General features: G+C 39.1%; 3 pseudogenes; 1 reads left to right on the top strand and 2 right to left on the bottom strand.

The window, feature by feature from the left end:
• Positions 1-1,286, bottom strand: part of LOC102425928 — a 4,997-nt pseudogene extending 3,711 nt beyond the window's left edge.
• A 461-nt stretch (positions 1,287-1,747) lies between these two features.
• LOC102425619 lies at positions 1,748-4,389 on the bottom strand (annotated as a pseudogene).
• A 30,921-nt stretch (positions 4,390-35,310) lies between these two features.
• LOC102425299 lies at positions 35,311-48,264 on the top strand (annotated as a pseudogene).
• Positions 48,265-72,089: the final 23,825 nt, after the last annotated feature.

The following is a 72,089-nucleotide window of genomic DNA, read 5'->3' as shown; positions in this document are numbered from 1 at the left end:
TACCATCACATTTAAACTTCTCCACGCATGTGCGTTTGGAATTCTTTCCTCATGCCACTGCAAAAGGACCTTTGATAATTTCACTTATGTAGTATTTTATGATGTGAATATATCATAAAATATTATTATATATTCACCAACTGAGGTTCATTTGGGTAGCTTTCACTTTTGGGCTATATGAACGATGCTGCTTTGAACATTTATATATGGTTGTTGTGTGGACATAACTTTTCATTTCCTTTGGTAAATGCCAAGGGGTGGAATTGCTGGGTAGTATGCTTAACTTTATAAGATGTTGCCATACTATTTTCCATTTCCAGTTTTTACACATATTTGCCAAAATTTAGCAGTTTCAGTCTTTTTAATTTTAGGCATTTTAGTTAAGTGGGTAAATATATGTCATTGGGGTTTTCATTTGTATTTTCAGATGATTAGTGACATTGATGATTTTTCCATGAGCTTATTGGTCATTTATAATTTTCCTTTTTGAAATACCTATTAAATTGTCTGCCTATGTTTTATTAGAATGTTTGCCTTATCTCTGACTTTTTAATAACTATTACTGTTTCATTGTTTATAATCAGTCTCCATTTGGTGGACACTGAAGCTGTTTCAGGTTGTTTTTAGAATTATAAACAGGATTTTAATTACTGAATTATCTTTTTTTTTCTTTTTATGAGTTTTTTTTCTTTTTTAAATATTAAACTTATTTGAAAAGACAAGGGGCCAACCTCACCAGGCAGCTTGGCTGGCATAGCAGGTGTAAGCTACAGAGCTTAAATTCATCTACCAAAAAAGTAATAAAAACAAAATTTAAAAGGGCACCTTCAACAGAACACAAAGCTTCCAGCAGGCACATGAGCTTGCAGTGAAAGCTTCAGACAAAAAAGTAACACAAAGCTAAAATCAGCTCCTGGGCATTTTCGGTGTAAGTTAAACCGCACTTTTTCTCCAGGTGCCTCAAAGGAAATAGTTTCTCTGCAGGTGAGGACAGGAGGGCGCTACTAAAACCAGGTGGGCAGGCAGGCAGGGGCTTGGTTGGTTTTCCGAATAGCCTGGGGCAGTGGTGGAGCCTAGCCCTCTATGAGATTTATGGCTCATCTTTTACCAGCGTGGGTGGAGGCAACTGAAACAGAGAGGGCTGTCTCTAGCGCAGGACCCTGGGATTGCAGGGCCTGCAGGCAGCGCTCTTGGTCTCCTAGGACAAGAGCAGCTGTGGAATGAATCTTCTGGGTCTCCTCAGTGACCAAGTAAAACACTTCATCAGGGACATGGATCCAGTTCATCCACAGCTGCTTGACATGGGGAGGAGGGGCGCGAGGCAGGGCAGGGAGCCCCTGGGATCAGGAGCACTTTGACAGAGCACAACTTGCCCTTGAACAGGAGGTTCAGGCTTGGTCCCATGTGCCTGGTCTGTCCATGGCTCCACAAGCACCTACTGGGCATCAAGAGGCGCTTCTTCATGTCACCATCCACCCTGCTGTGCTGCTCATAGCTCCTCTTGCCGAGGATGGTGGGAAAGCCATTATTGATCACAGGGGCAACTTGGTGGAGGTCAGGCCACTGCGCACACTAGATACACTCTTCACGGGTCAGATCGGGGTGGGGGCGGGGAAGTGGGGCAGGGGTGGTTCTGCTTCAGGCTTTGCAAGACTTTGGGCAGCCTGGCCATGCATCCAGCCTTGATGGGCAAGCTGTTGGTGGACAGGTAGGAATGACTGGAGGTGTGCCATGGGCACAGGAACCCTCAGCACAGGTGCTGGGAGATCCACATGAGCTTGGTGGTATGCAGGTAGAAGGCATTTATGGCAGGGATCCACATGAGCTTGTTGGTATGCAGGTAGAAGGCCTGTCTCATCTTCACAGGGAACTTGCCGCTCCTGTTGCTTGGGGCTGGGATGGCATGGGATCTCATGTTACTGAGGTTTGGTCCTGGCCTCTTTCCATCTAACCAGGTTGGCACTTTCAAGTCACTGTATTTCTTCCAATATGTCCAATTAGATGTGCAGAGACAATGCTACATGTTAGGGGGACTCCAAAAATACCACTGGTAAGATTGAGTGATGTGACAGCTCTGGCAGTCCCTGTGCCCACACCCACCTTGATGTTGTTGACGTTGATCTGGTTTGGATTTGGCTTGTTATAAAGGTTGTCCAAAATTCACGCAAGAAGTAATTTTGATAGAAAACACAGGTTTATAATTAAAAATTGTAAATTTTTTTTAAATATATTTTTTATTGATTTTTTACAGAGAGGAAGGGAGAGAGATAGAGAGCTAGAAACATCGATGAGAGAGAAACATCGATCAGCTGCCTCCTGCACATCTCCTACTGGGGATGTGCCCGCAACCCAGGCACATGCCCTTGACCGGAATCGAACCTGGGACCCTTCAGTCCGCAGGCTGACGCTCTATCCACTGAGCCAAACCGGTTTTGGCAAAAAATTGTAAATTTTTTATTGATTCATAAAGTATATAGTAAAAGGTTATGTATGGAATAGCATATCAGGTAAATGGCCTCCACAGCTTTGCTGGCACATACGCACTCTTTTGTTGAAATTTTCCATGACTGTTTTGCATAAATGTGGCTGAATTTCATTGATACAGCACTCAATTTCCTCCTTCAAGGCGTGGGTGGTCGTGGGCTTGTTGGCATAAACCTTAGACTTCAAAAAACCCCAAAGAAAAAAGTCCAACGGCGTTAAATCGCATGATCTGGGCGGCCAATTCTGATCACCAAAACGGGAAATTACATGACCAGGAAATGACTCCTGCAGTAATTGAATTGTTTCTCGGGCTGTATGGCATGTGGCACCATCTTGTTGAAACCACATGTCGTCCACATCCATATCTTGCAATTTAGGCACAAAAAACTGGATTATCATGTTGCGATAGCGAGCACCATTAACTGTTATTGCCCGAGCAGACGAATTTTCGAGGAAGAATGGTCTGATGATACCTCCAGCCCAAAATAAGCATCAAACAGTGACACATTGTGGATGCATTTGTTTCTCAACAATCACTCGTGGATTTTCTGAACCCCAAATGTGACAATTTCAGCCTAAGAAACAATTCAATTACTGCATGAGTCATTTCCTGGTCTTGTAATTTCCCATTTTGGTGATCAATGAAATTCAGTCACATTTATGCAAAACGGTCATGGAAAATTTCAACAAAAGAGTGCATATGTGCCAGCAAAGCCGTGGGGGCCATTTACCTGATATCCTATTCCATACATAACCCTATACTGTATACTTTATGAATCAATAAAAATTAACAATTTTAAATTATAAACCCTTGTTTTCTGTCAAAATTACTTCTTGCGTGAATTTTGGGACATCCTTTAGTTGGGGATATAAACTTGCTTTAATGCATTCTCAGCTTCAGCTGCTTTCAAATGTTTCTGCTGCACATATCTATTGGCGGTCTTCCACATGGAGTAGTACTGGATGATGCTGGTGAGTGACTTCCAAGGTAAGAAGTCTTGGTGGATGTTCTTGAAATCTTTCCTGTATTTCTCCAGGGCCTCCTTGAAGATACTGGCCTCTGAGACCGATCACTCCTCCATTTTATCCCAGCAGAGCATGAGCCCACCCTGACACACCAGAGCCAAAATGGCCTTGGAAAAGTCATACAAGTTCTTGTGCAGCATGTCCATGAGGTGGAACAGGGTGATGTCCTGGGAGGCAGGTGCAGCGCTCATGTGCAGGTTGGGCTGTCAGACGGAGCTGCTGCTGTAGTCAAGGGTCGGCTCAAAGTTGCCCAAGGAGTGGGCCACCACCAGCAACTGGTCAATCTGGTTGTGTATGACTGAGCTGTGTGTCTCCCACACCTTGGTCTCAAATTTGGACTGATCATGACTGTACTCCTCTCCTTCCAGGTGGATGATGTCAGCCAGGTACTGGTTTCCCATAGGAATCTCCCCTTTGTCGGCCAGCAGCATCTTCTGCTGTGGGTCTTAGATGAGATAGTAGAAGTCTTTCCACTCCAGGTAGGACTTGAGCAACTGAGTCTCACTGAGCAGAGAGAGTGATGCTGTTCTCTCTTCTGATGTGGGTGTCAAGCAGCGACTCCAGCTCTCTTGAAAGGAACAGCTTCCAGTCCTACTTGAACTTCACCAGAAAGCATCTCTAGTTCTCTATCTCCTCCTTGATTTCCCCTTCCTCGCTATCGTTGACCCCTGGTCCAGTTTTGTAGCAGATGGACAGGTTGGCAAGCTTGTCTGATAGGGTGGCCAGAGCAATGAGGGTGCTGGAGATGGCCCCCAGTAGAAGCAAATCACCTTGGCCTCCATCTTCCCATCGGTCCTTGCGGAGCTCCTCAATTCTCTGGATTGGGTAAAGGCTGCTGGAGGAGTTCTAGAAATAGACATAGTCTCCAACCCTGTACATGTTGGGGGGCCATGTCTGGCAGCTGTTGTCCGGGGTGGCAGGCCAGAGCATGGTGGGCAGGCTGTTTAAAGGGCGGTGCTGCAGGCACTGCTATATATATCCTATATAATAAAGAGGCAATATGCAAATTGAACCTCATGCCATAACACCATCACAAGATGGCTGCACACACAGCAGGAGCGGGGCAGCGGGGTCAGAAATGGCAGCCACTCTGTGCAGCTTCCACCAGGTTTCCTGTGGTCCCGTGGGGCACAGGGGTCCCATCATCTGCTTCGTGCGGCTTCTTCCAAGGTCTCCACGGCCCCGTGCATGGGGGGCCCTGTGTCCACTTCGTGCAGCTTCTGCTGGGGTTTCCATGGCCCCATGTGCACACCATATGGGTGGGGCCCGGTGGCCACTCTGCACAGCCCAAAGGTGGGGCATTGGGGCGGCACTCCAAGACTTAGGGCCATCCCACAGTGTGCTGGCCATGTGGGGCAGGACTGGCAAGACTCCGGGACTCAAGAAGGTCCCATGGCACGGGGGGGGGGGGGAGGGTTCCAGGTCTTGTGCTATTTCACTGCGATAAGGGCACTCAATATATATATATATATATATATATATATATATATATATATATATAATCCCGAGAGGAGAGAAGAATATAATGGTGAGTGGATGCATAATCTTTCATTGTATGGACATGGTATTATTTATTTAACCAGTTCTTTTTTGGTATATATTTGGATTGTTTCTCCTTTTTCATTACTACAAACAATGCTGGAATGAGCATTCTTTTTTGTATATATTTTCACACTTATCTGAATATTTTATTATGATAAATGCCTTTTGATATATACTTCCAAACATCCTTGAGCAAATATTATACTAATGTATTTTAACTTTTTATTGCAGAAAAATTTAATATATACAAAATTAGAGAGAGTAATATTACCTCCTTACCCCATGTAGCTATCTTTGAGTTGTAACAATTATCTACACACTGGCAATCTTGTTTCACAAATTCAGTCTTGTTTCAACATTACCCACTTTTAAAAAAATATTTTATTTTATTTATTTTAGAAAGAGAGGAAGGGATAAGGATGACAAGACAGAAACATTGATGAGAGAGAAACATTGATCATCTGCCTCCTGCACGCCTCCCACTGTGGATTGAGTGGCTGCTAGTTTTGAATTTCTTCTAATTGTGTGGCTAAATGACTTTCTGTGTACCCTTCAGATACCTTCTTTGCTGGCTCTTGGCTGTTCAGAGCCCCCTATTTTTGTTGTTGTTAATTCTCACCTGAGAATATTTTTTCCATTGATTTTTAGAGAGATTGGAAAGGGAAGGGGAGAGAGAGAAACATCGATGTGAGAGAGACACATTGGTTGGTTGCCTCACTTGCTCTGACCAGGCCAGGGCTCAAACCTGCAACCCAGATACATGCCCTTGACTGGGAATTGAAGTCGGGACCCTTCAGTGCATGGGCCCATGATCTAACCACTGAACAATACCGCTCAGGATTCAGGGCCCATTTTAAAGCCTCAAATGTTCAAATCAGAACACCTTGGTCCTGACTTCATTTACCTAAGCAAAATTTACCTAATCCACCACTTCTGGTTTCCTCAGAGTCCATTAGAACATTTCACTAAATGACAGTGGGTAGGAATGGGTTAATTAGGTAAATTCGTTTCTGCTATAGTGTTATGAGTTGGTGGGTTGTTCCCACTTCATTATCAAAGAAGATAATGAATTGCTCAACCAAACTAAAATGTAATCAGAAAAGTACTTCTAATAGTGAAAATTTAAGGCAACTGTGTTAGTCTGATTAAAGTTTTTATAGCTTTCATTGCTTCTTCAATCATACTACATAGCCCTTGTTTTAAAACTGGTTCTGTTCAACTACTTAGTATCCTTCATTGCTAGTCCGGTCTTTTAGCCTATGAATCCAGCATAATCGTAGTAGGTGAGTTTATACTCTGCTATACACAAGGGAAGCCGTTCGAAGTTGTTCTTACTATTGCAAAAAAAAAAAAAACTCTTTGTATGTCTACACGGATCTGCAGAGGGTATTAAATAAATGACAGGGTGGAATCTTGACTGGGTTTGAATATTAATAGGCAACCAAAACACTTCTTTTCTAGAAATGCTTGAATATTATGCAAAAATATTCTGATTTTCCTTTTGAGAAAATACAATACTTTAGTAAAAGCCACACTTTACATTTCCATAGTGCTTGACAGCAAAAAGTACTTTCCTAAGCATTATTTAATTTGAAGTTCACAATAGGGACTATGAGTTACACAAGGAAGAAACTCTCATTCCAATGTCACAGACAAAACCACTAATGTGATTTTTCAAGTTCACCCAGTCATTTAGTGACAGAACCTATATTCTCAGTCCATTCAGTGTAATTCAACTTGTAAGTGTCAAGCAAATGCAAGATCAATTGCAACCTGACATTTCACAAGTGAGGATCTTTGATTTAATTTCCTCTTCCTTTCCTACTCTCCAAGGAAGTCAGTTCCTGGTAAGAATAATGACAGATTTTTTCCCCCATCGTATTTATTGAATGAAAGTCAACTAGTGATCTGAATTTTTTATACTATGCAATATAAATTTTGGAAATTATTGATTTGCCTTTGTCCTTATTCTAGTGTAGATTCTGCATTAGTCTGAGCCCTCCAAAAAGTTACCTGAAAGTAGAGGCAGTTCAAGAAGTATTATATGAAGTGTTCCTTTATTCCACACATATTTTTGAGAATCTTCTGTTAGGAAAAAAATAAAACAGGATAATGGTGAGAACAGGATTATTTTGGATGGGATGGTTTGAGATGGCCTCTTGAAAAAGGTGATATTTAACCTCAACTCTGATAAAAAGTCGGGAGAGCATTCCAGGCAGATGGAGTACCCAGCACAAAGACACGGAGGCAGAGAACAGTTTTATGTGTTCATGAAACAGGACAGTGTGACTGTGGACAAGGGGGAGAAAAGTAGGATATAAAGTGGAGAAAGTAAGTGGTGGACAGATTACAGAGGGATGCATTTGGACCATATTTTAAGTGCAATAATAAGTCATCACATCATTTTACAGGAGGGGTGATTTTGGATGAAAATATTATATGGAAACTATTTGTCTTAAGTGAAAATACTCTTCCGAATCCTTGTGGAGTTATTTAGAGCTAATGATGTAGAATGTGGAGTCTCCATAAATTTGCCTACTTGACCCTAATAACCTACTTCTCTACCACCATCCATAGTGGTGAACCTAGTGTAGTTTTCTTTGTAAATGGGGTATTTTTTTGTAGCCTTTTGAAATGTCTAGGTTCAGTCTGGTGAGTTTTTCATCATTATATTTTTCTCCTGAAAGCACAGTGAATCTATATAATTGGAGGAAGGGGGGGTATTCATTGAGGGGTGGGAAAAGTATGTTAGATGCTCCTTTATTCTTTGGTTCTATAATTTAAAGTCTCAGTAATGTCATATAATTTTGGGAAAAACAGAAATATATCTTTGTGAAATAACTCTGCAAAAACATTTTTTTCTAGGCTATGGGATACAACCGCCTATATAACATAATAGCAATTCCAAACCACATTGCTTAGTTTCCATTAAACCTGTACCTTAACTTTAAATTTCACTAGTTCATAAGCTCTTTTTGCCCAAAGGATGAAAGTGTCTAAATACCAGTTATAAAGGACAAAATGTTTCTTTGACTATCTTGAGATAAAAAGGTAGCCTTTTCTATCATAAAGGCAACATTTCTCCTTTCACATTCTTTAAAGATTTGCTTTGTAGACCATTAAACCTTTTTCCCCTGGAACCCAATGCCTGCCATGTACTAAGATTTCTCTCTCTCTCTCTCTCTCTCTCTCTCTCTCTCTCTCTCTCTCTCTCTTTCTCTCTCTCTCTCTCTCTCTCTCTCTCTCTCTCACACACACACACACACACACAACTTTCCAATGTGCTTTCAAATTGCCTTTTTCTTTTGATTCAGATCATTAGTAATGGTCATGGGAAAAGTCTCTGATATCTAGAGGGAAATGCAGTAATTTAGAAGAAAGGTTTCCCTTTGGGTTTAACTATACAGTTTGGTTCAATTTTATTTGACATTTTTGTCCATCATAGTATGAGTCCCTTTTTTTTCCTTTTCATAGACTGAAAGAATGGTTTATTTTTTTAGGCTGCTGCCCTGTTCTCTGCTGTTCAAAAGGAAACAAAGGTTTTCTTTTCATCCTTTTTCTTAGTCTCTGAGTGAAAGGCTTATGAAGGTTGGAGGATTGATAGCCGTAGGAGATTAAGAAATGTCTTTAATTCACAAACAGCTCTGAACTTGCAGTTGTTCAACCCTAGTGATGAGCTAGAGTTATGCTTTTCTCACTTCTTATGTGGGTAAAGAAATTGCTCTCTGATTTTCTAGTTTCTACTTCAAGGATATTTTAGTTCGGTTGGATAGGATATATATTGTCAAGGAGGGAAGAAGGGAAGGCATACTTCTTACAAAATCAATAACCCTTGCTTCCAGCAGGCTGGAGAGAATCAACTCTATAGTCAGACCATTGCTTCTATGAAATGAGGAAACGTGATAAAACATTCCCTGAGTGCTACTAGGTGCTGAGACTCTACTAGGTATTTTACATATGCTATATCATTCTAACAGCAATTATTTGAAGTACCTATTACTATATTCCATTAAATGAGATTTAAATAATTTAAGCAATTTGATCAACATCATACCGCTATGTGAGTTTCAGACTTTGGATTTTAACACAAGGCTGCTCATGCTGTTTTTCATTGCATTATACTTTCTTTTTAAAGGATGGTCAAGAATGCAGCAGCCAGCATGTCTGTATGCTAGTATTCCCTCATCCCTAACCACCAGTGTTTACATTTGGTGTGGTACATCTCTCTGAGTGCATCATACATGACATCTCTTTGATAATATTAGTGGTGTATCTTTCCTGATGGGTTAGGAAGGGTAAGAAGTCTGGGTCACACTTATCCATGTTCATGCAAACCGTCCTTGACCACACATAACCGCAATAATAGTAGCTAACATTTACTGAGCCCTTACCACGTGCCAGGCACTCTGTTAAGAATTTTTGAAATATCACTTAATGCTGACAACAAGCCCAGGATTGAGACATATAATATTGTCATTAACATTTCAGAAAATGCAGACACAAGTAGATTAAGTGTATTGTCACAGAACTGTGTAGCAGTCAGAATTTGAATTAAGTAGGCTGATTCCATAAACTATGCCCTGATCCAATGTACTATACTGTGTTATATACACAATGTAGCACAGGAGAAAGATCTAAGTATAATAGAATATACCAGGCCTCAGTCATTTTCAAATGTTGTCTGAGAAGCATACTAATGTTTTTACCTTATGAACCAATGCTGCTTTCTAACTCAATGCTATTATGTTCAAAACATGCAGAATAAAGTACTGTAATCAAATATTCCATATATCATATCACCAACAAGTATCTGCTTGGTATTGGTCAGAATTTAGATGGTGGTAAAGTAAAGAAGAACCAGCTGGTCAATCACCTCCCTCACAAACTTGCCTGGACTCTGCTTTCAGTGCCAGTATGATAAACCTATACTGGTTGATGTTCCAATGAGCATGCCTTTTAAAATCCTTATTAATAGGCATATTGAAAACAGAGGAATTATTCTAGTATCTTTGAGTTAGCATATGACTTATTGAATCTGAAAAAACAAGTGGTTGGCAGTAGATATGTGTATGATGCATAGTCTCATTATATATCCTGGTGAAGCCTATTGAATCTAGGTGACATATTAATGGGATACAAATGGTATAATGTTTCATTAGGGAAAAGAGAATAAAGTCAACCAAATCACAGCATGTTGAACTCAGGGAATTGTCTCATATAGCTGAACATCACATTTATAGCTAAACCAGCAGTCATTGATGGTACAGTTTCCATTCCTGATTACCATCCATATAGAATCAAAAATTGCCAAATGTCATTGGGACACTTTTGAATTTCAAACTCAACTCAGTGATACAATAGAGATAAAAAACGTCATTTTTCAGCTGGCTAGCTAGTGATATAGTAGCTATGTAGTGCAATGGTCAAATGTAAAGACTTGGGAGCCAGATTGTTTAGATTTGAGTTATGGTTCTCTGGCTGTGTGACCTTAGTAAGTAACTTCTCTATCCCTTGATTTTCTCATTTATACAATAGTAATTACCTTATCAGTTTTTTGTAAAGGTTAAATTAATACATATCAAACAATTAGAACAATGCTTGGCATATAGTAAGCATTGTAACTATTATGTTATTTTAATTTATAAAATACTAGTGACCCGGTGCACAGATTCGTGCACATTGAAAGGAAATTAATTAGAATGTGGCTGGTGGGGCGGGACTGGGTGAGATGGGCTGGAAACGCTCTGGAGCCAACCTCCTGTGGTCCCTCCCCAGCGTCTGCAGCGTGAGCGGGGTCCCTCTGGCAGGTGGGGTCCCTAGGCCTGGCCTGCGGGGATCGGACTGAAACTGGCTCTCTGACATCCTCCAAGGGCACTCTGCAAAGTTGCTGTCATACAGGGTGTGGAACGCAAACGCAAGTGTGCAGTAAACCAGATTCGGGGCGACAGTGCTCCAGCAGCAACATAACCCACGGCCGAAGGTAGAAATGCACGGCCCCATGAGGAATCTGGTTCCCTCCTCTCTGGTTTCAGGATGCATCACCAGAGAAACACTGCTGCCAAGTCACTGCAGCTCGTCTGCCCCCTGGTGGTCAGTGTGCATCATAGTGACTGGTCAGACAGGCAGAGGGACACTTAGCATATTAGCCTTTTATATATATAGATAGTCTTGCCTTGGATGTTGTGGTAAGTTGATTGAAGAGTCTTCCTTGTATACCAAAAGGTCATGGGTTCGATTCCCCGTCAGGGCATATAATCAGGTTTCAATTTCCATCCCTGGTTGGGGTGTATATGGGAGGCAACCAGTCTGTGTTTCTCTCTAGCATAAATGTTTCTCTCTCTCCCTCTCCCGTCCTTCCTCTCTGAAATAAATTGTTACATTGTAAATTGTTAAATAAAATATTTAAAAAGTAAAATATAGTCTTTCTAAGATTCATCTAAGAAACAAAATGAGCTACTGAGTCTTGTGACTTTTTTCATGTTGATGGGCTTTTTGTGTTTATTAACAGTGCTTCTTATTCTTAATCTCATGTAACACAAGGATACTCAGATGCAGCAAAATATTTTTGTATCATTTTGTTGTCATTTCTATCACTATGACCTTAGAAAATACATTTATGTCAACAATTTTTAAAAGTTTTGCATTTTCCTGTTTGTCACAGTAAGTTGAGTTTTTTAAATTGTTTGGGATCCTTTAAAATATTTTGTTGTTGATTTTCTTTTTAAATTTTAGTACCTTTAGAAATAGATGGGCCTAAATGCATAATATATTTTAGTTCTGCTTAGTTGGTTGGACCCACTGCCTGAATGGTTTCATGAATATTAACTTTCATATTCTGTAAGTGTTTTTTCTCCTTAAATAGGAAAAGTATGACTTTGTTACAATTAACTAAAATTGAGGATCACTTGATATTTATCTCAGAGATGAAGCCTTTTAATATTGAGAGTAAAAGGGCTAGTGAATTTGATATGAGGGAATAATACCAATAAAACCAGCAAAGAATGACCATATGAAGAATCAGAAAATTATAATCTGGTAAAGAGGGAACACGTTGCTGCTGAGAAACAGTCTGGTCAATTAAAAGCATACCAGCCCTTGATTATTTCTCTGATATCTTTTTGATTAACTGCTACACAATAATGAGCTTTATTATTTTTAGCCTAGAGGGACTGATTAGCACTGCAGTTAATGTCCTATTATGCACGTGCGCTTTACTATCCCTGAGGGGTTGTAGTCCAACCTGTGAGCCAGCTGTTCCTTGTCATGAGAACTGGAAGCACTAGAAGCAATCCACCTAATCCTGAGTTTTGTTTTGGCTTGGATTCATAAATGGATTTACAAGTTTTAAGTCTCTACTCCACATGCATGGACAAACCCTAATAAACATTTTTAGAAATAATTCCATAATTAACACTCAACCCAACTTTCCTTGTTTTGGGAGAGGCTGATAACACAACCTATACATGAACTTTCAGTCTTATCAAAAAATGTGTTTTGACATGTGATTACTTTGCTTAGAAACATAATCATTAGATTCATAACTAATCAGTTGCCTCCTTGGCAGTTGAGTCTCGCCTGTGGGTCATATATGTGCTTTGTTGCAGTGAGTTTCATTAGTGAGTAGTAGAGAATAAGAAACATGCTTTTAGCAGTCATTTGCAGGATGAGCTTCAGCTGGTAAAAATAGTATTTAGGGAGGACTGAGGAATTCAGGACTGAGGGATCCATTGCTACTACTAGCAGTGGATATATTAGGCAGGTTCAAATCCAGATGATGTTAAAAGAACAGAAAAAAATTGACTTTATAAAACATCTATTCTTCTATCATTGCTCAAGTAATCAAATAATAACTGAATTTTACAACTATTTCTAGTTGGGAGAGTATTTTGAATTTTCTATTTTATAACAACTTTATTAAAGATATGATTCATATACAACTTACATGTTTAAAGTATACAATACAATATTTTCTAATTATATTCCCAGAGTTGTGCAATTATTACCAAATCTATTTCCAGAACATCTCTATCAGCCCCAAAACAAACCCCATGCCTCCCAATTCCCTCTCTTGCCATCCCTTGACAAATTTATTTTAGTCTCTATGGATTTGCCTGCTATGGACATTTTATATGAATGGAATCATACAATAGTGGCCTTCTGGGCCTGACTTATTTCACTTAGCATAATGTTTTTAAGGTTCATCCATATTATAGTATATATCAATACTTCATTTTTATTGCTGAATAATTTCCATCATATGAATATCTCGCAATTTGTTTATCCATTTATTAGTTGATAGACATTTGGGTTGTTTCCACTTTGGGGCTGTTATGAACAATGCTGCTTGCTATAAACATCCATGCACTCATTTTTGTGTGGACATATGCTTTCGTTTCCCTTGGATATAAACCTAGGAGTGGAATTGCTCTGTTATGTGATAGGTATGTTTAAACTCTACAGGAACTGACAAAGAGTTTTCCAAATGTTTTCATTTTTCTCATCTGATTGTTAAAACAACTTAAGAATATGTGCCAATTATTTATTATCCTCATTTTTAAAAACATGGTCCCTAAAATCTGGAGCCATCAGTTACTATTTCAAGGTAGGAGTGCTAGTAAGTAATCCAGCTAGGGTTGTGAACCAAGGTTTCTGAACATCCAGTGAAAACTTTAAAATCGGTGCCCACATTCTTTTTTTAAAATTTCTTTATTGACACTTGGAGTGCGGGTGAATTTCCCGCCAAAATATAAGATGGCTCTAAATTTAGGATAGTGAGTACACAGTTTAGGGTTCTAAGGTCTGTTTGAACGTTAACAAGTCACTTGGGACCGAGTTTACACGTTTCCCGCACTCCACCGCAAATCTATATGAACCGAGTTAAAGACGGCTCCCGCGGAGTACGCGCAATTCACGCGAGCCGACTTAACTCGTTTCCCGCACTCCAAGTGTTGATTAAGGTATTACATATGTGCCACATTCTACCTAGAATCTTATTTTTCTTAATTAAATTTAGGATAGTGAGTACACAGTTTAGGGTTCTAAGGTCTGTTTGAACGTTAACAAGTCACTTGGGAATTCCTGCTCTGACAGTGCTAATCTTTGCCTAAACTTGATGGCTCTCTGGGCAGCATAGGGTCCTTAAAAGTGATAGATTTGGGTTTAGATACTAGATCCACTATTTTACTAGACAACTTGTATACACCTGTTTTCTAGTTTCAACTCTACCAATAACTAGCTTTGTTACTTTCCTCAACTCAGTAAAACTCTCTCAGGCTCAAATCCCAGTTTTTATATTTCAAATCGTCATCATACCTATTTCACAAGGTTCCTGTGAGAATTTAATGAGGTAAAGCATGTTTGGCGTAGTGCTGGACACAAAAGGTGGAAAAGTATAAACTCTATATAATGCTCAGGAAGAGATATATGGATCTGTATATTCACACCTTCTCAACTTCTCATTTCATCCCCTCCTCCACACAAGGAGACTGTCTGTCGTGTCAACATATGCTTAAAACAGTTTTGGAAATTAAACGAATACTGGAACTGGTGCCTTTGAGAATTAGCAACTCAGAACGTTTTCATTTAAGATGAAATGTCATTCCCCATAAAAAAGACAAGCCACCCAGCCGGTGTGTTCAGTGGTTGAGCACTGACCCATGAACCAAAGAGGTTACCAGTTCCACTCCTGGTCAGGGCACATGCCGGGGTTTCAGGCTTGATCCCCGGGAGGGGCAAGCAGGAGGCAGCTGATCAATGTTTCTCTCTCATCAATGTTTCTATATTTCTATCCCTCTCCCTTCCTCTATCTAAAATCAATAAAAACATATTTTTTTTAAAAAGATAAGCCAATTTTATTACTTGTTTGCTAACATACATTTCTTTCTGTTCTGTAGCAAGTACTTTACTGTCCTTTGGCTGTATTCCTAGGTCTCCAGATTTTGCAGCTCATAAATAACCACTAAATGAAACCTCTTCAGCATCTTGAAAGGTCTACTTAAAAAGAAAATGTTTATTTTCTTTGAACATATGCTGTATTTGAGCTGGCTGTTACCAGTAGTTTTAGTCCAAATGATTATATCAGAATCTCCATGGGGACACAAGCTGAGTCCCCATAGCAAATGTTTTCCAACCACACTGAATTATTTAGCTTGTCTTCTACCACATTTTCTGACACTTACTATATATGTATATATAAAATGATTCAAGAACAAAATTTGTTCAATGTATTATTTTGTTTCACCCAAACCTTCCTGAGCCATCTTATTTATTGCAATAAATAAATTTTCAATGCATTTGGGTGTATGGATATCATCTAGACATACAGTTGTACATGTTTACAAAAAACTTGAGAACAATTAAATAAAAAGTTATTTTAATGAATATGAATAAACTGAATGAGATTGAGTACCATTTACTGAATGCTACATTTTTAGCAAGTGTTCCTTGTGATATATATATATATATATATATATATATATAGAGAGAGAGAGAGAGAGAGAGAGAGAGAGAGTATTTTTATGTATAGAGAGAGCAATGCATAGATTTTTTGAAATGTGTGTTCTCTGGTTATATTTTGTATACAGTTTAGAACTTCTGTACATTACTGCAAAGGCAGTACTTCATGAATCATATTTTATGAATCATAAAATATTCAGAATTGAGGCCTAATTTAGACATAAAGTAATCCGCCCTCATCTGCAGTTTTGCTTTTTGTTATTTCCATTACCTATGGTCCAAAAACATTCAATGGTCAATTCCAGAAATAATTCATAAGTTTTAAATTGCATGCTATTCTGAGTAGTGTGATGACATCTTGTGCCCTCTCGCGTGGGACGTGAATCATCTCTCTGCCCATTGTGTGCATGCTGTAGACGCTCCCCAACAGTTACGCATTTAGCCTTCTCTGTTATCAACTGTGGCAGTATCTCAGTGCTTGTGTGCACTGATGTCAGGACAGCCTGACAGGTTGAGCCGGGCTGAGGTAGGGACGTGGGAAATGAGAAAAGAAAGAAAGACAGGAAAGAGGGATCGGGAGGACTCCAGTTCTTGAGGAATTGAAACGAAGTTTATTAGTCACACAATCTTATTTATACACAACACACTGAATAGGAGGTCTGTCAAGAGGAATGTATTCTTTGTTCCTCTTAATCTCTAAGGGAGGGACAGAACAGAAGGACAAGTTCTCAGTACAGCATATCTCAGTAAATAGTTACAGACTTCTTGGTAAGCTATGAAAGGCTGTTCTCATTCTACAAAGGTTGCTCTTATTCTACTGATAACCGCCATCCAAACAAGTCTGGGAAAACTGTGTGGGTAAGGGTCCCAGCCTTGTTAGCCCCTTCAGGTGCAAGGACCTTGCCAGCTTACATCTGGCCCCCAACACACTGACCCTTATTTTACTTAATAATGGCCCTAAATCACAAGAGTAGTGATGCTGGAAATGTGAATATGCCAAAGAGAAGCCATAAAGTGCTTCCTTTAAGTGAAAAGGTAAAAGTTCTCAACTTAATAATGAAAGAAAAAATTGTATGTTGAGGTTGCTCAGATCTATGGAAAGAACAACTGTTTTATCCATAAAACTGTGAAAAAGGAAAACATATGTGCTAGTTTTGCGGTCATACCTAAAACTGCAGAAGTTACAGTCACAGTGCATGCTAAGCGCTTAGTTAAAATAGAAAAGGCATTCGATTTGTGGGTGGAAAAATGACATTGTCATGGCTTGATGGTCCTCCTGATATATTATCAGAAGGTCAATAGTAATACCTACATAATTCACGTCACTTCCCTCATCATATAGGCATTTTATCATTTAACATCATCACAAGAAGGGTGAGTCCAGTACAATAAGGTATTTTGAGAGAGAGAACACATTCACATAACTTTTACTACATTATATTATAATAGTTTTATTTTATTATTGTTGCTGATCTCTTACTGTGCCTAATTTATAAATTTAAAATTTGTCATAGGTATGTATGTATAGGTAAAAATGTGATATATGTAGAATTCAGTACATGTGGGAGAACTGCTGTACCCACTTTTTAAAAATGAGCTCTGTTCCCTATTTTATCCTTAGCTAACTGTTCATCTCTGAATATAAAACGTGAAAATATTTAAATCTTCTACCTTCTATCAGAAATAAATTATTATATGGAATCAAAAAGCAGCTCCTTATTTCCCAAATAGGTAGAAATTTTTATGAAGAAAGATTGTCAAAATGATTTAGGACAATTCTCTCCTGGCTGGTGTGGCTCAGTTGGTTGGGCATAGTTACAGGCACCAAAAGGTTGCTGGTTCAATTCCCATCAGGACACATGTCTGGGTTGAGGAGGCAGCTGATGGATGTTCCGCTATCACATAGATTTTTTTTTCTCTCTAAAAATCAATTTAAAAGTCTTTAAATAAATGATTTATGATGATTCTTTCATTCTGCTGGGTTTATCAGTTTGAAACTAAAATGTGTCATGGAGAGTGTGCTTCTTTTCTACTTATTCTCATAGGTGTAATATTTTATTAACATAGGACTGCCTGAGGCAGTAGTGATATAACAACAGCTAATCACTACATTTTAGTGTATCACATTTTAGTATCAGTAATCATGTGGACTTGATTGCACATACTCTTCAAATGTGGAAAGACTCAAAGTCCAAGTTCTCATTAGAACAAGTGATACATTATGTTAATCCTCAACAAAAGGAGCTTTGAAAATATCCTTATTTGCTAAGAATCTGGCCCCTTTCTAATTCTTCTTTCAGCTATGTAGAATAAAAATCATCCATACCTTTTATCTGAAATACCTTCAGATCTATGAAAATTTAGTAATTCCTGTGTGTGTGATATAGCATCAGAAGTGTTGAAATATAATTTCAGAATATTTATCACATTAGAATCTAATGCATAATACAATCAGATAGAAAATATGTTTAGGGTACTTTTCAATCTCTCAACACTATTAATTAGAAAAAAAAACATTCCATACTACTAAATGGCAAAGGAAAAAAACCCCACAATATTTAGAGTGAAATAAAATCAATGAAAGAGAATCAGTGCCAAATCAGGATCATTTTAATGGTATGATCTGATTCTGACTGCACTTTAGCATTTATTAAGAGGTTCTCCTGCTTACACATCTTCATTTTTACTTCCAGTCTGCTTTCCTCAATGTGTCCCTCCTCAGCTTTTTATAACAAACCTGGTACACTTCAGATTTTCTCATTAAATGTGTGACTTGAATCCCTGACTTAGGCAACAGTTTCTGAAGTAAATTACTTGGAGAATTTTTCACATTAAATATTAGTATGTGGACTATCAACTGCATGCATATACAATTTTCTTCCTGAGAACTCAAGTATTAATTCATTTTTTTATTATTATTAGTCCTTTGGGTACTCAGTAGGACTAAATTTTATTCTAAATATGCATTAGGCTCTTTCTCAATTATTTTCTTTTAATAAAAATTCAGTAGGTTTCTTTTTCTGAATGCTCAAATGACTATGTAACTATTTATAATCTCAAAGGAACAACATTCTCATACATATCCAATGCTATTATCATTTCTGTTTTGCTTCACCCCCTGAAAAATGAAATTCAATTTAATTTCTTCAGATGTCATATGGACTCATAAGTCTTGCTGATATTAATGTTTAAAGTAATTGTATACCTATCCTGAGAACAAACCATTTATTTTTTATTTTAAAAACTGATTCAGATATATTATAATAAAAATCTTAATCATACAGATAATAATATTAAATGTAACATACTAGAGGCCTGGTGCATGAAATTCTTACACTGGGAGGGGGAAGTCCCTCAGCCCACCTGCACCCTCTCACAGTCCGGGACCCCTTGGGAAATCAGGCCTAAACCAGCAGTTGGACATCCCTCTTACAATCCAGGATCCCTTGCTCCTTACAGCCCACCTGCTCACTCCTTACCACTTGGCTAGCTACTCCTTAGCTCTGCTGCAGTGGCGAGAGAGGCTCCCACCACTGCCGCTGCACTCGTCAGCTGTGAGCCCAGCTTCTGGCTGAGAGGCACTCCCCCTGTGGGAGCGCACTGACCCTCTGGTGGTGAGTGGGCATCATAGCGACCAGTTGTTCTGGTCGTTCTGCCAAAACAGTCACTCAGGCTTTTATTACATGGATAATGTAGATACAGTCAAGAAATGACTTCCTAGATTAGATTTAACATATATTTTCTTGATACATTTGAAATACGTTGATTTGTGATAATCAATGTTCCCCTTAAAGCAAAACTTGACCTGGATTTAATTTAAAAATAATAATAAAATTTCAATGTGTAGTGTGTGGTAGCATTAAAACTGAAACTAAGGAGATCTGGGGACTTTAGACAAATCATTTTACATTTCTAAATTTGTTTCCTAATCTGCAAAAAAACCCGAACAAAACAAAAAAAACAAACACATGATTAGGTAATGAATTTCTATGGTCCTTCTAGCCAGGACATTTTAAGCAAAATAATAAAATTATAATATGTATATCAGATAGCAAAGCCATTGCCTGTCTTCATTATTGGATTTATTATTTTAATAATTTGTTAATTTAAATTATATGAAGTATATTAGAGGACATTAGATTTTTGTCACTGCATTTTTAATAATTTTTTTATGATTTTTAAATATAGTAATAACACACTTTAAGCAATTTCAAATCTCAAGGACACATTAGCTAAAAAATGGCCTCATACACTTTACTCTTCAAAGTAGATATTGTGCTCTCATACACCTACTTATTTTTTACTATTTCTTGTTTTTATACATTTAATCAACTTTTTAATTTGAAAAAATCCAAACCTACAGAAATGCTGAAAGAATGGAATAATGAGTACCCATATAATATTTCTCAACTAGATTCACCAATTTTAACATTTTGCCACATTTGTTTTCTTTTCTCTTTTATTCCTTTTTAAATAGAGACAGACACAAAGTAAACTGCTGATATCATGACACTTTACCTAAGTATTTCATGTAGCCCCTAAGAACATGAACTTTCTCTTACATAACTACAAAATTATTACCACCCAATAAATTTTAATGTGTAAAAAATATTATCTACTATTCTAACCATGTTCGAATGTCTCTAATTATTCAAATAATGGTCTTTAGTTATTGTTTTTAACTGACTCAATATCTAATCAGAACGTTAACATTTTTAAGAGTTCATGCCAGTTATTTTGTAAAATTAATATGAATTAAATTTGTCTTGTCTGATTGTTTTCTCATTAAATTCATTTTTGGTAAGCTTATTGCATAGGTATATTTGCCTAACATCAGAAAGCACACAATGACAATTTGACCTATTATTGGTGATACTGAATTTGATTGATTACTTAATATCTGCCTTGAAATGTACCTTTCTTTTCTGTAAAGGTACCTTTTCCTTAAAAATTAATAAGTAAACTGTGGGGTGAATGTTTGGAACCATATGAACATCTTCGTTTCCCAACATCCTTTCACCCAATGACTTTAGCATGTGTAAAGGATCATTAGCATCATCCTTGCCTGAATTAGTCATTATATTGCATTTGCAAAATGCTGATTACCTAATTTCATAATACCTTTAATATTTATTAGTATTTTCTTTAAAGAATGTTTCCTTTTAATAACTTCCTTATTAAAGACATTTACAAAGGTACATACACACAAATAATATAATGAACTCTCATGTATTCATTACCCAACTTCAACAGTTATTAACAGTTTGCCAACGTGGTTTCATTTACATTTTTATGTCGGCATGTATGTATTGCTGAAGTATTTTAAAGCAAATTCCAGACATGATATAATTTTATGCCTACTTAAAAAAAAACAACGTAAGTAAATTATACTATCTCTTCTCCTACTAGATTAGAAGTAACCAATTTTAAAGATATAGAGAAATGCTGGAGACAAACAGCATGATAGCAGTGAACTTCAACACATAATGAAATGTTACAATGAAAAAATAGATTCAGAATATGGTTGTGTGTTATAGTAGACTACAGCACTGAATATTTATAATGATAACCCCGAGTTACCAAAAATAAAGTAATGTTTAATAACTTTTTTATTAAAAGACAATGATATACATAATGTATTTTTTAATGTTATATAGACACATAACTATAGAAATACTAAAATTTTTAAATGAATACAGTGTTTTGTACTTGAAGGGGTTAACTTCAGTACCTAGAAAATTTGCCCATAAGGCCAAATATGAATGAGGCAGCATTATACATTAAATAGTAATAAATATAACATAATTTCACTTTAGTCCCTGGTACCCAAGTGGAATAAAAATATTCAACAAGGCTATCTGAAGTCACATAGATGTGAATCATAAAAAACATATTTTTAGTCATATATGCTTCCAAGATATCAGCAGTCAGAGTTAGACTAGATGAATACAGGAATGATTGAATCTGCAAGTTGATCTAAATCATTTTGTAATGTGAATCCCAGAAGCTAATTGTAAAAACACCTAGCACAGGTATTAGGACAAGCTGTGCCAGACCTCAACTGAATGGATGAGCTGTAAATGGGAGTTAAAAAGCTCCATCACACCAAGTATTCCTGACTTTCACATAGAGGACCTTAGGATTGACTTCTCAAAGTAATATGTCTGGGAACATTCATTAATATTAGCAAACACTTACCATTTTAGTATATATAGGGACCAAGAGGTCTGCCTTTTGCCCGCTTGCCAGTCCCCAGTCCTGCCCTGCTGCCACCTACCCCAGTTCCCCGTGGTTCCCGGTTCACAATCCAGTGATTGGAGCCTGCGGGCAAGGGGGAGGGACCAAGAGGTCTGCCTTCCACCTGCTCGCCAGTCCCCAGTCCTGCTCTGCTGCTGCCACCAACCCTGTTTCCCCGTTCGCCATTGGGTGATCTATCAGAGCCTGTGGGCTGGGGGAGGGACCAAGAAGTCGGCCGTCCACCCACTCGCCAGTCCCCAGTCCCACCCCACCACCGACACCCATCCTGGTTCCCCATAGTTCTCCATTCGCCATCTGGCCAACAGAGCCTGTGGGATGGGGTGAGGGACCAAGAGGTGGTCAATGTACCTCATAGCGACTGATTGATTGGTCATTCTGGTTATTACACCATTATGGTTGCTGGGTTGCTGGCCTTTAATATATATATATATATATATATATATATATATATATATATATATATATATATATTTGATAGTATTACAGATGTCTCCCATCCCCCCTTTATCTCTCTTCTCCCAGACCCTACCCACCCTCATCTTACACTTTGTAACAAGATATGAGTTTTTCCACTGAGACCTCTTTTCCTTGGACTGATGCCCATTTCCAAAAATAAAGACATGCTGACTTTTTGAAAGTGCTATACTTGGCTTTAACAATCCATTTTATAGCTAACACTAGGGGCCTAGTGCACAAAATTCGTGCATGGGGGTGGGTCCCTTAGCCCAACCTGCACCGTCTCCAATCAGGAAGCCCTCAGGGGAGCCCTCTCCAATCCAGGAGTTTCTGTCTGTCTTTGCAATCATATGAGCAAATTATCTGAGACCCCAACCCAGTTTGGTTTGGTGCTCACAGAATAATAGAGGTCTTTTTTTTTTCTTTGCTCCATTGGTGAAGATTTCCTAGAAGTTACAGGATATCTTCCTTTTGATTTTTCCTCGACACTCTGACTTTATTTATGTCTCTCCCTCCATCCCACACCCTCAACAGTAACTTACTCCAGGCTCACTTTGCTCTAGTGTCTAGGAGATCCCACAACACATCTGCCACCAGAACTATGATTCCCAGCATTCCTGGTGCTGCCTGCTCACTGGGCTTCCGCTTCTGGTCCAGGGGCTGCCACCAGAACTACGATTCCCAGAATTCCTTGTGTTCCACGTGCTCTGGGCTTCCACCCCCCCAAGCCGCCCACTCTCCACCCGCTCTCCCACTCTGCTCTCTCCAATAGGCACCTTGCGGGGCTTGGCTCCCTTGGTCTCTGGGAGTGACCCAGGGAGCCAAGTCCCTGCAAGCTGCCTGCTTTCCATTCACTCTCCCACTCTGCCAAACCCCTCAAGCCGCCTGCTCTCTGCCCTCTCTCCCGCCCCGCTCCCGGCTGCTCTGCGCCTGTGCGCGTGCTCGCTGCCCACAGGTCCACCATCTTTATCGGGTTAATTTGCATACTCACTCCTGATTGGCTTTGGATGTTGCGGAGGGATGGTCAATTTACATATGTGTCTGTTATTAGTATAGATAGCAATGTTGGAACCTGGTTCCTTTTGAGAATAGAAGCCATAAGAAAACACAAAGGTGGCCAACGATTTGGCATCTGAAATATTAGACAAAAATGCAAGATCAAAAGTAAGCAGGGAAAGTCTATTAATAAAAAAAAAAAAGTTGATAAAAATTTTGGCCAAGAGCTTTCAAATTTTTTTCTTCTTACAATAAGTTACTTTAAGGAAATTTTCACCCATTGGCAGAATAATTAGAATCAAAAGGACATATCCATTGTCTCAAGTCATCACAGTCAATAGTTAATTGGAGTGAATGGCTGTGAAAAGTGGGAGGAGTCTATTAACTGTAGATTACTCTGAGGATGGAAACCAATTTAATTTGCTCTTGAGAATAGAAGAGGTGTGACAGAAATCTATGAGACAGGAATTTCAATATTTATGAATTTGAAAGTGGAGCATTATTCAATTATGAGAACAATTATAGTAGCTTACTCGGTGACTGATTAGAACAGATGAGATCATTGAAGTTGGGGAGCCAAGTGTCATCCTTACACCTGTTGAATTTTGTGACAGCATAGGTAAGAGAAGGCTAGGGTGTTGTGAAGACTATGAGATACTAAGGTCAGTGATGGTGATGAAGAAGAGCATCCTAGAGTCTGATAGATGAATGTAATATGAAATAAAGAAGTGTTTTTAAAACATAGCTGTAAAACTTTAAAAGGCAATACATTTTAAAGTGAACATTATAGAAATACTAGAGGCCTGATGCATGAAATTCATGCAAGAGTAGGCCCGTTTCCCTCTCGCACCTGGGACCCAGGCTTCCCTCCAGTACCTGGGACCTGGGCTTCCTTCCAGCTGCCAGCAGGCACCTGGGATGCAGGCTTCCCTCGCAGCCCCGGCTTCATCTGGAAGGTTGTCTGGAAGGACATGTGGTCTAATTAGCATATTATGCTTTTATTATTATAGATTAGGGGCCCAGTGCATGAATTCATGCACATTGAAAAGAACTGTGGGCCGTGATGCTGTGGTGGGCACAGGGGCAGGTCTTGGCCCATCCTCCACGCCCCTCCGGCTCCTCCTGCCGCAGCCCCCAGTCCTCTGTCTGCTGGCAGCACCCTTCCCTCTGCTGCCGCTCCACACGCTGATGGTGCCGGCCCCACTCATACCCTCTGACAGCATGTAGCAATTGGGTCTGGGGCCAGCAACAAATGTGAGCAGGGTTGGCAGTGTCAGAGGGTGTGAGTGGTGGCTGATGCCCTGATCATCCCTCAGGAGCAGGGGGAGGTGGAGAAGCCCTAAGGGGTGATTGGGGCCAGCAGCTGCCACTTGCACCTGCTGACAGTGCCGATCAATCAGGGCCAGCGCCGGGTGCCGGCAGCAGGTGCAAGTGTTGGGCGCACAGGAGCAAAGAATTTTCAGTAACCACCAGAGGCTTGCCCTGATGACAGCGACCAGCGCCCCTCCTTGGTCTGGTGCCCCCACTCACCTGCTCCACCATGCCTCCATGGCCGATGCCCTCCATGATCTGTGCGCATCCCCTGGTGGTCAGCGCACATCATAGCGACTGTTTGTTCAGTTGTTTGGTTGTTCCACTTTTTGGTCTATTTGAATATTAGGGTTTTATATATATAGACTAGAGCCCAGTGCACGAAATTCATGCACAAGGCAGGGGAGTCCCTCAGCCTGACCTGCACCCTTTCCAATCCAGGAGCCATCAGGGGATGTTGTCCTATTGACGGCTTAGGCCCACTCCCCGTGGTTCTCTGCTGTCTACGGGGCCTGGCTGCTTCACCACCACTGCAGCAACAAAACCCCCATGCCCCGCTGTCCACTCTCAGTGGTGGGGCTGAAAGGACTGGGGGACTCCAGCAAGGCTGAGGGGACTGGGGGCCACCATCTTGTGGCTATGGGTGCCACCATCTTTGTGATGGTGTGAGGGTCAATTTGCATATTCCCTCTTTATTAGATAGGATGGTGGGGGAATAGTGAAAAAGAAGGATTTTGGCAACCTGTATTGGTCAGAAGCAGTAGCCTCTGTTGAAGGAGTTTATGGAGCACATAGGTTTGGGCAAATGTTTTATTCCTGGTTAAAGAATGCAAAATTGAACTATTACCCTTATGACATCCTTATTGCCTTTAATAATACAGTTATGTCTTGTTTGTGTTCTGTATTATTCTTCTAAAATTACTTTCATTTTCTTTGATTTATACAGTATAGGGAAGAAATATAATACACACTTAGGTTGATGAAAATCTCTGTACACATTAAAATCTGCTGTACATTTCACCCAGTTTTTAACTTAGTGTTTCCTAATGATAAATGTAATCTACAAGGTCATTGTGGAAAAGCTGTTAAGAATAAAAAAGTATGTAGAAATAGAAGAAAAAGAAAACCATATCCCACCTCTAAGATATATAAATGGTATTTTTGGCATATTTTCTTCTGGTCTCTTTTCTTTGTTTTGAAAGAAACAAGTCCGAAGATATTTATATACTTAACCACCCAGTTATAACAAAGGTTAAAAATTTGCCATAACATAAGTTATTTTAAAAAGAAATGTCATAAAGAGATTAACAGCCCCTTCTGAAGAGATTCAGATTTAGTAGATCTGAGGGACTTTTCAGAGATCTGCATTTTAGCATCCCACCTCATGATGTATGATATAAATACTCCAGGGACCACATATTGAGAAAAACTAGCTATGCAAATAAGACAAGTTTGTGACCAGAAATTTTACGTAAGAGGTATAAAACCAGTGGCACAGCAAGATCCAAATGAATGTCGAGGTGGCACAAATGTATGAGTCAGATAGATTGAAAAGAGTAAATGGACACAGCTTGCTCTGAAAATTGTGTCAGACACTCAGCTACAGATAACTGAGCTACCTAGTGACAGTGTTTCCAAAACATTTATGTAAATCATAATAATTTGGAAAGTCTTAAACATCTATAGATTCCCAGGGCCCACCTCAAATATTATTTAAGTCTCAGGAAGAAGAAAGGGAGTGGTAGAAAGGACCCCAAAAACTACGAACATCAGTTACAATAAGAATTCCTTGGGATTAGCAGTCAGTCATTGAGACATTGAGCCATGGAGGATAAAAATCCAGCCCTGAGATGGAGAAATGCATCCCTTGAAAAGTAGAGGCACAAAGAACTGACACTCGAGCTCTCTCAGAATAGTGGAAGGGAACAGTCAGAGTGACCTGAAGCTGAGTCAGAGATCTTTTGAAATAGAAGCTCAAGTGATGAAGTAGGACTGAGTTGTTTTGAGAAGAAAAATAAACCCACTAGCTGCAATTAGCAAAGGCTAGAATGGGGACCAGGCATGCTAAGCAAAAATGAGAAATCATTTGCTTTCTCTTTATGTTTCAGGATGAGCTGAAAGCATGTTTTTGAATTTTTTATTCATTCATTTGCTAAAAGGAGAAAACATGAAGACAGGAAATATTTTTTTTTCTTGATTGAAATTTTCAGTTGGTTTCATGTAAGTCATTATATTAACATGCTAGGTCCTCTTTCAACAATTCTTTTTGTTCCCTACCTTTGTTGTTATTTTCTGAATTTGGGGTGGATAAATGGAGCAGACAGCGAACATTGCTGTGAGAGCTTTTGTTTTGATACAGCCTACACTGCACCATTTGGCATCCCCGGGATGTGGAATTTTTTCCATCCTTATGAGTATGGTGCAGCCTTTCTCCCGCCTTCCTCTGTAGCCCTCACTCTGAAATCACATTCTTATTATTTCACTGTAACTGGCCTCTTCCTTTTAGTTTATTTAACAAGTTTCAATGTGCAAAATATTGTAGGTATGTTTAATATACAGTGTGAAAATGAAAAATAAAATTGAATGTGTGGAAAATTAAATTGGAACGTGCCTATAACGTAACTTATGTTTATCAAATCTAGTAAAGGCCAGAGGTGTTCGAGGGCCAAGGGAAGTCAAATGCTACTGGTTGTGGAGTCTTTGTTTGTGGAGGGTGGTTTTTCTGCTGTTGTTGCTTCTTTGAATTATATTTGCAGATAGTCCCAGGCTATTGTACCATGCAACACTTGCATGAGAATAACCAACTCCACCTTTCCTTGAATGCCCCTATTCTAGTCTTATTTCCAGTTGGGTTAAATTTAATATTCACAACCTAAAACTACTTTCAGGACCTTATCTTTTATATAAGTACAATAGAGATTAACATGATCAGATTTTTCAAATGATGCCCACGGGCAAATTCCAATGTTGAGAATTGTTTTTCCTTAAGTTTTAATGAGAAAATCATGCAAGGATGTCTTTTATAATGAGATTTTGCCAGAATAAGGTTTGTAGGATCCTAAGCCTAAACAAAGTGAACATCTAAATGCAAAATTCAATAGCCTTGTGCTTTCTGCCCACAGAATGACTCAGCAATCCCTTGGTACACATGCTGCCGGCGCTGCAGCTTCCCTATTGAATTGTACGATTATTAAATGGGCTTGTGTCCAAGTCAGTGCAGGATCCCTGTTGGCAAAGGGCAGAGAAGACACATCTTCTGGTTAATAGATTTCTCCTTCCTGCAGCCATGGATTTTGGACCCATTTACTATGGTACCAAAGGACTCTGCCAGTAACAAAATCTACCATCTTTCTCTCTAATATTATTCTTCTCTTGCTTTAATGACTGTTACTACACAATAATTAAGGGTTCCCGGGCAGCTATTTCTATCTACTAGAAATAAGGGATTGAATAATAACCCTGTATCCCTGGATTTAATCATTTGTTTTTATAATCCCAACAAACGATAAGTATCTATTAATTTAAATATCTACTTTATTGAGGTGTAATTTACATTCAATAAAGGGCACCAATTTTCATGGTACAGTTTGATGTGCTTTGACAAAATAATGCACCCATGATAACTACCATCCCAGCCATAATATAGCACATTTCCATCACCTCTCAAACTTCCCACAAGATCCCTGCAGTCAATTCTTCATCCCCTGCCCCAGGCAACAATTTATCTGCTTTCTATCATTCTAGAGCAGTTAAACCTCATCTAGATTACAATAAAAATGGGAATTATATAGTTTGTGCTCTGGCATCTGACTTCTTTCACTCAGCATAATTGTGAGCATCATTCATGCTGCTGTACATATTCATGGTTTATTTAATTTAATTGCTGAATAGTATGCCATTATATGGCTGTGCCACAATTTATGCTTCTATTTTCCTATTAATGAACATATCATTATTTCCAGATTTTTGCTATTACGAATAACGTTGCTGTAAATATCATTCACTTAAAAGTCTTTCTGTGGGCATATGTTTGCATTTTCTTTCAGATAAATATCTAAAAGAATTGCCAGGTCATAGGTACATATTATCGACACGATTTGTGACTATTAATGCTGACCTTGGTCATCTGGCTAAGGTAATATTTGCCAGGTAAAATTACTCTTTTTTCTCCCTTTCCATATTCTACTCTTTGGAAGAAAGCCACTCTTCACAGCTCATACTTAAGGGATAGAGAATGTGATTAATTTTTGTACATATACTTTTGGCCATATATTTGATATTTTACCCCTCAGAATCAGTTCCTATAAATGGAATGCTTGGTTTAACATTTGGGTCTTCTTTAAAGATGCCATTAATTATTTTTCTACAAAATAATATAAAGTCAGAAATAAAAATGAAACACCACATAAATGTAGAAAGTAAGAGGGAAATATTTTCTTTCCTGTCATCCATAAGATTTTGGTGTATAGACTTTCAAATTCTATATGCACAGCCATTTGTACACAAGCATGTATGCACACACATATATGCACATACATACAAACACAGATCACTTCATACTTCATGCATGCTATACACACCTTCCACATGCCACACTTACAGGTGTATGAACATACATGTATGTACACACACTCGGTTTTAAAAACAGGGTTATGCAATTACTTTTTTACTTGCTATTAAAACAGTAGCACATTTACACTAAAGAGTGTAGCACTTAAAGTATGGGCTGTGGAGCTGCACTCTCTTTGTTTCAATCAAGACTTTGCCATTTGCTACCTGTGTGAACTTAGGCAATTTATTTAGCCTCTCATCTTAGATTTTTTATAGAGTAGTTGAGAGATGACTAAATTAGAATACACATAGAAATCTTAGAACAGTCACTCAATAAGTGCTCAGTAAATATTTTAGTAAGTGCTCAATAAATGTTTTATCTGTATTTCACTGTTATTGTTATTTTCATGTAATTACAAAGGAGCTTATCTCATCCTTTCCAATGACATCATAGTGTTCCATTGTGTAGGTTTACTAAATTTATATAACGAATCTTTTACTGAGATGGATGGATTTTTCTTTGTTTTAAACTAGATTTTTAAAATTAATGCCTGCACATTATTAAAAATAAACAGAAACTCAAAGCATACTAATTAACTTAAAAGTAAAACTCTTCACACTTTTCCACTCCCTAGAGTTACATTTAAAGTTTCTGTATTTTAATTCTACTAATGGTAACCATTATAAGTTTAAATAATATACCTTGGTTTCTATTTCTCAATACATCAGTTTAAGACATCCTATGCTGACTGTCCACTGTGAAAGATGACAATTTACTGCACTTAGCCTCTCACCTCCAGTTATTGAGAACACAAAGAAGGAAACTTACTCCTCCTCTTCTTTTAAACCTGCCTTCCATACAACAATGTCCCAAGCATGCACAAGAGCATGGATGTTCTTTTTCTTTTCACATTTCTTTGCTTAGTCTAGGTCAATGATGGCGAACCTATGACACGCGTGTCAGAGGTGACAAGCGAACTCATTTTTTTGGTTGATTTTTCTTTGTTAAATGGCATTTAAATATATAAAATAAATATCAAAAATATAAATCTTTGTTTTACTATGGTTGCAAATATCAAAAAATTTCTATATGTGACACGGCACCAGAGTTAAGTTAGGGTTTTCAAAATGCTGACATGCCGAGCTCAAAAGGTTCGCCCTCACTGGTCTAGGTCATACTGAGCTCCTACTGTTTCCTACATTGTTATTACTTACTAGAGGCCTGGTGAAAGAAATTTGTGCACTGGAGGGGGGGGGGAGTGTCCCTCAGTCCAGCCTGTACCCTCTCCAATCTGGTACCCCTCAGGGAATCCGACTGCTGGTATAGGCCTGATCCCTGTGGGACATCCTTCTCACAATCTGGGACTGCTGGCTCCCAACCGCTCACCTGCCTGCCTGCCTGCCTGATTGCCCCCTAACCACTCCCCTGCCAGCCCAATTGATGCCTAACTGCTCCCCTGCTGGCCCAATTGCCCCCAACTGCCCTCCTCTGCCAGCCTTGTCATCCCAAACTGTCCTCCTTTGCCAGCTCGGTTGTCCCTAACTTCCCTCCCCTGCCAACATGGTCGCCCCTAACTGCTTTCCCCTGCAGGCCTGATTGCCCACAACTGCCCTCCCCCTGCCGGCCATCTTGTGGCTGTGGGCACCACCATCTTTGAGGGCATGGCAGTCAATTAGCATATTCCATCTTTATTGGTTATGGGCGCCACCATCTTTGAGGACGTGGCAGTCAATTAGGGTCTTTCCTCCTTATTGGCTGTGGGTGCTGCCATCTTTGTGATGGCATGAGGGTCAATTAGCATATTCCCTCTTTATTAGATAGGATTTTTATAGGGTTGTTTCTAGGACCAAATGAGAAAATTATTGCAAAGTTTTAAGCACAACACTTGGTGTAGCATGAGGATTAAATAGATGTTGCCTCATGTTATTTTGTGTATCATTTCATTTTTGCATCACCTTTTCATTTCTTTTTTATATTTTTCATTTCACTGACTTGTAGGAGCTGTTTATAGATTTAGGTTATTGAACCTGTGACATATATGTTGCAGTTTTTCCAGGTTTGTAGTTGCCTTTTATGTAACCATAGCTATTGCATTTCCATTTTGGATTCTGCGTTTGATGCTATGCTTAGAATTTGCCTTCCCCATTCCAAAATTATAGATATATGGTATCCCCCAAAATTTATACACATACTTTTAACAATTAAAAAGTCATTATTTATTAAAGTACATTTTCTTTTCATTTAACCGATATCAGCTGTTAAAGTGTATATATATATATTTTTTTTGGGACACCCTGTATATATATATATTCTTTCATTGCCTTATATTTATTTCAGTTTAATTTTTAACATCTAGAATTTATGAATTAGAGAGATTAATTGTACATCCTTTTTCAATGGACAGCTAATTTTCCTGACTATTTATTGAAATATTGATCCTCCTCCCACTGATTTGAAATGCCAATTTTGTTATATATGAATTTAAAACAAAGTGTGGGTTTTTCTTTTTTGCTTTTCTATTCTTTTAAATTTTTGTCTGCTTCTTGTCATATCCATACTACTTTAATTCGTTATGTCTCTTGTAAAGCAAATGCACCCTTAGTACCATTCTTTCTAATATTATAGTACTAATATGTCATTGGCATTTTGATTGCAATTGCATTACATATATGCATAAACCTAGAATGAATTCTCATCTTTATAAAAATTTAGCCTTCCCTTAATCAATAAAGAAAAAAAAATTAAAAAATTTTAGTCTTCCCATCCAAAGACACTGTGTTTCTTTTTCTTTGTCCAATTCTACTGGTCTCTCCATCCAAATCTAAATGAAAAGTAAAATTCCCCACACCAATTGTGAAACACTCCTAGACCTATTTCAAGTTACATTTTTTTTTACTTAAGCCTTTGCTTCACCAATGTCTCTGATTAAATGAAGTAGTAAAGTTCATGAGATCCTGAAGTCATTTAGAATTTATAGACACTGTTTTGTTTATTTAGTAGGTGTCCCATAAATTTTAGTTTAATCTTGACTACAATATAACCTGTTCTATACAGTGATGTACAGAACATCAGTTTAAGACATCCTATGCTGACTGTCCCCCGAGGGGTCCCAGATTGGAGAGGGTGCAGGCTGGGCTGGGGTCCCAGATTGGAGAGGGTGCAGAGGGTGCAGAGGGACACACCCCAGTGCATGAATTTCGTGCACCAGGCCTCTAGTAATGCATATAAATTATTTATGTTCCTCTTATTAAAGACTAAAGTATATGAGACAACACGTAAAATGTTATTTTCTGATTCTCACTTTAATATGAGTATTTGAACCTTTCAAATATTAATGATTTAATATGTAATCTTAGGTAGAGTGACTTTGGGAAGAATTTCTCTTAAAAGGAGTAGAAGGTGACAGAATTTTTGTCTGGCATTGCTACAATAATTTTCCCAAATTTTGGTTATTTTGATTGTGTAGATTTATTTTGTGAAGCTTATACCATTGTAATTAACCAAGTTATTAATTCATTAACAGGAAAGATGCAAAGGGAAGGCCAGAGATTATAGGCATGCCATTTGTGCCAGAAAGCTGCGGTTTAACATTCGTCAGGTCTGTTCCCCAAAGATCCTAAAAGGAAAGGCCTGGACAAATAATGAATAGATACATGACCAGTAAGATCTGAATGATGAAGGAAAGGTCATTACCTGTTGGTCACACCAGGGAGAAGGTCATTGGCCAGAATAGGTGTGGCTACTGCAAGGGCTTGAAATCTTAGATGTATAAGCTCCTGAATGAAGGGAGTTCTCTCTCTTGGCCTTCTCTCTTGCTGCTCAAGCCTGACACCTGGTTTGTGGGGCTCTCACACTCTGCACTCACCCACATGGCCCATAGCCATGTGGACCCCACACACAATGGACTGATGGACTGGAACTAGTCTGAATCTGTGCCAGACTCAACTCACCATGAAACAGAAACTTTGAACACTGGCCTTGCTTCCAACTTTACTGAAGCTCTAGCTGCACATTTTGCTGGACTGGTTTAAAGGAAATGGGACTTTAGAAACTGAGGGATAATACATTTATGCAAATAAAAATCACTCATTCTCCCATGTGAGTCTTAGAAAATTATTTTTCTCAAGATATCATAAGAACCCTACTCCCACTAGCATCTGAGAAATTCCCCCATGTAACAAAGCTTGTATTCTAAATCCATATCTGTATGACAATGGTCTAATTGTATTGGAGCTTTTTTTATCCACACCTAATGATATCTTTTTATTGATTTTCAGAGAGGAAGAGAATTGGAGAGGGAGAGACAGAGATTGGTTGGCTGCCTCTTCTACACTTTTGGGTTGGGGTTTGAACCTGCAACCTTGGTATGTAACCTGACCAGGAATCACACCCACAACCTTTGGGTGTATGAGATGATTATCCAACCAACTGAGCCACCCAACCAGGGCTATATTGGAGCTTTTAATTTTTAAACCAATTTTTTAGGGTTTGTCCTACAGCTTTGTGCTTTAATATTATACTGCAGGTCAAGTTACAGAATTGGAATGGACCAATTGGACTTTTTTGCTTGTTTTATACCTTCTTTAGTGTACTGCTCTTTCATTAAATGAAGGAGTAGGGAATATAAACAGGTGGAGGAGGTGCAGGTGTAGCTATAAGTCAGGAAGCAAGCAGAAAGGAAACAAAACATACATGGTGGATTTTAAATGAGGAAAATTAAAAGAAGGCTGAAAAGAGACTTTGTACGGAGCCAATAAGATAAAAACATAATAATGACAGAAAAAGAAGACATAAAACAGAGAAATAAATCAAACATTTTAGCATAATTATTTAGGTAGCTCATTATTGCCAAATAATATTTGAAGTATTTGTTTCTTAAACAAAATTTTTGTTCCATCAAATGGAACAAAATTCCATTTGATGTGTGAGGATTAGTGATGAGTGACATACAAGTTGTTTCTCAAAAGTAATGTAATTTTGCACTCTGAAAGACTACTGTAAACTATTTTCTGCCTACTCACTCATTTCTTCATGAAGCTACACTTTAATTAGTATATTTTTCACTAATGATTTTATAATGACTACATTTTCTCACTAAAATCAAAAGGGTATTCCTTTTAAGTATTTTTTTTTACTTCAAAACAAATATTTTTGTGAATTTTTGAAAAATTTCCTACACAAATAAGCTGTCCTATAGCATGCTGGTTTATATTTTATACCCAGTGAGTCAGTTCATTATTAATGAAAATACTTTTATAATTTTAAGTTTGGTTGGAAGCCTCTCTTTAATTATCTAGACTTGCTTTCATCATTTCTGCATAGTAAGCCTACTGACATTACACTGAACCAAAAAGAAAGCAACTCATAATAGGAAGATGTCTGGTTCAGGAAAAAAGAAAGGATGTTTTTTTCCATTAATGCCTGCTACTAAGATTTAGCAATTAAAGGGTGACATTACTGCTCATCACAATATCTGTTGTAGCCCTATGCATTCCTGTACTCCCACATCAGAGTAGAAAAAGTCAGCCCCTTGTGAGGCCCCATTTCATTTTAATTTGGTTTTGCTTGTATAAGTTTTCTCTTTTTATCATTCATACGTTTCCACAGTTCTTTTTTGGTTAGTTTATTTAGTCCTTAGATCAGTGATGGCGAACCTTTTGAGCTCGGCGTGTCAGCATTTTGAAAAACCCTAACTTAACTCTGGTGCCGTGTCACATATAGAAATTTTTTGATATTTGAAACCATAGTAAAACAAAGACTTATATTTTTGATATTTATTTTATATATTTAAATGCCATTTAACAAAGAAAAATCAACCAAAAAAATGAGTTCGCGTGTCACCTCTGACACGCGTGTCATAGGTTCGCCATCTCACTGCCTTAGATAGTGCATTTAACACAACGGGCATGCTCTGTCAGGCTTTATTCTTAGCACTTTACAGATATTCACCATTATGCCTTATTTTGAATAACGCTGCTGGACAGCATCTCATTCTTATTATGTTACCAACAATGTGTGGTTCCAGCAATAACTTCTGTGATAGATCCTTATTTACTAAGGACATTATCAGGTACATAAAGAAGAGAGGCAGAATATGAGATAGAAAATAATAGGGGTGTTTTCTAGTTGTTCAATGAATAATACCTACCTCTGTAAGACTGGAGTCGCTCAAGGGATTAGGCAGACACAGCAAGCAAGTAAGAGGGGAGTTTATTAGAGGGAATGGGGGGATGGAGCCAATCAGGGAAGATTATGTGCCAAAACCACAAGGGGTGGAGGCTGGGAGATGTAAGTGTTCTAGTCTGCTTAGATGGAGTTCGTTGTCCTTCAACCTGATTAGTGCTGGCTGTTGAGGCTGTGGGCTGTAAGTGGCCATTGTTATCGTTGGCCTGCTGTCTTGCCCTCAGTGCAGCTGCCTCCTGTTGAGCAGGATAGGGTGACTGCAGGCTGTTCCACAAAATGAGGCTAGGATCACTTTCTCGCTCAGGACTTTCTAGTCTGCCAGTGTCAAATGTCCTCTGCTGGCCTGTCAACCTCTACTTTGCCTGTGATGTATATAAGGCACTGATGAGGATAATCTATACTAATAAAAGGGTAATATGCTAATTAGGGTGGACATCTTCTAGATATCCTTCCTGACGTCCTTCCTGACAAAGTGGGGCCAGAGGGAAGCCGCCAGGTCTTGCGAGCCTGCCGGCATGGCCAGAGAAAAACTGCCCAGGTCCCAGGGTGAGCTGCTCCCACATCTACAGTGCCCTGGACCAGAGGGCCCGCAAGATCAACCTGGCCAAGTTCATCCACGGCAAGTGCTGCACCTCATTGTGACTGACTTGGTGGCCCAGGGCCTGGACATCCCACTGCTGGACAACATCATCAACTTCAACTTCCCAGCCGAGGGCAAGCTCTTCTTGCACCACGTGGGTTGCATGGCCGGGCTGGCCAAAGTGGCATAGCCTACTCCTTGTTGCCCCAGATGAGGTCTCCAACCTGCTGGACCTGCACCTGTTTCTGGGCCATGCCCTCACTTTCATCCCCCCTCCCCCCACGAGGAGCCCTCGGGTGCGGTGGGCGTGGATGGCGTGCTGGGCCGAATGCCACAGAGTGTGGTGGATGATGAGGACTGCAGCCTGTGGAACACCCTGGAGGTGTCACTGCAGCTGCGGAGCCTGGGCTGTATGGCTGACAATGCCCAGCAGCAGTATGTGTGCTGGTGGCCTGCACCCTCACCAGAGTCCATCAAATGGGCCAAGGGCTGGCCTTCGATGAGGAGGAGCTTCAGCGGCTGAGGTTGGTGGACAGCATTAAGCAGTACTGCTCACGAGCAACCATCTTTGAGATCAATGCCTCCAGCCAGGACCTGAGTAGCCAGGTGATGCAGCCAAGCAGCAGAAGGACTGCAAGGTCATCGCCAGATTCCAGCAGGGCTGGGCAGGAGCAGCAGGAAGGCAACAGGCAGAGCAGCCTGGGAAAGAAGAGGAGGAGGAGGAGGAGGAAGAGGAGGAAGAGGAGGAGGGAGAGAGCATGGAGGACATCTTCACAGAGGCTGTGGGATGGAAACGGCAGCAGCTAGGACCTGAGCGGGGAGCCAAGAAGTGGAAGGAGGAGGCCCGGCTGCTGGACTACGATTTCTATGTCCCTTATCGGCCCAAGGACTTCAACAGTGAATGGGCCTGAGCGTTGGTGTGGACAGGGGTGCCTTTGAGCAGCAGGTGGCTGGCACTATCCTGGACCTGATGGAGGATGAGGCCCAGAACCTGACCGGGGCCAGCAGCAGCTCAAGACAGACCAGAAGAAGAAGCGGTTTCTGGGACAGTCAGGACAGGAGGACAAGAAGAAGATCAAGACAGAAAGTGATCACTACATCAGCAGCTCCTACAAGTGGGACCTCTACCAGAAGTGGAAGCAGAAACAGAAAATCGCCATGTGCTCAACACCTGAGCCCCAGTGGGCTGCCAGCAGTTGGCCATGTCGGAGGCTTTGTTTTGGCCAGATCCAGTCAGGGCATGTGCAGGAGGCAACCAATTGATGTGTCTTTCTCACATCCATGTTTCTCTCTCTGTCTCTCGACTTCCCTTCTACTCTAAAAATCAATGGAAAATGTCCTCAGGTGAGGATTAACAAAAAACACACAATATGCATACATACACACGTATACAAAAATATATGGATATTGGGGGACTGGAGGGCAGGGCATCCTTCCAGACAAAGCCACGGTGGCAGGGGCCAAGGAAGAGCCAGTTAGGGGTGACTATGTCAGCAGGGGAGGGCAGTTGGGGGTGATCAGACCACAGAGATCATGCCTAAACTAGCAGTCGGACATCCCCTGAGGGGTCCTGGATTGGAGAGGGTACAGGCCTGGCTGAGGGACCTTCCCCCCGTGCACGAATTGTGTACAGTGGGCCTCTAGTCTATATATGTAAAAGCCTAAGTGACCATTATGACAGAACAACTGGAATGACTGGAACAACTGGTCAACCAGTCACTATAATACGCATTGACCACCAGGGGGCAGACGCTCGACTCAGGAGCTTCCCCCTGGTGGTCAGGGTGCTCCCACAGCCAACCATCTGTGGTCCCTCCCCTTGGCTGGCCAACCTCCCGCGGTCCCTCCCCCTTTCTGGCCAGCCCCCTGATAGGCCTCGATTGCCAGCTAGGCCAAGGGATCCCACCCATGCACAAATTCGTGCACTCGGCCTCTAGTATTGATAATATTGATGGTTACCATTTATACAATGCTTCATGTTTTAAGAATTTTACATATATTATCTAGGATCCTGACGACAACCCCATGCAATCTAGTTACTATTATCTCCAGTTACAAAAGAGAAAATTGGGGCTCAAAAAGGTTAAGTAACTGGATCTGGGGTTTTAATCCACTAGGCTCCAAAGCCTATGCTTCTTCCATTTATACTAGGAAGGATTTCATGGATATAAAAATTGAGGTACCTAGAAAAACCAACATTTATTGAGTGCCAATCCTAAACTTACATTTTCTCAATTAACTTCTTGAGAGCTTATGTGCTAAGCATTGGTGACTTGCCAAGACCATTTCTGTGGGGACAGAGCCAGATGTCTAAATCAGACCTATCTGATTTCAAATCTTGGTAGTGTTTCAACTATGTAAGAATCTCACAAGGGGAGGTGGTACATAATATGAATTAAGTGATCTATGGTAAACCTTTTATTTAAAAAGTTACACTTTTATTTTAAATGTGCCCAGAGCTATTTTCAAAGTATAGAAAATGGAGTCACGTCTCTCTAGGGTCTGAATTGGATGTGGTGGAGAGTGAACCTGTATTGCTACAGTGACTGGCAGCAGAGCAAGGTTGTTTCCTTTTCTTGGGAGACAATGGCAGGTATGAAAGCCATTAAAAAATAAAATTTGAAATGAGGAACTTAGGCTGAAACATGTTGTTTTCCTCTGGGCAGGATGCAAAGGTGATTTCCCAGGTCCTTGTCCAGGTGAATTAGAAGAATGAAGCCACAGACAAAAGGTGGTATAGGAAAAGGTAGAAATTTATTGGGAAACAAGCACAGACTCCCACGTGGGGAGGGGGAGAGAGACCCACTAAGTGCCTCTTTCTAAGGTTTATAAAGGCTGCAGTTCTTTGTGTCCTGATATCCCCTCTGATTGGTCACTATAGCAGCTTCAGAGCTCAAACCCCATGTGGGGTCCCCCTCCTTTTCTCTCATTCTTGGGAAAGGCTGAGACTGCTCTGAGGTTAGGTATTAAGTCTGGGTTTGATGACATGAGCTTAACACAAATGACTCCATTTTGAGCTTAAATATGGCTCTTTTTCAACAAAGGCATAATTTTTCTCATTCCTCCTTCTTTTCTCTTTCCCTTTCTCCTTTCCCCCATGACTGGTATCCTCATCTTCCTTAGACTGTTCTTACATTCAGGGTCACTTCATTTCATCTGCCTAGAAATGTTGGCCAAGATCAGGAAAGAGGATGAAGCACAAAGTGTCACTTGTTCTGGAGCTTTCTGCAACCCCTTTCTTCTTCCCTTTGGCCATCCCCAGCAATGTATCTATACATACAAAAGCCCAGCAACTGGAATGGTGGAAAGACCAGGATTACTGGTGGCTATGACGTGCACTGCAGCAGCCAACCAGCCTGATCTGGGCCCCAGTCGGCCCCCAATACCCTGATCAGGGGTGTGACCAGCTGGCCAACCTCTCATGGCCCCCACCCCTGATCGCCCCCTCCCCCACCTTTATTAGGGACTGGGCCAGCTGGCCAACTGCCCTTAGCCCCTACCCCCACTGACCCGGCTCAATGGGCCTCCATTGGGGTGGGTTAGCCGGATCCCACCTATGCACGAATTCATGCACTGGGCCTCTAGTTTTCAGATAATTTCTATGCCGTGGAAGTAATACCATTGTAATTAGCTAGTTGTTGATAATAGGAAAGGAGCAAAAGGAAGGTCAGACATTATAGGCATGCCATCTGAACAGCTTCATCAGGTAACTGCAACTTTACACTCCTCAATCTATTCCTGCAGGTCACTGGGGGAAGGGACGAGACAAAGGGAAGATGGATGTATGCACATTAAAGTTGGGGTAACGTAGGGAAGGTGTCTATCAGTCAAACTTGGGAACAGAGATCATTAGCTAGAAGGGACAAGGCCATTGCAACCCCATGAAAATTTGGGAATACATAATCCCAAAGTGAAGGAATTGTCTCTCTCTTGGTTCTTGGCACTCTTGGCTCTCTTGTGTCTCCCTTGCATTCACCCATGTTCCTTCCACAGCCATGTGACCCTGCGGATCCCACACAAAATGGACTGATGGACTACAGTGTGGAACACAAACTAAGCTAGGTTGAGGCTGAATTGGACTGTGGCCCAATATGGAACCAAAACTCTGGGTAACTGCTTTAATCTTAGCTCTGCTTAAAGCAAAATGGGACTTCTTCTTTGGTGGGACAAGGAGAAATGGGGTCTTGAAAACTCCGGGGTTTAATTCCACAGAAACAAAGCTTTCTAAAAGAGCTCATCCTCCCATGTGAGTCTTAGAAAATTCCTTTTCTCATGACATTGCATTGGCAACAGGTGGGGATGAGGAGAGCTCCCCACCAATAACAGAAGACTATTGCAGTTTGGGTGTGTTTTTGCTGAGGCAATAACAAAGTAACCTCACTTAAAAAAAAAAAGACAGATTACATATCCAAAAAACTTTCAAAGCAAATGGGCTTCTGAAGAGATCTATGGCAAATAAAAAACAAATGTCAATTCAGAATTAGAGCTGGAAACAGGTATGCAGATTAAAGATGCCTCTGAGCACTTTCTTGGCAGATAACAAAATGTCTGGGTGATTTTTGGCAACAGAGGAAGGTGAATTTTTATGTAAAGTTGAACCATTTCTGACAAAGTTCTCAATCAGTTTTGTTCCAACAAACTTTCCAGCAGCATCAAGTATGGATTTGCATAGCTCTTTTTTCTTCCTAGGTACATCTGGAAAAACAAAACAAAACAAAACAAAACAACCTAGAAAACACCACTTTTGTAAGGGCATTTTTTTTCATCTGAAAAAAATAGCTGCATGTGTCAAGACCAGTCTGCCCTTGGCAAAATTGTGAAGCTGCAAGGTTAATCTTGAGAAGGTGACCTCCCATTAACCTCATTGAGCAGGACCTTTCTCAGTCCATAAGAACAAAAAACTGACAAGTTCAGTCACATTATGGCATGAACCGCTTAATGTGTTAATTCTCCTTTGGGATTTGCATTTGAATAGGAAAACCTACTTCCAAAAGTAGTGTTTAACACAAAAATTTGACTGTGATCAGGATCTCAATCACTTACAACAAGCATCTCAAATTCAAAGGCTAACACAGGCCAAATAAACAAGGTTTAAGTTTATGTGGGCTGCTAAAAAACAAAAGCTTCCATTTTCATAGAAAGTAGGTTTATTTTGATAGAGACATGCTGAATACAAAGGGCTGAAATAAATGAGTCATAGTTAATATAAAATAATAGAACATTTTAATAAAAATTAATATTTTTTCTTGAACATTAACCTACCAGACATTGAATAACTACACAAATTAATAAGCGTAACGCAAATAAACCTATTTTTTTTGTTCTCCGAAAGCGAAATATTTCCTGTTGCGCACACCAAACAAGTCAGTCCAAGATCACTGAGTGGCAATCGGCTGCTAAAATATTCACTGCTAGTATTAGTGGAGAGAAATGGTGCACCTGCGCATAAGGCGCGTAAGGAAATGATGCAACACGATTATAGTAATCAGTCATTAGCGAATGTTGTAGTTATGTATAACAGGATATTGTAAAAATTAAGCTACACAATTTTTATTAAAACGTTTCCTACATACTGTTATTTTGGCTGGGCCTCAAAAATACTTGTTGTGGGCCCCAAGTTTTACATGCTTGACTTACAAGGAAAAGTAAGTGCATGTGTGTGTGTGTGTGTGTGTGTGTGTGTGTGTGTGTGTGTGTGTGTTGAAGGGATGGTAGAAGTAATGGATAAGTATTTTTGAATGAGAAGACACTGCAGTTTTCTCATAACACATAAATGTGGCCCTGGCAATTTTTATTGTGGAAGTGGTTTGCTCTTATTGAAGATAACCACAATGCTGAATTTGTTATGGGTTGGCTCAACGAGATAGACCACCGACTCAGAATTTAAATTTAAAAGCCTTTTATTAAGCTGGCCAGCTGACCACAGCACCTATCTTCCCCTCTGGGAGATTCGGAGCATGTGGCCTCGACCAAGTGTGCAGCAAGATCTTTTATTGCCAACTACACAGTGTTAGAAAAAAAAAGAAAAAACCAACTACAAAGCGGTTCATTAGCCGTTCTTGGTACTGTCAGGGTAAAAAGTTTACATAAAATTTACGAGCAGGGTCATACCTGGCTGGGTTCAATCATAACACATTGCTTTTTTAGTGAGATAATTAGCAATTTTTCTCTCCCATGGTCCCTGCCCTTGACACAATCGGTAACTTTTTCCAGGCCACAGTCCCTCCCCCCAACACATTCAGTAAGTTTCTCATGTTTCATTTCCTTCCCCAGCACAAATTATTGTGGTTACGTTACAGAATGCCCACTCTATTCAGACCCACTTCAGAGATATACCAGACAGAAAAAAAAATGCCCCAGGCTTCACAGAATGATAACAACAATTAACACTTATAAAGACCTTATTATGACAGGTATTATTCTAATAAGATTAAATATTTTAACCAATTTAAGCTTCACAGCAGTCATGTAAGTAGGAACTATTACAGTATTTTCTGTTGCCTGTGAATGTGATAATTCTTTTTGTTTCTCTTCTATAATGCAAGGCTGGGATTTGTAAAGGTAGGAAATAGTGAAGACAGATGGTACAACTGTTGCAAGTACAAGAAACTGTTATACCAGCCAGGAAGTAAGAAGTGCCATAAGAAGAGTATAATTGGTACTAGGGGGCTTTGAAGGCTAGAGAGTTTACATGAAAATAGGAGATGGAGAAAAATTTCATGAAATAGATGGTATTAAGCTGGTGGACTGCATGACTGGGTCACACGTCACAAGCACGAGGTAATTAGGGACAGTGAGAATAGAAGAGAGGTGATAAGGTTGACAGATTCATTAGAGATCATAAACTATTGTTAGTTGGCAAGTGTCTGGGCATAGAAGTGATGGAGAAGTTGGAACCAAAAATGACTCCCAGATTTTAAATTTGATTGACCATTAATAGAAACATAAAAATCAGTAGGAAAAGTGATTTTTGAAGAGGGGAGACTAAATCCAGTAAATAGTGCAGGCTTGACATCTCAGGAAAAATTTCTATAAAGAGATGTAAAGCTAGTACCCAGGGGAAAAGGTGCAGTTAGGCATAGGGATATGGGGGACATAGTCATAGGAATGGATGGGATTCTCAAGATGAGGGTAAGGGCTGGACTTAGGTGGGGGGAGAGGGAAAGTATCAGGGAAAGAACAAGAATAAACAACCAAATCTTGGCAAGCATTTTAAACTGTAGTTGTTTTTTTTTTAATAATAAATCTAGCAGGTTTCTCATGTTTTACCCTTTGCAGATCTATTACATGAATGATCTCATGTACTCCCAGAATTCTTCTCTGACACAGAATTGCTTGAATTTTATAGGTGTAGCTAATAAGGTGCTCTGTGACTCCCAGCCTCAATTTAGTCATTTCACTACCCACACTCCAAACTAGCTGCTTTTTATATCCTAGCAACTCTTATAAAACCTGACACTTGAATATGACTTTCAGAAGCTACATGGAAACCCATCAGTATGACTCTTTGAATGAGGGCATTAACCCAAGACAGAACACCTAGGTATTATACCCAGCCTAGTCATACACCATCATTTATGTCTTAAAGAATTATTTATTGAAAACAAATTGGGGACCAAAACTTGGATTCAAACAAAAGAGATATGAACTTTAAAATTTTTGGTTTCTGGGTTTTATTAGAATGCAGAATTATTACCTCAGAGTTAAGCATTTGGAGTTGAGGTAGTCATATCTTCTCTACTTCATCAAGAAAAGAGGGCCCTGTGCTATTGGTAGCTCTACAATGAAAGTCACTTCGCATTTTACACAGTAGAATCAGAGCTGGCCTTTGAAAATGATGTAAAATGTAAATGGCTGCACAGCACTCTCCCCCTTTTTAGTAGAATTACTTTTATCCTTTGTTCTTAGCACTTGCCTGCCCAGTATCCCATATTGCAGCCCTTGAAAGTGTTGCCTCACCCTGAACTCTGAAGGAAATGGAGGTATATATTTCTTTGCTGTGTAAATTAGAAAGAAACAGAATAGGGTATTTCAAGGTTAGCTCTTCTATTAGAGCTAAAGGACATTTTGCTTAGTTTTTAGTTAAATGTACCCTCAGCTTTTGAAAGAAGAGCAATTATCACTTGAGGGTATGCTGTATCTAACAGGAAAGGCAGTTTTAACATGGTAAGCAATTCTTAGTTGACATGGAAGAAACAGGCCAATAAAAAAGACAAAGGAAGAAAAGAAAATTAGTTTGAAAATGCCAGTATCTTAATTAAAATAAAATCCACTAAGTTGTCAAGTATACAGTAAAATTGCCCATTTATTTGGTGATTATGTTGTTTATCCTTCTAGTTACATAAATTATCACTATGTGGTCCCAGTTTATATTGACTGTATGGTTTGTGGTAGATGTCTATATGCCCAAATTTAGCCTTTGGTAATTAATGAAGCCCTAGTTGGACCTTGTTCAAGGCAGGAATTCTCTCAGAGAAACCAAGGGAAGTATATGCTATTTGAATCCTAGGATTAAACAATTCTATACTTGATAAGTTTCTTAACATAATTTATAGGATGATTAAAGTAACTTAAATACCATTTGAAATGTGAAACAAGAAATATGAAATGTTTACTTGCTGTGTTATCATAAAATGGTCTCATGCCCAGAATAGAAAAACATTTATTTGGTATAGAAAAGGGTATGTAAAATATGGATTGTGAATATAAATATCAACATTGGTATAAGATAAAGGATGAATAAAAGGAATAACATTTTCAATTGTAGAAGTACAACTATTTTGATTTTGAATCATATTATAATTTCTTCATTTTACCATTAATTTACCAAAACTATGAATTATTTCCATATTTTTTCTATAATTACTCACAAACTTAATGTGAAATATTAAGGGCATTGCTCTTGAACCTTTAATGTTACATATGGATAGGGTAAAATGGTTTACTTCAACCAAAGAATAAATTATATAATTATTTACTTTCAACAACTCAAAATTTGACTTTATTTGTTGGGAGTGAAGGTAGGAAAATGGGGACAAAAATGACGTCTGGACATGTTGTTTCTATATTTCTTTTTTTACCTTTTGTTTAAAAAGCATGCCACCCTGTAAGCATTCAATAAGTGTTGGTTGAATGAACAAATAAATGGTAATACTAAGTCAATGATTTTCAACAGCTTTCCCACTCCCAAACCCTAAGTGATATTCCTAACCCCATCAGTAACAGTGGGTTGAAAGAAATTCTCAACTAGAGAGTGAGGTATATCCTGAGAGAGGGAGGTCAGTATTTAGGTTGGAACATGTAGGGGGTTGGGCAGTGTGCAATTTTAGAAGCCACCCAGGTCATTCATGGACCCCCTGGGGTTAAAAAAAATCCATGGTTTAGACAATTCTCTATGACAAATCACAAAGGAAGCTAATATTTCCTGTGTTTTTAGAATCTATATTATTTTCACATAAGGAAAGAGACATTATCATAATGATTTGAATTACTGTGGGACTGTGATTTTTTTTACTTTTTAATTTTGTTTTATTGCTTAAAATATTACAAAGAGTAGTACATATGTCTCCTTTTTTTGGATTGTAATTTGATATCTATCCAGAATTGATGCAATACAGGGTTGGCAGAATATGCAGTGAGTTTAGATATCCTAGACAACCAAACCAATAATTTATCTAAAATATTACTTGCTCTCAATTTTTTAATTCATGCAAAGCATATGAAAGTGTGTGTGTGTGTGTGTGTGTGTGTGTGTGTGTGTGTTTTCATCTGAATTCTCTTGATATTCTCAGAGGTTTGCAAGTCAGCCTCAAGGCTGTGATCCAGGTCTTAATCATTATGTCAGGAATAAGAAAAAATATGAACAAGTAATCAGGTGAGAGATAGGGAGCCACCTAAGGCCAAAGCCAGGAGTCACTTACTGAGTACTCAGAGCTGAAGTCTACCACACAACCTAAGAGACAGTGGGCTAAGAAGGCCCAAGGTCAGCTCAGCACAGCAATGCTGAAGATTGATGCCTATTTCTCTGTGAAAATTTAAGAGTATAACTAATCTTGGGGTGATGAAAAAGTGGTCACAAGACGGGATGAATTATGTCTAGTAATGAAACCTTATGAGTTGATGCTTATTTTTGTGGTTATAGATTTTAATTATTCAACAAAAACAAAAGCTTTTTATTTCTTCTTGTTTTATTCATTGAATTTTTAAGCCTAAGGCATTATCCAAGTAAAAATCAAAGATTGGCTTCTCCACCTTAACAGTGGGCTGAGAAAGAAGTAAAAATGAGCTAGAAGCATCCATATACCTTAATTCAAAGGCAGAGATGGCTGTCTGCCACAATTTTAAGTAAACAGCTGTGTACTGCTTTGGGCTATTGCTGCTCCCTGGTGCTGGGTTTATGCAATTCAATCACCTACAAATGCTTTATACATTCCCCTCCAAGTTTCGTTTTGTTTTCTATAGATTTTCACAAGTGCATCACCTTAAGCATACATGGATTTTGCACATATTCATAGAGGGTCCGTTTCTATGAATTACTGTAAAGAATCAGAAGGTTTTAGAACTTTCTCATTGATGAGTCCTTGGCAGACTGATCAATTTACTGACCTTTAAATAAGAGGATGGAGGTCCAAGAAATCAAACTATCTTGTCCATTTTTTTGTGTGTGTGAGCAATGGCCTCCTTATATCAGGGAAGAAATGACCCGTCACATCCCCAATGAGTCAGGCAATGGCCGAGGGGTGCAAAGATTATTTGGGTATTGGATAAACTGTATTTTTAGATGCTGGGGATAGCTTCCTGGTTTGAGGAATCATGACCTATGAGGAGAAGCTGTGGACTATAATGTCTAATGTTGTGTGAATAAGACTGCTAAATAACAGCTAATACTTTTGAATGCTTGTATTATTTAAATTTATCTTTGCAATATAGATTATTATTGTTTCCCTTTTTCAAGCTAAGAAACTGAACCTTCAAATTTTTAAATAACAGTTACCTTACAGAGACATTTAGTAACAAAGCCAGGTTTGTCAATTTGAGTTTGTCCAACTCCAAATCCAGCATTATTACCTATTATACTGAAGTTATTCTTATGCACCACAAGAAGAATAAGGCCAAAGTTACCCTGATGTTTTAGAGGCCAGTTAGTTCTCCTTCCATGGCTTTCTGGCATCTGTTGGTGGTTGGATAAAGCATAGGAAACAAAGAAAGTTGGCAAAGACTTTCACACCAAGAACAAAAGGCCGTACCTTCAATGAGATGATTGTACCCTGAGTATTGCATGTGAATCTATATACTAAGCTATTGCTTCTGTCCTGAACAGCAATGACTACTGGGAACTTTTTTTTTTACAATCTTCAGTATGTGGCTGTGCTGATGAATTAGTGTTGATGTATTTCCAAAAACCATCTGTGATAGACTTATGCAATTTTTTTGTATGCAGCCAGTATCCAATCAATCAGTGAGTCCATGATGAATCATGAAACACATTTGTTGACAAAATCTTGTGTTCAGTGCAAATCAATCCAACTGTGCCACCACTGTTCCAATTGCCAACCATGAAATATTACTCTGAAACATGGAATTTATTGTTGGAAAGAGCCACTATCAATCTATTCTGCTGCCTTTCAGTAGGTGCATCTTGCTATTTAGCAAGCATATCCAAGTTTATTGATTCCAACTGTATATCCATCTTAGCCTTAAACTCATTTATACTGCCTACTCTGACTATATATGTACAATGCTGTTCCCAGTTCCAATATCTTTCTTAGAGAAGGAAACTTTTCTAAATTGAAATATAACCTTCACTTCTCCTTTCATGACACCCAGACCTATGCTTTTCATATATTTATTTTTTAAAAAAGAATATAAACTCAGATTCAGGTACTAGATCTTTTTGTCAATTTAAACTTTGTAAAGGGAGAGATTTTAGCTAAAAGCATAAAAACATCATATGTTCAAAAAAAGAGCTCTTAATATAAGAACTATTTGAACTCAGGGCTTGCTTTGATGACAATAATTAAATTGAGGAAGAACTAATCACTTGTATATTTTCAACTGGACCAAATAAATATTTTTCAAAAATAGTTGATTAGCTAGGAAAGTAAAAATATTCCCCTGTATGTGAGAAAACTGATTGTGGTTTTGCCTCCTTTGTAAAATATTAGTTCAATTAACAGTCATATCTGACAAGGAGAGGAAGTGGATCAATGGTTGGTGCTCTATAACTAAGAATATTTGAGTACAATTTCAGGTGATAAAATGATATCATATATAACATGCATGAATATAACTCAAAATGGGACTGTAAAAGAGTGCACAGAATGGAAATAATGCTAATAATAATTTCATCTTTTTCGTAGAAGCTGCAGAAAGCATGAAAGATCTTATAGTGACTCTGGAGCATTATTTTGCACTCCACTGATTATTGTGGCAGATAATTGCGAAGCTTTTAAAATCATTTTGCTTCTGCTTTGCAGTTAATTTCACTAATTTTTGCTGACACTTTGTTTACAAAACCAATCCAGCATTAGAATATGTAAAATACTTGATGAGTTAGTTTTCTTGAGACTGACGAGTGCAGAGACACTAATTTTCATGTTATCTGTCTCTCTTAGAGCTGTAAGAGATTGGTCATGGAGACACAGCTTTGCCACACAGACTTACCTATTGATGAGAAATATTATTTTACATTGCAAAATCTGCATTGAGTGTTTTACAACTGTAGATTATATAAATAGCAGGCCAATATGAGAGATGCAACTAAAGTGCTCCTTTGCATCTATAATAATGTCAACAATAAAAGTAAAGTGAAAAAAATTGTTGAATTTTGTTGAAGTCGTAAATTTAACAAATATTAGTGAAATAATTTGAATTGAAATAGCTGATTTGGTACACAAAGAGCATGAAGAGTTATTTATATGTGATTATATTCACACAACTTCCAAATCCAGACTGGATTGTCCACCTGTGCTTCTTTACTGTATTTTAAGTTTTGAACAGAATTTTGCCATCACTTGAAATAAAGAACACCCTAATAGGAGCATATTCTTGTCTCCCAAGCAGCACCTATTAAAAATGTCCTAGTCCTGTCCTGGCAGGTGTGGCTCAGTTGGTTGAGCATTATCCTGTGCACCAAAATGTCCCTAGTTCAATTCCTGGTCTAGGCACAGGCCCAGGTTTCAGGTTCAGTCTCTGGTCAGGGTGCCTGTGGGAGGCAACCAATCAATGTCTCTCTCTCACATCAACGTTTCTCTCTCTCCCTCTTCCTCTCCCTTCCTCTCTTTCTGAAATCAATAAAAAATATATTTTAAATGTGCTAGTCCTGCTGATTACACAAATGTCATGATCTTCTAGGTTGAAAATCTTGGAGTCTTCATTTAACATCCAACTTTATTGTCTATTTCTATTCGCTAAATCCACCTTCCACTCCTCAACATGAATCCTCTTCTATCCTAATTTGACAGCTGAATCCCTAAATATTCTTCATTGCTCAGCTCAAACTTTACTTATCCTGAGCTTTTTTGATGTTCTCCATGCCCATCTCTGTATGATGACTCTTCTTTGCTCTCCCATAGTACCTTCAGCATACCTGGATCATAGTACTGTAGTCACTCTGGTATCCCAGCAATGGGTCTGTTAAAAAAGTTTGCTCAGAAGTGCTTGTTACATGATTAAATGTGTTAGCCTTGCCATTTTCCTACATTATAATATAAGTAAAAGCCTTATTGTCTTTAATATTCCTATAGCACTGGGCACACAGTGGATGCTTACTGAATATTTTATTTTTTTAAAGACCATAATTGTAATGATGCCTTTACTTAGATTCTAGACTTCTGTATATTAAGTGATGTGTGTTAAAATATAACTTAATAAAAAGACTAATCACAGTGTAAGAATAGATGTTTGGTAGCCAGTGTTTTTATTTTGTCAAGAGTATAGATTGGATAAATGACAGTGGGAAATTGATACAAGTGGTGAAGGAATTTTGACTATTGTTAGACAAAAATACTATCCCCTGCATTCTGTGGAAAACAACCTTCATATTGAATGACTGGATCTGCAATGATGGTCATGGTGAAATTTTGTTTTGTTTTGTTTTGTTAATGTTCACCTGTGGAAGGGAAAGGGGGAAGAGGGTGAGAGGGGGGGAGAGAGAGAGAGAGAAGTGAGAAAGACATTGAGTGATTGTCTCCTGCATACTCCCTGGTGGTCAGGGGAGTGAACCCACAACCCAGGCACATGCCCTTGACCAGGAATTGAACCCGCGACTCTTCTGTGCACTGGCAGACACTCTAATTCTTGAGCCACATCAGCCAGGGCTGTGGTGAAATTTTTAACAGATAGTGCATAGAATGCCAGAAGGCAATTCATCCTGCACACCTTTAAACATCTGGCAAGGTGTATATCCACTGAATCACTCTTAAGAATGCTGTGGATACAAATTTTCACAGTTCATTATCAGTATTATGGCTTTTGAGTAACAGCTCTGTATATATTTTTCATCATTCAATCAAAGCCAATGAACATCTCAGACATTTTAAATCTTAGAACAAATGTGCTTGGTGTTGTCCAATGCAGGATGGTTCTACATGAAATTTTGTTTCCATTGCTTGTGTAGAAAGTGACTGTTCATGCTATGTTTATTAAACTGACATTGGTGGGATCCAGTCTAAGCAAAGCAGTGAACCACTGGAAAGGTAATGTTAGGTTTATTAAGATAGTCTGAAATGGCAGCCTGGAGGCTTATTGTTGAATAAGTACCATAAAAGTGTCAATTTAATGATGTGTGCTGTATTCCTTTATGTGAAAGGAAGTATTCAGGATAAAGTGATAAAAAGAAGTTATATTCAGTATCTCAGAGTGGACGTTGGTGAACTTCATAAACAATGGATTAGCAAATGGTCATGAAATGAAATATTTCCCTACCTGTTATAACCAATAGGGAAATATTCCTTTTAACCTAAACAAAAACAAATGCAATGAAGGAATTAGCTTCCTCTGGCTCTTAAGAGGAATCACAGTCTTGTCATTTATTGTTGTGACGTGGAATTAATGTGTTAAGCTTGTACATTTTTATGATGGGCAGGATACCTCAGTAAGCTGTACATGTTTCTTAAGCCTCAGTGCATGGGGACAAGATGGCTTTTATAATCCTAATGGTGACATCACTTATTAGAGCAATTACAGAGTTTTATCAGATACACTTTTTTTTTTTAGTTTCTGATATAAACATTTCTCAGGTTCTGGTTATATGATTTTTGCCTTTAAAGACACACATGGGTGCACAAGTGTTTGTGTATATACACTCACATATATATTCACATTATATTTGTTCAAAAGGGAGAAATATCTGGAAACTAACTTATGAAGACCCATTGCCTTGTGCAGGGACTTCAGTGTTGCATGTATCGCCCACAAACACAAATGCACTGCATTACAGGGTACACAATGAATATAATAACAATGCATTTTGCAATGAAAATAGTACATATATAGGCATCTTCAATTATGAATAAATTTCATGCTATGAAGAATTGTCCCACTTTCACATTTTCCTCAAAAGTATAGTCCAATAAAATATAGTTTAAAACACTTTCTAGGTAAATAAAACTTGACATCAGGACATCGTGTCCAGGTCTCTGGAAACAAGGTCAGTCTCTAGTGTGAATACTGTCCTTGTTCTAAATTATCATAGTTTTGATTCATAGAACAATGATTATATACCAGTTTCTATGCTAGGTGCTTATAATGTGATATATAATTCAGTCCTTACCACACCCTGGTATTAGAAATGATTACTTCATTTAACAGATGAATAAACTGAGCAAAAGTTCAGTCTTTTAACTATTACACTATACTTCCCATTTTTTAGAAAATGTATTTGAATAATTTCTATTTCTGTGGGGGGGTTTGTTTGTTTTTAAATATATTTTTATTTATTTCAGAGAGGAAGGGAGAGGAAGAGAGAGATAGAAGCATCAACAATGAGAGATGATCATTGATTGGCTGTCTCCTGCAGGCCCCCCACTAGGGATCCAGCTCACAACCCAGGCATGTGCCCTGACCAGGAATCGAACCGTGACCTCCTGGTTCATAGGTTGAGCCAGGCTATTTCTGTCTTCTGATATGTTCTCATCTTAAGTAAACATTTTCAAATTATTGGAGAAAAAAATTAGGACTTTAATTTTTTCTTACTTCACTCTATTTTTATCCTATTTCTAAAGCCATGGTTTCTAGAGCCTGTAGTTTCATGTACTTTCACAATAGGCTAATTCCACTGCCACTGTAGATAAATGAGTTGACCTTGTTGATGTTCTTTCCTGTTGCAAGGAATTGAAAGACCAGCTGAGAGCAATTACAAGCAATATTACTACCTTGGCAGGAGCTGTCAAGACTAACATTCCTGGTTGGATGCAGGATAAGTGTATGCTGCATGACAATCAGAGAAACAGGACATTTCAGATCATTTTTAAAAATGAAAGGCATGGAATTCTAAAAGCTTTTGTTTTCATGAAATCTACACAGTACAAATAAAATGTTTGTGTATGCATGCATATATGTATGTGTATATGTGTATAAGCTTCTTAAATCCCAGAATAATGATATCCTTAAGCTCCAAGAGAATATAATAGATCCATTCATTCTAAGCTTAATATAATAAAATTCCATTTATCCAGAATCTGAAATACCGAAATAGTAAAATAGCCTGAATTTAATTTACAAGCATGTTGATCAATTTCTGCTATTTATAATAATATCTTTTAGATATTCAGCTACATTATAAAATAAAAAAAACTATGCCCATTTTAGTTATAAATATATTTTATAATATTAAAATTATTATGTTTATATATTTTCTATGAATTAATGGTATTTTAAAAACTCAGTTAAACAAGAGACTTAACCACATTTGATCCTTGAACAATATGCATTTGAATTTCACATTTCCACTTATATTCAGACTAGAGGCCTGTTGCACGAAGATTCACGTAATAGGCCTTCCTTCCCCTGGCTGCTGGCATCAGTTTTCCTCCGGCACCCGGGATCCACGCCTTTGGTCCAGCTGCAAGGCTTGGCTTCTCTGCTAGGGCTGCAGCAGTGAGGCTTGGCTTCTCTGCTCCAGCTGCAGCGGAGAAGCCAAGCCTCTTCAGTCTTCAGTCCTCTTCAGTCTTCCCTCCGCGCCCGCATATGCAAATTAACCGCCATCTTTGTTGGGTTAATTTGCATACTCATCCTGATTGGCTGGTGGGCGTAGCACAGTGATACCAATTCACATGTTTCTCTTTTATTAGTGTAGATGTTTTTCAATAAATATACTCCCTATTTCTCTCTGAGTTACACATCCATGGATTCTACCAACCATGAATTGAAAACATTATTTTTGTTCCACAGTAGAGAATCTGTGGGTGAGGAGAGCTAACTGTATGCATCATTCTATACCATTTTATATGCAGGCGCTTGAGCATCTGTGGAATTTAGTATCCACAGGGGGCCTGAAACCAATCCTCCTCAGATACTGAGGGATGACTATAGTTAAGTTTTGAGGGAGTCAAAAATTATACTTGGATTTTTCAATTGTGCTCTTAACCCCCATGTTGTTCAAGGGTCAACTATAATTATAATACTATATTACTCCTTATTTTCTATAAATTCCATTTGTTAATTCCAAAGCAATAGATTTGCTTGATTTCTTTGAAACTGGCTTGTGTAATAAATCTCTGGAAAAAGAAGTGAATTTTTGGCAATTGTCTGGTGAATTAGAATTCTCTATTGAATAAACAAATATAATAATGGCCATTAAAGCAAATTAATGTTTTATTTTTATATAAGTATATCATAGGTTTCAAAGTCCAATTTATCACCAAAAATAGGACAAAAGTACCTGAGAGTTTAGTGTTTTAGTCTGCATGGTAAGCTTGGGTCAGCAGGACAATCTGTTGGGAGTTGCAGGTAGACTAATAGTTTCAGGTAGGCTAATATAAAAGTATGAGTTACTTGTGTCTTTATTCCCAATTAGGGAGTGGGGACATGTAAGTCTTTCCAAAGAGGTGCTTGGGCTCTTTCCTAATGGGATTTTCCTGTGAAGAGGCTATACTGCATGGCCATAGCACATCTTTCAGACATATCATTGTGTGACCATTATGATGTGGAGGAATGCATGGTAACCTCGATGACTTTGGGAAAGGATATAAGTAGAAGTGAGTCACATTGTATAAAGCTAATTAAAAAACAAAAATCCTATATAATAAAGAGGTAATATGCAAATTGACCACACTCTCACACAAGATGGCCTCCCCCATGTGGTCACTAGATGGCCACCACAAGATTGCTGGCAAGGGAGGGCAGTTGTGGGCAATCGGGCCTGAAGGGGAGGGAGGGCAGCTGGGGGGCACCAGGCCTGCAAGGGAGGGCAGTTAGGGGTGACCGGGCAGTCAGGGGAGGACAGTTAGGGGCAACCAGGCCAGCAGGGTAGGGCAATTGGGGGGGTATCAGCCTGCAGGGGAGGGCAGTTGGGGAGAACCAGGCCTGCAGGGGAGGGTAGTTAGGGGTGACCAGGCCAGCAGAGGAGAGCAGTTGGGGGCAATCGGGCCAGCAGGGGAGCAGTTAGGCATTGATTGGGCTGGCAGGGGAGTGGGTTAGGTGGTGATCAGGCTGGCAGGCAGAAGCGGTTAGGGGCAATCAGGCAGGCAGGTAGGCAAGTGAGTGGTTGGGAGCCAGCAGTCCTGGATTGTGAGAGGGATGTCCAACTGCCAGTTTAGGCCCAATCCCACAGGGCAGTCGGACATCCCTCGAGGTGTCCCAGATTGGAAAGGGTGCAGGCTGGGCTGCAGGACATCCCCCCCCACCAGTGCACGAATTTTATGCACCAGACCTCTAGTAATAATAATATAAAATTGTTTCCTCTAGAGTCACCTTTTTATTGGTGCTTCAGGAACATTGGTATTGCCTTCACCATAGAAGATATTCCTCACTTTCTTTTAAATGTCAGTAGACATCATAATTCTTGCCCAGCTAAACTCTTCTCTTTTATAGGGTAAATGACCACATTTTCTTTGACAAGTACTGATTTCTTTATTTTTAAACATCCACTTGGACTTCCTCTGAATTTTTTTTTTTTATAAATGGATATTCAGATTTGTTCACAATTCTTTGATTTTTTTAACATTTTTTAAAATATATATATTTTTTATTGTTTTCAGAGTGGAGGGAAAGGGGGGAGGAGATAGAAGCATCCATGATGAGAGAGAATCATGGATTGGCTGCCTCCTGCAAGTCCCCCACTGAGGATCGAGCCCACAACCCAGACATGTGCCCTTGACCGGAATTGAACCTGGGAACTTTCAGTTCGTAGGCCGATGCTCTATCCACTGAGACAAACCAGCTAGGGCACAATTCTAATATATGATTTGATCAGATTATTGTAAACTGCATCACTTGATCCATAAACTATGTTTGTCCAAATAAACAGGAAATTTTATTAGTTATCTGGCCTCTATTATTCTGTGGCTGGTTCGAAGGGGAAAACTTAACAAAGATTGTTTTAATCCCAATATTACAGCATCTTCTCCAGTTTCCATAAAAATTTACTCTGTTCAATCACCTAACAAAAGGTAAAGGAAAGATGATCCACACACTTGTTTCTTCCTTTAACTTTCCATGGTTTACAGCAACATCAAAGATAACAGCTCTGGGAGTTAAAGATTACTGAAAATGTACCTGTTTTCAAACTCGGTCCTTATATAACTGAAACAAAAAAATAGCATAAATCTTCTTAAACAAATAATTGCATTAAAAAAGAAAAAATGGGAAACATTTTATGCAGATGTCTAAGAAATCTACTGTATTCCACCTTGGGGTTAAATAGATCTCTGGTTTTCAACCCTATGTACATAGTAGAACCATCTGAGCAGCTGTGATAAATGGATGTAGAGGGAAGGGGACTGGGAACTGGGGGCTGGGTGCTGGTGGGCAAAGGGTGGGAAAACAGGGGACATCTGTAAGAGTATCAACAAGAAAAAATACACCTTCGTAAAATACAAAAAATAATGACTGTACTCTTTTAGAAATAATGAACAGTTTTATTGAGATGTAATTCTCATACAATAAATTGCACGTTTAAAATATACAATTTGCCAGTCTTAACACATATTTACAATGGTGAAACCATCACCAAAATCAACATAAAGAATATATCTAACTTCCCCCTAAATTTTCCTAGTACCCCTTTGTAATCCTTACCCCCCAACCTTCACAGGCACCCACTGACTTGCTTTCTGCCATTGCAGAATGTTTTGCATTTTCTAGTTTTAAGTAAATGGAGTCATGTAATATTTACTTTTTCTCACTTTTTTCACTAATCATAATTACTTTGAGATTCATCTATTTTGTAAACTGCATTGACATGTATATATATACTAGAGGCCCAGTGCATGAAATCCGTGCATCAGTTGGGGTCTCTCGGCCTGGACTGCACCCTCTTGCAATCCAGGACCCCTCGGGGATGTAGCAATGCCGAAGTGGCAGGCAGCCAGGGAGGAACCAGAGCCAGGCTCGACACTTGGCACTCAGCACTGCTAACCACTCGCAGCTCCTGACCACTTGCTCCTTACTGCTCGCTCCTTACCACTCCTTACTGCTCGCTCCTTAGCCTTGCTGTGGAGGTAGGAGAGGCTCCCGCTGCTGCTGCACTCACCAGCCATGAGCTGGGCTTCTGGCTTAGTGGCGCTCCCGCTGTGGGATCACACTGACCACCAGGGGGCAGCTCCTGTGTTGGGCGTCTGCCCCTGGTGGTCAGTGTGCATCATAGCGACTGGTCATTCAGCTGTAATGGTTGCTTAGGCTTTTATATATGTAGATATATTCCACAGTTTGTTTATCCACTCACTGCACATCTGAGTTGTTTCTAGTTTTGGGGTTACAAATAAATATATTTAAATTTTTGTGTACAAGTCTTTATGATTTTATTACTCTTGGATAAAAACCTAGGAGTGGAGCCCAGGCTGTATGCTTGGTTGGTTGCAATGTCATCCATGCACTGAAATGTTGCTGGTTCGATTCCCAGTCAAGGCAAATGTCTGAGTTGGGGATTTCATCCTTAGTCGAGGAGTGTATGGAGAAGCAACTGGTTGGTGTTACTCTCTCACATTGATCTCTCTCTCTCTCTCTCTCTCTCTCTCTCTCTCTCTCTAATATCAATAAAAATACCCTTGGGTGAGGATTAAAAGAAAAATAAGAACTTAGGAGTGTCATGTCTGAACCATATAAATGTTTAATTTTTAAACTATGCATAGCTACCTAGTCCTGCACCATTTACTGAAAAAAGAAAGATTCTTTCTCCACTGAGTTGAGAAAGAGTGTCAAAATTAAGTTGAGTGGGTTAGAGGTAGAGGAGGGTATAGGGTTGATAAATGGTGATGGGAAAATATTTAAAAAATCAATTATATATATATATGTGTGTGTGTGTGTGAGAGAGAGAGAGAGAGAGAGAGAGAGAGAGAGAGAGAGAGAGAGATTTTATATCTAGACTCTGTATTCTGTTATTAGGTATATAAATGTTTAGAATTTTTATGTTCTCTTTATGGATTGATGACTTCAACGTTATGAAATTACCACCTTTATCTTCAGTAATATCCTTTTCTCTGAAATCTAGTTTGGTTGATTTTAATGTAGCCACTTCAGTTTTCTTTTTATTATTGTTAGCATGGTATATCTTTTCTTACATTTTAGGGGTTGGATTTTGTCCTCCCTAAAGTGTAGGTTGAATTCCCAAACCCCAGAACGTCACAGTGTATGACCTTATTAGGAAATAGGCCCTTTACAAAGTAAAGGTGAGGTTCTTGCAGTGAGAGCTACTCTAATATAACCAGTGTCCCTATAAAAAAGAGAAATTTGGACACACAGACAGATATGCACAGAGGGAAGATAATGTGAAGACACAGTCAGGAGACAGAAGCAGAGATTGGTCTGGTGCAGCTGTAAACCAAGGAATGCCAAGGACTACCAGCCACCACAAGAAGCTAGGAAGAGGCAAGGAAGGACTTACCCCAGAGTTTAAGAGGAAGCATGGCCCTATTATCACCTTGTATACAGACTTCCAGTCTCCAGAACTATGAGATAATACATTGCTCTTGTTTTAAGCCAACTGAATTTTGGTGCTTTTTTACAGCTGCTTCAGCAAACTAATATACATCCTGTTACTTTTAATATATGCGTATTTACATTTACAGTAGGTTCCAACTAGGCAGCATATAGTTAAGTTTTGCTTTATTTATCCAATATGAAAATCTCTGACTTTTTTATGATCTCTGACTCTTAATTGGGGCATTTAGACCATTGCATTCAAGGAAATTATTGATATGTGTAGGGTTAAATCCATCCTGTTGATATTTGTGTTTGTTTGTTTTTTTGTCTCATGTGTCCTTTGTTTCTGTTTTCCTCTTTTTCTGGTTTATTTTTGAATTAATTTAATATTTTAATGATTCCACTTTTTATTTAGTTGGATTATTAGATATAACTCTTTGTTTTATTATTTTAGTGGTTGTTTTAGGTTATATATTAGCCATTTCTTTTTATTAATTTTCTTTTTAATTTTTTTATTTCAGAGTGGAGGGGAGAGGGAGAGAGAATAGAAGCATCAATAATGAGAGAGAATTATTGATCGGCTGCCTCCTACACATCCCACACTGGGGATGGAGCTTGCAACCTGGGCATGTGCCCTGACCAGGCATTGAACTGTGACCTTCTAGTTCATAGGTCGACACTAAACCACTGAGCCAAGCTGGCTAGGCAGCCGTTTCTTGTTTAAACATCCACACTACAATGTTAGCTTGCCTAAGCATTGTATAACCAAACAAAAGAAATCAGTTGAATTTTAAGGCAATGTCATTATCTGTGTCAATGAAATCATTGCTTTGGCTTAAAATTGTTATTGTTGCTCAATAGTTGTAGGTAAGGGATACTACTTTATAAGTAGGCAATATTCCTATTAAGCAGTTGGTTTTGCTTCTATGGTGTAAAACAGTTAAATGGGCCTACGCCTTTATGTTGAGTATGAGTGTGTGTGTGTGTGTGTGTGTGTGTATTTTCACATGGTCAGTAGGTGTGGCAAGTACCAGGGGTACACAGATGTTTATCTTTTACATAGAGTTGTCAACTTTTTATTTTCCAAGTAATGATATTTAAAATGTCATTTACTAACACAAATTTCACAAAGAAAGGATGTGTGAACACTGAAAACATACAAAGAATATTGCTTCAGAAAAAAATACATTTCTTTAAATTGAATACACCTAGCTTTATGTTGATAGTAATTACATCTTATTTAATTTCTCATTTTGCTCTGTATAAAATATAAATTCAAATATAATTATGTGGTCCTTGAACATGTCATGTAGAGGACAAATCATGTAATTGAGTTCAGTCTTCCATATTTTCAGAAATATATTTATTCAGCTTAGTGGGATCACCTGGAAGCAAAAGTCTTATATTTCAGAGAGATTATCATTGTGTCCTTGAACATGTCCTTGGCAGAACCAGAGAAGTGGAATCATATTTTTCTCTCTGCTCATTGACAGTGTAGCCATCTCTCCATCTTCATTCAGCCCGCTGCCTTGTGTGAAAGGCGGTAGTCCTTTATCTATATCAGTGGTTCTCAACCTGTGGGTCGCCACCCCTTTGGCGGTCGAACGACCCTTTCACAGGGTTGTCTAAGACCATCCTGCATATCAGATATTTACATTACTATTCATAACAGTAGCAACATTACAGTTATGAAGTAGCAAAGAAAATAATTTTATGGTTGGGTCACAACATGAGGAACTGTATTTAAAGGCCCAGAAGGTTGAGAACCACTGATCTATATGGTAAAGCTTCAAAGACAATGGAGAGTCCTAAATAGGGATGGGTGTGGCATACAGACAGTGGATGAGAGCCAATTAAAAAATAGAGTGAAAGGAATGAGACAGAGTATAAATTTGACTTAATTTTAATGTTGACTAAATTATGTTTTGCTACTCATCCTGAAGTATGATTTAGAAATAATGGTTAACATTGAACTAGTCTGAGACTTGCACTGTTTAATAGAATTAAATGAAGTGCAATGTACTTTGTGTCCTCAATATCTGCATTAATGATTTAAAACTTTTATAGCTTGAAGGGTGAAAAATGGTAAACCAGCTAGTTTTTCCATGTTCACGGTTGGTTGCCATGGCTAGGTTCAAAGCACTATTCCAAGACACTTGAGAAAAACACTCAGAGTCTTTTGTTTGGGATAGACTAGCAGTTCTTAGAATTTGGGTGGGAGTGAGACACAAAAATCAAAAGCTTGTATACATGATTTCCAGACTCAAATGGAGATTTCTTCTTTTTTTCTAAAATATGAGCAACATTTAGCTTTTTAAAATATATAAGGTGGCAGGAGAACATTTAGCTTTATGCTGTAGAAGTCATTATTTTGTGGCCTTTCTAAAGAGCAACACTTTTTCAGGCTTGCTGTGGCATTAAAATGTATAACAAAGCAGTTAATGAATGTCAGGAAAATAAACTGTAGCAAACTAGAACAGTAGCAAAAATAAGTTCTGAGTTTTCAGCTGTCAAAAATACATAATGTCTGAAGCAGAATTTTGACAATTACCTTGGCAGCAGTCTGTTACATGTTTGTATAAACATTAATCTCCTGAAAAATTCAAAAATGGCATTTCCATATAGCAGTTTGGTAAATCACTAGAAAAAATTTATGCACATATGCTTGCACACTCACTCACATATACAAATGAATCACCTTTGATCAGTTATTTTGACTTTGTGTTTGTATTTAATATATATTTTGCAGTCTGGAAGAATTGATAGATAAATAGCACATTATTTTAAATTATGATATTAGGAATAAACACCGGTGACTGTTAAATTAGCCTGTGTTACTGTTATTGCTGAGGCATAAAGACAAGCCCATAGAGAAGTTAGAAACTATATAAGGGCCACTGAAATTAAAGTCAGAAAAACAGATGCATCTAAAGGAAAAGCTAGCCAGTGGAATTTGCAGGATGTGTTATTTAGGACAAGAGTGGACAAGGGACAACAGCTTTGTATTGAACTTGAAATATTTCTTTTTGAGCAGGTCACTGCTTGGTATAACACTACTTCTATGTGTGTGCTATTGAGCCACAGTCTCATATTGCCTGAGGCAAGAAAGAGTCATTTAGTGCATTGAAGTGGGAATATGCTTTTCCAATGGCCGAAAAGATTTCTGCACTGAGTGAAAACAGTTTACTCTGCAAAACTACTCACACTCTCAATACAGTGCTAAGTATTTTGGACATGAATTCCTTTGTTCTTAGCAATAACCTTTGAAAATGCAGTTGACCCTCATTATTTATGGTAGTTATGTACTATACAGTCACTGCAAACACTGAATTAGTGAACACTCAACTACTGTGCCTTGGCAGAATATAGGGTTAGATTCCTGGTCATAAAACTTTCATCAACTGATCAATATCATAAAATAATATTGCTTTATGTGATTTTCTGTTTAAAGACAACTTATTACATATATATATATATATATATATATATATATATATATATATTTGATTTATTAACGTGGAACTTTTGGCCAACAGCACTACAACACACATATGAACAAAGCTTGTCTAACAGTATTTTCTCCCTAATTCTTACATCTTACGGACTTATTGTGCTTAGTAACACTAAATATCACTTCACCACTATACCTGGGGACAATTTTACAGAGCAAAATCACCAACAAGAAAGCACACACATGTGAATAGTATGCCACTAAGTAGGCCATGAAAAAGACACTTGTTTACATGATGAGAGCTGAAACAAAAAGGCAGATAATCATCTCATTCAACTTTAGCTGAGTACATACACTTCAGGAGAATCAAAATTTTCATCACACTTCACACAAATGACTTGAAAACCACCACAAGCCTTGATTTGGGGGTTATAAGTACATTTTAGAGAGTAGGTGAAATTGCAAATATAGAATCTGTAAATAAAGAGGATCAATTTTAGATACAAATGATTTTCATTAGGAAGCAAAGGCTCAGAGAGGATTAATAACTTGCTTATGGTCCACAGCTAGTGGATGATATATCTGAAATATTAAATTCCAAGTTTAACTCCAAAGTCTGCTCTTAAACACCTAATACCAATTATTCATGTTAGTCAAAGATCAATATAGCAGTAGTGTGAATTGAAGGGCTTCCAGAGATTGCTTCTTGAATTGTGTGTGGGATATAGTTAACATGCTTGCAAACTTCTTCATGGATTTCATTATTACCGGAACTAGATTTCATGACATTATAGGGAGAGTATATTAGTGATTGTTAGAACATAAAGCATAAGAAAGTAATAAGTAGTATGGTAGAAAATGGTGGACAGAAGGATAAATCTTTGATCACATGTATCTAGGAGTGGTTAGCAATCTTGAAGCCACATTAACGATTACTATTTAAAAATATTCATATCTAAGCTTTACTCCTGAAAAAACTGATTTAGTTAATTTGGGGTGAAATCCATGACCTTTGCCTTCCCAAAGTACCACAAAACCCAGAGTTGACCTAGATTGGTCTAGGTCTTTGGTTGTCTACAAGTATATCTGAGCGCAATACTTGTACCATTCAATGGTGATCTTTGTCATATCCCAAGCCATTTTCTCTTTGATGTCTCTGATTTACTTCTGTGATTACTCCCATAAAATTTTAGTTTTATGTGACTTTCCTTATGATTTGGGATACTCTGGAGGGACTATTTAGTATTCTTCTTATTCGTATGGCTATTTAAACTTTTGTTTTTGTGCCCATCAGTCCCTAATTGTGCACCAAGGCACCAAAGAGCACAGCAGAAAACTTATAGTAGTGCTGTAGAACACTTAAATTTTTAAGAGAAACACAGCAAAACCCAATATCAATCTCGAGCTACCTGCTTGAAATAGTTCACCATTTCAACTTTAGATCATACTGCATTCCTTTCTATGATGTCATATCTTATCTTGAGAAAAGGAGGTGGGGATGAGCAAAGGTGGAGAAAATGGGGTCGGAAAGAGACTTTGCTTAGGGCACTTGATGCAGTGTGCAGATGATGTTTTATTGAGTTTTACACTTGAAACATGTACCCCAATAAATTCAATTAAAAAACCAATAAAAGCCCTAGCTGGTTTGGCTCAGTGGCTAGAGTGTCAGCCTGTGGACTGAAGGGTCCTGGATTTGATTCCAGTTAAGGGCACATGCCTGGGTTGTGGGCTCGGTCTCCAGTGGGGAGGGTGCAGGAGGCAGCTGATCGATGATTCTTTCTCATCATTGATGTTTCTTTCTCTCTCTCCCTCTCCCTTCCTCTCTGAAACCAATAAAAAATATATATAATAAATAAAGGGAGAAAAAATAGATCCAGAGACAGAGAGGCATAGAACAGACCATCAAACCTCAGAGGGAAGCCAGGGGAGGGTTGGCCTGGGAGCGGGGGGGTAAGAGATCAACCAAAGGACTTGTATGCATGCATATAAGCATAGCCAATGGACACAGACACTAGGGGGTTGAGGGCATGTGCTGGGTGGTGGGAGTGGCTGGGGAGAGGTCAATGGGGGGGAAAGGAGACTTATGTAATACTTTAAACAGTAAAGAATTTAAAAAAAAGATTCATATAAAATAAAGTTGGCCATTTTAGCCATTTTAAAGTGTAAAATTCAGTGGTCAAAATGTTTGCAATGCTGAGAAACCATTACCACTTTCTAATTCTGGAACATTTCCTTCACCCCAGAAAAGAAACCCTCTACCTCCATATTTTCCTTCCACCATCCCTGGCAACCACTAATCTACTTTGTGTCACTATGCATTTGCCTGTTCTGGACATTTTATATAAATGAAATCATACAATTAAAAAATAAATAAAGGAAGAAATTATTTTAAAAAACTAATAAAAAAGAGCAATTATTAAATTATATTAAAAATAAGCCAAGTCTTCAGTGGTTGCTCTGATAAGTAGCAAGAACTATACACAAGTCAATGTGGAACAGAAAATGAAAGTGATAGTGATCAATTCCATTTCAAGATTTGAGCAGTTGTACTGTGGCCAATAGACACATGCATCCCATTAGTACATAATTTTAGTTATTTCAGAATTAAATAATAATATTATTTTTTATTCTAACTTATGCATATTGTTATGGCCAGTAAGCGTAGGATAAAAATACTAAATCCTTAATATAACTCATTGTATTATAATATACTAGAGGCCTGGGCACAAAAATTTGTGCACTCGGGGGGGGGGAGGGGGGTCCCAGCCCCGCCTGTGCCCTCTCGCATCTGGGACCCTTCGGAGATAATGACCTGCTGGCTTAGCCTGCTCCGGGTGGCAGAGGGCACGCCCAATCCCTAAGTGCAGCCCTGGTCAGGCTCAGAGCAGGGTGGATCGGGAGGTTGTGAATGACACCCTCAGTCATGCTCAGAGTAGACTGATTAGGGGTTGGGGCACCGCCCCTGTCACACTCAAGGCAGGGTCGATGGGGAGGTTGCGGCGCCACACCCTGTCACGCACAGAGCAGGGCCGATCAGGGGGTTGGGGCGCTGCTCCCTGTCACTCACAGAGCAGGGCCCATCAGGGGGTTGAGGAGCTCCCCCCTGTCACTCACAGAGTAGGGCCGATAGGGGAGTTGGGGCACCACCCCCTGTCACACACAGAGCAGGGCTGATCAAGGGGTTGGGGCGCTGCACCCTGTCACACTCAGGGCAGGGCCAATGGGGAGGTTATGGCTCTACCCTGTCACACACAGAGCAAGGCCCGTGGAGGGGAGTTGGGGCGCCACCCTCTATCACCCACAGAGCAGGGCCAATCAGGGGGTTGGGGCACCGCCATTGTCACACTCAGGGCAGGGCCGATGGAGAGGTTATGGTTCTACCCTGTCACACACAGAGCAGGGCCGATCAGGGGGTTGGTGCGCTACACCCTGTCACACACAAAGCCGCAGGGCAATCGGGGGATTAGGGAGCTCCCCTCTATCAGGCACAGAGCAGGGCTGATCAGGGGGTTTGGGCGCTGCCCCCTGTCACGCTGATCCAGGTGCCGGGAACCTCGCTGCTCCTCTGATCCCGGTGCTGGGAGGCATATTACCCTTTTACTATATAGGATAGAGGCCTGGTGCATGGGTAGGGGCTGGCTGGTTTGCCCTGAAGGGTGTCCTGGATCAGGGTGGGGGTCCCCACTGGGGTGCATGGCCAGGCTGGCTGAGGGGCTGAGGGCTGTTTTCCTGCTGGCAGTTGACTAAAAGCTCCCAACCACTCCTTGTTTTCTTTTTTTTTTATTCTGGGCCAGCTTTAGCTCTGAGGCCTCGCTGCTGAAAACATGGATACAATGTTGCGGTCCGGGGCTGACTGACAGTCGGTTTTGTTTAGCTTCTTATTTGCAACATAGTAATAGTTGCTTAGAGTTGCAGTTGAGAGGCCTGCAAGTGAGGCGGGGAACGTTGGAGTCTGCAGTCCCTGGAGGAAGCAAGCCTCCCTGCTCGCTTCAGTGCATGGCTGCCGGCCGCCATCTTGGCTGACAGTTAATTTGCATAAGGATATGCTGATTAGCCAATGGGAAGGGTAGCGGTTGTACGCCAATTACCATGTTTCTCTTTTATTAGTGTAGATTACTAGAGGCCTGGTGCATGGATTCATGCACCAGTGGGGTCCCTCAGCCTGCCCTGTGCCCTCTCACAATCTGGGACCCCTCAGGGGATGTTGGACTTCCAGATTTGGCCCAATCCCAGCAGTAGTGCGTGGTAGGCAGCATGGGAGGAGCCTGAGCCCAGGCCAGGTGTGGCGCTGCTCCTGCTCATCCCAACCTGGCAGTTGATCCGATAACTATAATCCGATAACTATAATCTATAATTATAGATTATAATTCATGATATTATGTATGTCTACTTAATAAGCATAATTACTAGACATTTATTTTGGCCTAAAGGAGTTATCAAAAATTACTGTGCTACTAAGGGCAGAATGATCCAAAAAGGTTTGGAACTTCTTAGAATATACTAAAGGTTCCTTTTCTCATTTGGGCCAATTAGTTTCTAAGGGAAAATATTGAGTAAACACAGACTCTATCATTGAAATCCATTTTTCTCACAAATGTGTCTTATTAGGGACAAAAGGAACAAAAGAAATTGTGAATGTTTTAGTATAACTCATCAACACTATTGGAAATTCAACTAATTGAAAATGAACTAGTAAATTGGTACCTGGATAAATGAAGGTAAAGTCAGGGAGAGGCTATTTTCCCCATAAGTCACAACAGTATCCAAATCCTTCCTTAGTAGCTACATATCTTATCATGGCAATTTTAACTTACCGGAGCTGAGGAATCATATATTTTATGATGAAGTATTTAAAATATCATAAAACTACTGAGAATAAAATACCTACAACCCACAAATAATTGCTATGTGGGTGTGTTTTTTTTTCAGATTACTGACATTTTCTTGAATAATTCCTTTAGGAAATTCAATAGACATTTTTGAAATTTTAAGCAGGTAATGTTAGACCATTTACTATTTATAGAACATTGAAGCTTTTGAAGCTTCTCAACCTTTAGATTATCCTGAAACTACCATGACATCCAGTATTTTCTGGACAACTATTAACTTTCACCAGAGGCTTTAACTTTTATCTATTTAGTTATGTATTTTAGAGCAAGACATCAAGAAAAACTAGGGTAGTTGTGTTTCTACTTGATTACTATTTTCTTAAATAGAAGTTAACATCATTGTTGTATCATTTTGCAGAATGCAGCTTCTAAAACAGCTTCCGTTGTCCCCACCTGCTGGTATTCAGGCCCCTGTGTAATCCCTTCACCTTGAATGTGGACTGGGCCTTATGACTTGCTTCTAATAGAGTATGGCAAATGTGATGAGAAGTTACTTTCAAGAACGGTTAAAAATAACTCTAGTTTCTTTTCCTTTTGCTGTCCCTTACTGACCTATCACTACTTGCTCTGATGAAACCACCTGCCATCTTTTGAGCTGCCCTATGGAGAGACCCATATGTCCAGAAATTGAGAAAGGCCTTCATCCAACTGCCAGAAATGAACTTGGACCCTCAGTCTAGCAACTGCAGAAAAACTGAATTCTGCCAACAACCATGTGAGTAAACTTGGCATCAGACCCTTCCCAACCCACCCCAGTCCAGCCTTGAAAGACATTAGCCTCTGCCCACGCTACACTCTGACCGAGAGCCAGAGGACCCAGCTATGCAACCTGAGTTCCCGACCCCACAGAAACTGAGAGATACCAAATATTTGTTGTTTAAGCTACTAATTTTTTTTAAAAAAAACAGCAAGAGGTAACTAATATGTAGTTCTATTACAAAGTAGAACAAGATGTGAATTTTAGATTTTAATAAGACAAGGAAGAAGTCAATTTAAATTGTTGGACAGTGCCACAGAACTAAGCATAGTGCTATCAATAAATTTTATAGACTCCTAAACCACCTCCAAGTTTCTTTTGAACAGTTGTCAGTGTTTGAAACATTTATTAAGTGGGCATGAAAATTTTATTAAGTGGGTATTTGTAAAAGGAATGCCTAATATTTTCGTTTCTCAAAGGTCAGTGCAATTTTTTAACTTTCTTTTTATTGTTGACTCTATTACAGATGTTCCCATTTCCTCCTCTTTTGATGTGAGATTAAAAACTAAGGGCCTATCTTAGAATTTATTGCTATGGGAGCCTGAACAAAATAAATATTTAACACTAAAAAAAAGAAGGGCTTGATGAACATTTTTACTTTTCAAATTAAACATATTACTTTTGACACATTAATATATTTGATAATTTCATAGTTCTTGTGCACATAAAGAATTACTAAATTTATATGATTTCCTTAATAAATTGTATTTATATCACTACCCAATAAAAGAGAAAAGTTTTTTATTTTATCTTAATCTAATATTATACATAGCTGTTAAAGGCAACATTGTATGTGCTTTGACCCTTTGCAAATGTGACGTCACCAATATGATACCTTTATATTTATATTCTGATGAGAAAAATATTTGTTTTTAATCACTTTCTTATCATAATAAGCAATATGAAATATAAAATACACTTATACCAAAGAAACCCAGTACATAAAATATTTTTAAAAGTTCAAGATAAAGGGAAATGTATAAAAAGCTTCAGCTACTGTTTTAGCTATTGTTTTGTCTATCCTTTTGAAAAGAGCTGTTAATAAGAGGTAAACTGCATGGAATTGCATTTCACCATTTTTCATGCTCCCTTTTCACCTATGGGAGAGATAAAAATAAAAAAGGGAAATAACTAGAAGTGGGGAAACGAGGAGGAAGATTATGAAGGATTGATAGTTATTAATTTGAATAATGCTATCCTGAATAATCAGGAATTTACTGAGCTTGGATTGAACCACTTTTTCCACTTACAGTACAATCATTAGACATCATTTATATCAGAGATCGCACTCGAATGCTTTTAAAGCAATTTTCAATCCAGCCAACCATTGTCATTTCCCTGAACTAACCATGAATGCTGTTGAAGTCCATTTGAAAGCATTTCTTAAAAGCCTGGCTGTTTGCTGCTCTGTTATATATAATCTGAACTTGGCAACCATTCCCTACATATCATTAATATACTACATCTTAAAAAGAAAAAGCATGACTATGCCTTACCCTATTTCTTTTTCTCCATTTCAAATCTCATTTACTCTGTGACACCCTAATATGAGGATCAGAAACTATGAGACCTGGGAAGAGACATTTTGTATAGATTAATCAATTTGAGCTTAAGTCCACAGCTGCAACAAGGTAGGACTTCTTCAAGAAAGTCTGGCTCATTAATAAACCATTCAAAGGGCTGGCACCTATAACATTCTTGTTCAATTGTGAGCACATGAAAGAAGGCTATGACAATACTACTTGGAGAATTGCCCTTAGTTAGAAAAAAAAAGTTTCAGAATTTTGACATTGGCGTTGTATTGCAGAATTTTCTTAGCATTTCCCTGAATTTTTCTTCAGTGTCTTACCATTTACCTTACCTTTGGGAATTCATGTCAGTTGATTCAATATCCTTGTATCAGGCAAAAATTGAAACGTTCTCTGAGGCTACAAATAATCAGCCACATGAATTCAATATAGTGGTGCAGACAAAGATGTGGAGGAGGATTGATGTTGGGTAGATTATTTATCTAATACCATATGTTTAATAGATCACTTAATTCCACTCCAATCCCTAACCCCTTCCCTGTCTCAGTGCAACCACACAGATAAGCATACAAAATGAAATACCTGATTTCACCATCTATTACAAAAAGGAATATTCACATAGATGTGGCAGTCAAGTTCCTTTTCCTTGTACCAGAAACTAGATTTGCAATCTCATAGTGCAGTGTTTTTCAACCTTCTTTTTAAATGATGTTTCTCCTTAAGGATATATTTACACATTTTATAACTATCACCTCCATGAAATGTAATGCCACAAATGTACTGTATATCTGTACATGTCTTGTGGCCACAGAGAGGTTCACAAACCATTGTGATATGAAATATTTTTTGGCCCCCAAGAACAAATATCTGTCCCCTTGAGGGAGATATCATCCCTGTTGAGAACGCACAGTAAAGTGGCCTTCATATATCAAGCAGTGTGATAGGCCCTTGTACCCTATTGTTACAGACATCCTGACCCTGATATGGGCTTAAAGTTGCTGTAGAAAATCTTGGTTTCCATTCTGTTCTTTTTTAATATCATTAAACCTTCCCTTACCAACTCAAAGCATCACCCAAACCACTATAAATATGCCTGACTCTAGGGTTCATGTACTAGTACTCATCATGAGTGTAAATTCAAACATGTTGGTTACTTGAAATTGCTTATATTGGAGGCAGCAAATATTTTAAAATAAATACACTTTTTGGAAAATGTGGATAAACAGCTCTATATTTTTTAAAATATTAATCTATGTTATCATATAACCGTGCTTATCTTGAGTTCATTATATATGAGTGTGAAGTATTGTTGTCTTTATGCTCTCTGTTCACAAATGCGTTTTAGAATACTACAAAGCAAAAAATCCCCATATAATAACCAATCAGAATATTTCATATTTGTTTTCCAGTATGGACAGTGCCTTGTTTTTCTTTCTCTCTGTTGAGTCAAAGTAGCTTAGAAGGTTATAAAATAATATTCATGTCCTATAGCCATTATGTTATCCTATCTAATAATCGATAACATGGTAATTGACTGTACCTTCGCTACACCTCCCATTGGTTAATCAGCAAGATATGCAAATTAACCCAACCAAGATGGCGGCTGGCAGCCACACAGCTGAAGCGAGCAGGAGGCTTGCTTGCTCCAGTGATGGAGGAAGCCAAGGTTCCCTGCCTGCCTCGGCCCAGCTCTGAGCTCCGAAAGGAACAAAGTTTCAATTATAGAAGCTAAACAAACCCCAGATACCTGCTTTAAGCAGGCCGTGGCCTCAGAGCTGGAGCGAGCAGGAGCCCGGCTCTCAGCTCCAGTGATGGCAACAAAGTTTCAATTATAGAAGGTAAGTAAATCCCAGAATAAAAAAAATAAAATAAAAAAAGGAGAGGCTGGGAGCCTCAGTCCCTCACCCAGACTGGCCAGGCACCCCAGTGGGGATCCCCACCCTAAAGGGGGTGTGGCCAGCCTGAAAACAGCCATCAGCCCCTCATCCAGGCTGGCCAGGCACCCCAGTGGGGACCCCCACCCTGAAGGGGGTGTGACCAGCTGCAAACAGCCATCAGCCCCTCACCCAGGTTGGCCAGGCACCCCAGTGGGACCGCCACCCGGATCTGGGACACCCTTCAGGGCAAACCAGCTGGCCCCCACCCATGCACCAGGCCACTATCCTATATAGTAAAAGGGTAATATGCAAACTGACCCTAACATCAGAAAGACTGGGAATGACTGGTCACTATGACACACACTGACCACCAGAGGGCAGATGCTCAATGTAGGGGCTGCCCTCTGGTGGTCAGTGCGCTCCCACATGGGGGAGCTCTGCTCAGCCACAAGCCAGGCTGATGGCTGCCAGTACAGCTGTGGTGGTGGGAGCCTCTCCTGCCTCCTCAGCAGCGCTAAGGATGTCTGACTGCAGCTTAAGTCTGCTCCCCGCTGGCAAGTGGACATCCCCCGAGGGCTGCCGGGCTGCCAGAGGGATGTCTGATTGCCAACTTAGGCCCAATCCCCCAGGGAGCAGGCCTAAGCCAGCAGGTGGTCATCCCCCAAGGGGTCCCAGACTGCGAGAAGGCACAGGCTGGGCTGAGGGACCCCCCTCCCGAGTGCACAAATTTTTGTGCACTGGGCCTCTAGTTTTATATATAATACATGGTCAGAAAGCAATACTTGAAACCAAGTAGAATTCATGCATGTAATGGTTTTCCAGAGTGCTATGGCAAGGATGTGGAAAAAAGGGAACCCTTGTGCACTGTTGGTGGAAAAGCAAACTACTGTAGTCACTGTAGAAAGAAGTATGGAGTTACCTCAAAAAATTAAAATTGGAACTTCCTTATGACCCAACAATTCCATTGCTGGGAATGTATCCAAAGAAACCTTAAATACTAATTCAAAAGAGTATATGCACCCCTATATTCATAGCAGTATTATTTACAATGGCCAAGATTTGGAAGCAGCCCAAGTGTCCATCAGTAGTTGAGTGGATAAAAAATCTATGATACATTTACACAATGGGATGCTACTTGTCCATAAAAAATAAGGAAAATGTACCTTTGTGACAGCATGGAGGAACTTGGATAGTGTTATGCTAAGTGAAAAAAACCATTCAGAAAGAAAGTACCATATGATTTCACTCAGTGAAATCTGATGAACAAATGTATTAACAAACAAAATAGAGACAGACTCATAGATAGAGGGCAGACTGACAACTATCTGGAGTAGCTGGGTAAGGCAGGGGGTGGAAGGATTGAGCAAAAGGGAAAAAAGGGAAAGAACTCATGGGCAGGGACAACAGTGTGGTGATTCCTGGGGTTAGCAGGTTGGGTGATAAATGGTGATGGATAGAGACTTCACTTGGGGTGGTAAACCCACAATACAGTGTACAGATGATGTGTTGCAGAAGTGTGCACTTAAAACTGGTATAATTTTGTCACCAGTGTCAGCCTAAGTTCAATAAAAAGGAAAAAAATCATTATTATAAAGCTAAAGTTATCAAACCTGCTTTATCTGTTGTTAATCTAACAACTACAGTATTTTGGTTACTATTGGAA

The sequence above is a fragment of the Myotis lucifugus genome, unplaced genomic scaffold (genome assembly GCF_000147115.1).
Source record: "Myotis lucifugus unplaced genomic scaffold, Myoluc2.0 scaffold_13, whole genome shotgun sequence".
Lineage (NCBI taxonomy): Eukaryota > Metazoa > Chordata > Mammalia > Chiroptera > Vespertilionidae > Myotis > Myotis lucifugus.
The sequence above is the reverse complement of the archived record's forward strand: the minus strand, read 5'-3'. Positions and strand labels throughout refer to the sequence as shown.